The following is a 72,089-nucleotide window of genomic DNA, read 5'->3' on the forward strand; positions in this document are numbered from 1 at the left end:
CTGGGGTTCATAATTATGTTTTAACCCTTTGATAATAATAATAGTAATAATTAACTATAGTCGCTGTTTTGATTGAACCCTTAGTTAGAGAACGGTGTTGTGTATTTATAGGGAAAACGACGCAAATGGTGGTTTACCAGATACTCTACAGAAACTTATGTTGCATAAATAGATAAAAACAGACAATATGAAGTTGTTAAATGTAAAGAATGCACTTAATATACATAAGAAAACACCTGATACAGTAGACAATTCAGAGTGATTCACACGTCTCCTCCCCCACAGTTTGTTTCTTATGCTCCGGGTTTGTTTGTATTTATTGAGCAGTCTTCTGTGGATTCTACATTTTACTAAACAAATTGTAAATACACTTCAAACAAATTGAGAGATGATATAAAGACGTTAGGATTTTTTTGCGATGATGAAACCAGCAATAAAAGGTGACACCGGCACCCGTTTTCACGTGTAGCTTGTACGTATTTTAAGATTTTTCTGGAAAGGGTCAAAACAGCATGAAATGCATTGCTTGAAATGCATTTTTTTCCAACATTCCACATTTTGTACATACTTCCTGTGGCAAATAAAACCAAGGCTGTTCAACAGATTCTGATGTCCTACTAATTAATTATGTACATAATTGGTGAATTGTTCATAATATTTGTTAAATTGTAGTTTAAGCAAGCATCAACTAACTTCTGAGTTCTAGCTTTATCCTATTTTCTCAAAAATGAATCACCCTAATTAAATAAGCCTAAAGACATTCAGATATACTATAGATCATGTATTTGTTTGGTTGTACTTTAACTTTCTTAACTGTCTTGCAAAATATGCATTTTTGTTTGTAGATTTTAAGTTCAAATAACATGCTAACTGTAAGCTAGTTTAGCAATTCCAAAACTTCAAAAATGTTTTTATTTGAAGCAGGAAAAGATAACATTCCTTTTTCTAGGTCCTTACGTTGTTTTCCAAATTGTCCTTACTGTACGAAGCTGGATTTCCTCTAATTGCGCTAACTTCCGGGATTTAATCAGTGTGAGGTGTACTATGACGCAGGCTAACTTCTTACTGGGCTAAATCACCATGGTAATTTAGGATCTTGTCGAAACCAGGTTTTGTTCTGGATAAGAACTGAGCAAGTACTAAAGTACCGCCTCCTGACTAATCAGTTCTTTTGGAAAATGACCTGCCTGTTGTTAGAAGATCCTGGTTGGTACAGACAGTTGCGTTTAGGAAAGAAAGATTATTAATGGATTGAAAATGATCAGAGCGCTGTCCGTTTGTCATCCCATGGATTAATATTGTATAATCTCACGCTTGCTGTACTCTTTTCTTCCTGCTTTTTCTACAGCAATGGTGTTGTTTTTGGTCTAAACTATGGATATTAAATCGTTATGTTTTTAAAGAATGATTTACTAATTGTGACATAAGTTACTCTACACAGTTTCTGTGTTTGTGATTGGTCTGACTGTGGTCTCTGTGCGCACTGGAACGTGCACGTAACCAGGCTAAAGTCACCTCGCTAAAGTGAACTTGATAACCACTAAGATGGCCTCATCGAGAGACGGTGGAGACGCTGCTCCTCAGTTGCCGTCAGAGAAAGACATTATACTAAAACAAATAAATTACCAAACTACGGGAAGAGATTTGTTGCCTTTCTAACGGGCCCGGGTAAAAGCTGGAATTCCAATTCCAGCGGAATTGCGCACACATAACACACACAGGCAGAGATTCCTTGCTTTTATAAACTTGTTTTCTCACCTGATTGCTTAGATGTCAGTAGTCAGTATGTAAACATGTCATGGGATTTTGTGACAACCACCATACATTATTATTTAGGGCATTACAAAATCCACGGTAACGAAATCGCGGTTGGAATCACAAAATCGACCAATGAAAACAATCCACTCACGGTGACAGCGTTTTATTGGCCGATTCTGTTTATTTCCACACTCAACAGTGGATTCTGTTTTCATTGCAAGGATTCTTTGTCTGTCTGCGTGTGTCTGTGGCTCGGAATTCTGCCAGAATTCCGTCAAGTTTATAAAAGGTGGGTGGGCGTGTGGGGCTACAGACACGGGTCGTACAACAGTCAATAGCGCTGTCGTCCTTTCTCCATAATACTATGTGACAACGGTACAGTTCCCTGGGAGAATCCGGGTTCAAGACTGTCCTGTTCCACACCACACCTGCCATCGTGGGCCGAGGATGTTGTCCGCAGACGAGGGAAAAACACAGAAAATGGCGTCCACCCGCTTACTCTCCATAATCGCTTTGAAGCCCTCGCATACGAAAATGGATATAAACTCAGCCCAATTAAGCCAACTGAAACAACCACCAGGAAAACGTCTCCACTAGGATTAAATTCCCACCAGTCAAAACCCTCCTCCATAGCTCGTCGAAAAATCTTCAAAGCAGCAGTCCAGAGGCATTCTAGAACCACACGCACAGCCATTGACAAACACCACTCTAATCCACCTGCTGCTGAACCACTTCAATGCCAGCTGATGACGGAGGATTCCCCGCAGACATCAGCGACCCCCTCGCCATTGGACACAGAGCTGCTTCAAAGCCAACCGGAGCCGATAACAGAGACTTCCCCGCAGCCTTCAGCGACTTGATCGCCATCAGACATTTAGGCACAGCTGCTCTAACGCAAGTCAACCCCGATGACGGAGGCTCCACTACAGCCAGTTGTCATTTGCTCGCCGCCGGACGCTTCTGGTCAATATAACAAGCCGACACACATTCCTAGCACTCTTTCCTTCAACCACACTCATTATTGATGATTCAATAACTAGGAACATTAGATTATTTAATGTTATCACACACTGTATCCAAGGTGCTACAGTTCACACTATTTTGTGTTTGCCCTGAGAGGAAACGCACAGTGCACACTGTAAGAAATTGGAATTCTGATGTAGCTCGTTATGATTTACAGTCTGCATAAACAGGATTGAATAATATCATAACATAACCACGAGAGCGGACATGGGCTTGTCTGTAAACGGTCGCATTTACAGATCTTGGAGTCGCTGTTTGCTTACCAATAAATGGAAAGAGATTTGTCGCCTTTACAATAAGTATTGACGAGGCCACTGGGAGTGAGGCCGACTTGATAATACTGTATCATGTTTTTCTGCAGTCAGTGCCTTCTCCGCGTCCTTCTCTCTCTGCTCTGTTTCAGGTGTCGTGAAGCTGATGATGGCCGTTTCTGATCTGTGGTTCACGGCTCCATTAGTCTGAGACACTCTGATGTTCTATCGCTCTATCCTGTTCATTTTTCTGTCCACTAACCCCAACCATTCGAGGCAGATGGCTGCCACCTCTGAACTTGGTTCTGCTGGAGATTTCTTCCTGTCGCTAAAATCTTGTTCATGTGGATCTTGCTGTTTTTTTTCTTTTTCTTTCTAATTCTGTATTTTGATAGCACTTTGAGATGACTTTGTTGTGAATCTAAATCTAAATAAAATTTAAATGAATTGATATGCAGCTTCGTAGTACAGATGCTCTGTGATGGAGAATGTTTGGTTAGGTGAAGCACGCCAACGGAGCAATATCCCGGATATTCCTATCCAGCTTCGTAGTACAGGCCCAAAATGTATGTTGTATTCATTCTTTGTATAAAAAAACCCAAACAATACATGACTTGCCTCCTTATGTGCCTTAAAGCTAAACTAATCCTTGTGATTCTCTTACAATATTCGTGTTTTGACGTCGCATCACAGTTAAATTTACAGACTTTTGAAACCTGCTGTGCATGTTATCTACGAGCAACGACATGTGAAACACGAAAAATTTGAATATCGTGATTTTATCTCCACAAAGCTGCTCCTCAGTATGAAGAAGTGTTTCGGCTGTAAGGTGTCACCACTGAACGCAGAGGGCGCTACGATGTACCTTCCCCAATTATCGCTCTCGGTTAACACACCTCGAAGAAGAACGTGAAGCCTGCTAACGGTTTTCTTTCAGTAAAAACGGATTAAAAAGGTTGAATAAATTCCTCTGCTGAAGGGCTTTGACCACCATGAGCGGGATACCGGGCACCGCCGTCGTCCAGGTTACCAACCTCTCCTCGGCTGTGAGCAGCGAGCAGATGCGCACCTTGTTCGGTTTCCTAGGCGACATCGAGGAGCTGCGGCTCTACCCGCCCGAGTAAGCGCTCTGACACGGGCATGAGTGGCCAGGCAACAACGGGGCTCCGCGGCCTTGCCTGTGAATTGCGATTTTTAAACTACACACTCATCGTAAACCACTCATCTGTCTTCCTGCTGTCTGTCCCCTCCACAGCAACGCCACTTTGTCTTACTCGTCCAAAGTGTGTTACATAAAGTACCGAGAGCCGTCCAGTGTTGGTGTGGCGCAGCATCTCACCAACACTGTGTTTATTGACCGAGCTCTGATCGTGGTGCCATGCGCAGAAGGTGAGTGTCCAGCCCAGGTCAAACACTCCAAATGTGTCTCTGGGCGTCTTCATGCCTTCCTGTAATTATCATATCAACTATTTATCGGGTTTTGGCTTCTGGGTTATTTCCATTCACCTTGTGCCATACACTTCTTTGTTGTGTTACTATTCATGGACGCTCCTAACGCCTTTTCCAAAGCTTAAATAGATCCATTTTTCTCAGTGTGGCTACATTATCCTTGTTTTTTTGTTTTTGACAGTTCTGACCGTATGGACAGTGATTGTATGCCGGGTTTTTATTCAGTGGAAGTGCAACCCCAATTTCAGAAGTATTGCTTCAGTGTGTAACAATTGTTTCACACAAATTTTGATCTTGGTTTAAATGGAAAAATGTAACCACATAACTCGACACAGGCAATTGCAGAATCAGAAATACTTGAATAATCCCAGGTGCAAATTACTTTCGTTACAATGGCTCTGCAGAAATTATAGCAAGAAAAGAATTATACTGAAACGTATCAATAGACGACTAGTCTGTTCATACTGGCCCCTCATTGGCCAGTTTGGTGCACCACGTGACGTATAATTCCGTCAGTTTTTATTTTTAGCTACCCCGCTAACCCTTTTATTTTAGCCCTAACCCAGGAAATACTCTAAAATGTTTTTTTTTTTCTCCTTCATATATGTATTTTTAAAGGGGGAATTTGCCGTGTTATATATGCTAAAATGAAAAAATATATGAAGAAAGTGGGACTCGAACCCACGTTGGCAGAATGAAGGATCCATGAGTGCGGCGCCTTAGACCACTCAGGCATATTACGCTTATGTAGAAAAGGTTTGGAAAATGTACATTTCCTTATCAACGTCCGTCAGGGTCTATTGATAAGTTTCCGTATCAATAGACACTTCAAAGAATTATAGCCAGGAGTGATAAGAAGCTGGAGACTATGGAGGACCAAACATGCCAAAATAATATGAATAAAAAAAGTAAAAAAAAAAAAAAAATGCGAAAATTAGATTTAAAAAAATTAAATATAAATTTAATTCAATATCAATAAAGAATTGCTCTGCTGTCATATTAATTTCCTTCTGCAGTCAGTGTCAGCTAGAAATGCAGCAAAATTATGATGCAAATGAGGGTGCGTTCCAAAGTGTGGTTAAAAATGTAAAACAGTTTAACCCAAGACAAAGATATACCTTACGCCATCAAGATTTGGAGGGGATCTAGATCAATATACTGAGTCTGGATCAGTTAAAAAATTATAAATAAAAATCCCTATCTCTCATCATTGGCAAAATTAAAAAAAAATTCTCAAGTTGATTCCAGCGCTGCAGTAAACAATACTTTTAGTAATCTTTTTTTTTTTAATCATATAAGAAAAAATCACACATTTTGCTTTTAAAACTTTCCAAATCTATCAAACATGCTTGATATAAGTATAGGACTTCAGTTAACGATTGTCATTAATTTCACATTTATTCGTTGTATTTGCATCGAATGCACGCATTCAAATGGCGCAATATTTGATATCGGTACGTTTGCTAAAGTTGCTACGCATTATGCCACTTGTATTATGTTGGTTTAGTTTGTGTCATGTACTGTAGCATTTTTTTTTTAGGAGCTGAACTCCATCATATCATGTCATATATCAGATTTTGTGCGATAATTGACATTTCTCTCTACTCACCTGTATATGGAGAAAACTTTGTATAAATGCGTGATAATGACCCAAAACACATATTTGTGGGTGTATTCCCTTTCAAAATACAATGTTTTTATTCAGTTATGTAGTTTTTTTGTCCGTTTTTTTCGATCGTGTAAAATATATAAAAATTATACGACATTTTTTATTTGTAGCCCAGTGGTTCTCAAGCTTTTTTGGGTATTCGCCACTTTTACGAAGGTGAACTTTTATATCCCACCTACGCCCATTGCCCCCCAAATAATCCTGACATTATGTTGCTTAATAAAACAAAAATCAAAAAGTAGCTTAATTACCTGCTTAAAAAACAAATGTAAAGGTGCAGTAGAAAACCCAAAAGGAAATTCAGTGGAAAAATGAAATGAACTAAACAGGAAAAAGTAACATTATTGGAGAAATTTCAAAAATGTATATATTGATTCCAGCACTGCAGTAAACGATTCATTTAGTAATCGATTAATCTATTAATTTATTTAATTAGTTTGCTTGGGCTATGTTACTTGCTTTATGCTTTATAAAAGCAAGTAACATATTTCATAAATAAATCAAAACTGAAATACAGTACAATAACAAATACATTTCTATGCTTCTCATTATTACTTTCTTTGTGTGCAGGCGTTTTTGTTTTGTGTTAATGATCTTTATTGTCAATGAAGAAAGGTTTTTAAGAAGATTCGCATTGAAATTGAAAAATGCCCTCCTGTTTGTCACGCCCCACCTGTCCTACTTTGTTCCCCACCAAGGTGCGCGTCACACACTTTGAGAAGCGCTGCATTCGCTTGAGCATTTTTGAAGTTGGGGTTGTACAAAAAAAATGCCACACAATTACATCAATCCACTTTTGATTCAGATTATCTCCCCCCGTCTGCTTTTTGGTGTCATTATTTTTTACGTCTAAAACCAAACAAAACATATGAAGCACTTGATATCAGCTCTAACTTGATGCTTTGTGTCCACCTGACTTGGTGCTGGATGGCTACTGAGATGATTAATTTGGTTCTGTATGTTTTTCTGTGTGATTATGTGTGCATATCAGATGACTAGCCTGGCCCAGCTGTTACACTACACTAGCCTGAGTCAGGCATTGTTTTCCAAGCCACTATCCCGAACGCGGCCAACGCAGCCTTCAAGGGGAGAATGTGACCAGGAGAATAGCCTGCTGAACCTTCCAAGATGGACACCTTGTCTCTTTTTATTTCCTTTTTATTTCCCTTTTTTCTTTTGGTTTGTTTCCTTTCATACTTTCCCATGTTGTCCATTCTTTGCTGTCTCTATCTAGGAAAAAAAGAGAAAAATAATATTGCAGTATTTGCTTATTTAACTTTTCAAGCGTTGTTTATGTTTGTTTTTTATCTTTTGTTTTTTTTTTTTGTTTTTGTTGTTTTTGATTATTGTCCAACCCCCCCACCCTCCTCTCTCTCTCCGCTACAGCTGCAGCTTGTGTGTGGTTGGGTTCTGACCAGGTTGCTGCGGCATACCGGTGGGATGTGTATCACATGTTGGATGCTAGGAGGATCACTAACTCTTAAACTTTCTTGTCTCCTTCACCAGTGAGATGTAGTTATATTTTTTCAGTCTTAGTACTTTTAAGCTTTATATCTATGTGCGAGGTAACGTTATTTTTATTTTTTCACTTAATATTTGTTTATGAGGGTGTCCCGATCCGATATTGAGATCTGATATCGGTTCAATATGAGTAAAAATCAGTTGGCCTTCATCTAAAATCTCCAATAGATTAAATATTTGGTTTTTCAGGGTCTACTAAGTTATTTTTGATTCGTTTATTAAATTGTAGAATATTGTTATGTGTAAGGTTAAAATGTATGTAACCTATTGGTTAATAATAAATGGGTCAATTTTTCTCATGCCTACTGTTGCCGACTATTATTCTCTGAGTCATATCTGATCAAATTTTTCATTCTACGCTACAAAAAAAAAATTTTGATTCACGCTGATATCATATTGGACCAATATCGGTATCGGCCAATACTCAAGGCTACAATTTGCTATCAAATCAAAAGAGAAAAAGTTGTATCGGGACACTCTTTATTTATTTGATATCACAGTAAAATCTACTTAATTTCCCTGTTTATAAATTGGACATGTTGTCGAAAGTAGGTTTAACAAAGTCTGAGTTGACTAATTCAGACTTAAACCCACTTTCTCCAACTTTCTGAACAGCTAATGAAACACAACAGTGACAGCTGTAACCGTTTCCACTCCACTCCACATGAAGTCCAACGTTTACGTTTGGCTTTAACAAAATTTGTGTGCTCCAAAGGAGCATTAATCTGTTACCATGGCAACACATTCAGGAATTGAATAATTCAGTTTTGGCAGTAATAGACTTCTTTTATGGCATTAAAAAAAAATTATCACAAGGTTGGATTATGTTACCATAGCAACTAGGGGTGTGTATTGCCTGGCATCTGGCAATACAATTCGTATCCCGATACATAGGTCACGATACGATATGTCCCGATATTAAAGTATAAGGCGATTATTGTGATTTTTAAAAAAAAATAAAAATATATATATATATGACTAAAGAAACAACTAATTTGTAAATGTGTACACCTTCTTGAGTACATTATGTAAGAAACATATTTTATTGGCATATTTTACACTCAAAACATTGGCTTTAACATGCCATGTGCCAACAACTTAAAAATAAAAAAATAACATACAATCTGCCTGTGGCGTTTAAACCAACTTTGTCTTTAGTGCAACATGGTGTAACTTAACTGAGGTATGAGCCTAGAACAACAAATAAATGCAGAAAGTTAGTACTTTCTTTTTAGATTTTATTGAAAAAACACAAGCTGGTCAAAATACCCAGGTTTCAGCACTTCTTTGTGCAGCTACAGTGTCTCCTGCTGTGGAAAATACTTTCCTGGTTAAATAAAGGTCAAAAAAAAATTGCATGACAGAATATCACATATCGCCAAATTGATTTTTTTTTTTCAACACCCCTAATAGCAACGGATTAGCACCAGCCTAATCCCGTACATTAGCATGCCATAATTAATCTCGATAGTGGAACCCAGTTGAGCAGAACAACAAAGCTCGTGACAACAGAACTGTATTTTATCACCATGGTAACAGATTGATTGAGGAGAGGGGTTCCAGTTACCGTGGTAGTTAACTGAGTCGGTTGCCCTGGCAATGACAAAATAATGTTTCAAGTCGGGGGAATTATTTTTTTTAGTTAGTTTTGGCTCATCTTTCCAACACTTCTTTAAAACTGTTTTTTTTTTTGTGTATCTGATGTGTTGTGTGCTATTAGTGATGCAGCCATTGGGGGTTGTCATGTGTTGCACAACTTTTCAACACTGCGTGCGAAATGAAAACGCCCCTACGGAAACGCATCCATGCTTGATATGGTTGGGTTCATGACCAATAGGTTTCCAGTACAGGTGACCCATACATCAAAGTGTTGTTGACTCATTCTCAGCATTGTTTTGACTTTTTTGTTTTTGTTTTTTCCTTTTTGTTGTTTGAGCCATGAAAAGAGACAAAGGATGAAATCAGTGTTAATTTGGTGTATCTAAGTGAAAATAATCAAATTACACAGAGAGGGTTAGTTTAATGCGCTCGGTGTCCAGTTTACCATGAGTAGTGTGCTGGTAGGTTCTTTGGGGAAGGGTTTATTTATGCTCTCTTTCTCTCTAGAGTTCAGTGGGCTAATTGTGCAGACTTAGAGGAGACAGAAAGGAAAGAAAGCAGCTCTGTATTATTGCTTTCACTAAAATCATTTTGTCTCTTCCAGGGAAGATTCCAGAGGAGGCCAAGGCTTTAGCTCTGCTCGCCCCAGCACCCAGTTTGCTCTCTGGTGGGGGTTTACTTCCCATTCCGACCCCCCCTCCACTTCAAAATGTAAGTCAGGAACAAGTTGAGCTCAAAGTAGAAAAGTCCAGACTCTTGATCATGTGCTTTAACCTCCTATAGCTGAATCTACCCGTAGTGAACCGGGTTTCTCCCAGTCTGGATTCCACCTCGTCGCTGTCGTCTCAGCCTCCTCTCATGGGCAACGTAGACCCCACAAAGATCGACGAGATCCGACGGACAGTTTACGTTGGCAACCTGAACTCGCAGGTACGCGACACATACATGTCTATTGCAGGGGTTCTCAGTAGGGATGTAACGATATCTGAATCTCACAGTTCGCTGTAATCACGGTAGTAACGTCACGGTACAACAATCATTGTGTAATTGTGTGAAAGCTCACGGTTTTACAGGAAGGCACAGTTTGCAGCAATAATAACAATAACGATGACCATTGAGATATTGTCTGTTTTAGATTCATGACAGTTATAAACTTAATCCTGCCTAACACACACTAAGGAAATATACAAACAATAAACATTCAGTGCACTGTTGCACTAAGTGGAATTACTGGTACTGCTGTGCATTATTCATTTCAACTCTTTAGGGTGCATTTTCAGTAATCTATCCAGCCATGCATTTGTTTGTAATTACAAACTGGCATCCTAGAGAGTGATGTTGGACCTGACCTTGCTACGATTGGTCAGCTCATTGTAAGCAAGTAGCGTGGAATAAAATGCCTGATACAAACAACAGCACTCGTCATGTCGAAGATAATTTATCCGTCCAGAAGTGTAGGCGGCAGGTGGAATCGCCTACTACTCAAACATGTTCATGAATGATTCCTTACCCATTTAGCACAGAAAGAATCTGTAATATTACATAAATATCTGTAAAAGTCACGTTTTTCTGTTAGCTCTGTCTGCTAGCGCATAGCATCTCTTCTTCACTGCTAGAATAGCTGCATGCCAACCGACCACTGGCTTACCAGAGCCCTCTGCTGGTCAAAACAAATTTCTGATGTAAATACAGTACACTGACTGTTTTTTTTTTTTTTTGTTTTTTTTAAGTCCACTTGTTAAGGCACAAAATACATTTTCAGTTGCACTTTTAAAAAGAAAATGAACTATTATGCAGTTTTGCATTGTTTACTGTAGAACCAGAATTTAAATGTACAGGCTTCTTTTTCATTTGTAGTATTTATTTATTTATTTCATTCAGTATTTATTTTTAGTTAAACTGCATTTTTTTTAATAGTTTATCAAAGGATTCTTTTAAAAATGAAACAAAGGATAATAGTACAGTATTTCTAGTTTTCTTTCCGATAAAAATAAAGGAATATTTTTCAGTCATCATTTGTCTACAGTCTCATTTTGTAAAATAAATCGTGAGAGAATCGTGTCGTAAACCCAGTATAGTGAATGTAATCATATTGGAAGTTGAGTGAATCATTACATCTCTACTTTGAACCCTTTGTTTTTACCACGTTTTCTGTTTTTTTGGCTACTCTAATTTGTCACTTTTAACCAATTTTTGTGTTTTTTAAAATCCCATTCCACCACCTTTTCCATCTTTGGTCACTTTGAATCCATTTTATTTCTGATTAAAACAATCTTATTCAATATTAAAATCCGGTCAAATCCAAGTTGTGAGTGGATCCTTGTTTTTCCTCAGACGACCACAGCCGACCAGCTGCTGGAGTTCTTTAGGCAGGTCGGGGATGTGAAATTTGTGAGAATGGCAGGAGACGAAACCCAGCCGACACGTTTTGCCTTCGTGGAGTTTATTGACCAGGACGCCGTTGCCAGAGCGCTGACCTTCAATGGAGTCATGTTTGGAGACAGACCACTCAAGTACGCAGTTTCATTGTTGTTAGATTTTTTTTTTTCTCCAAAACATGCACAGTTGTTGCAAAAAGAGTAAACTTATTATTGAGTTAACTTTTATTAACATAATGTAGATGTAATGTAAAAATTTATATTCATGACCAATCTGAGCCTTAATATAGGAAAGAGTTTTGCATTTGGAGTCATATTTGTGTCGTGATTTTATTTACTTCTCTTTTTTCTTAGTCTGTATTTTTTGACATTTTGTAAAAAAAATTTTTTTTTTTTTTTTTTTAGTCTTGTGCAACTTTTGGTTTATTTTGTGTATTTCTGTTAGTTAAATATTATATTTTTTGTGCATATTTTTATGTCATTTTGCATGAAAATTAGTTCAAAAGCAAGAAGTGTTTTTTTTTTTGTATGTAACTTATCTTATTTGGGTCTAAGTATATTTATGCTTTATGTCTCTGTGCGAGGTAACATTATTTTATTTTTTGTTTTTAACTTAATATTTGTTTTTTAAGGTGCCCCGTTCCGATATTGATATGCGATATTGGTACAATATTAGCAAACAAATTAGTATTGGATTGGCCTGTATCTAAAATCTACAATATATAATAATTTTTTTTTTAGTCTTGTGCAACTTTTGGTTACTTTGTGTATTTCTGTTGCTAATTAATACTGTATATTTTTATTTTTGTGAGTCTTTCTTGTCCTTTAGTGCATATTTTCACGAGTTACTTTTTAGTTTTTTGGTTTTGTTTTGTAAAATTGTCGTTTAAAAAATGTATAAGTTCAAAAGCAAAGAGCATTTTTTTCCCTATGAAACTTACTTGCTTTAGTTTTTGTCTCGTAGGGTGAACCATTCCAACAACGCCATCGTGAAGCCTCCAGAGCTGACGCCGCAGGCTGCAGCTAAAGAGCTGGAAAGCGTGATGAAGAGAGTACGAGAGGCCCAGTCCACCATCGCAGCTGCCATAGAACCAGGTAGGACCCAGCATCAGAACCACATCTACAGTAAATAGTTTGGCTTTAAAGTTAAAACAGCTGTTTGTGCTCCAGTTGAGCCAAAAAGACGCTCCTCCAGTTGGTCGAGGAGGTCACGACGCTCGAGGTCACGATCGAGGACACAGAGGAAAACGTCACGGCCCAAACACAGGTAGACGATCACACTCCATCCTCACGTTGCTGCACTCTGGGTTTCTGACTTTTCTGACTCACTGAAGCAGACCAGCACCAAAGACATGGACAGGGAAAGACGCCCACAGTTCACGGAGCAGCCACAGGAGGCGATCTCGCTCCAGAGACAGAAGACGCAGCAGCAGTCGGTCAAGGTCAGAGATTAAAGCAGCCATGGAAACATGGAAACACGTAGCATGTTGCATCTTCTCCTAATACATTCTATCAACTACATGAAAGCATAAACTGTGGACTTGCAAAATAAATAAAAAATCAATAGCAAAACTGTATGCGTCACAATTTATTTTGCAAATAAATAAAAAAAAAGACATGCAGGATAGAGACCCACCAGGTTTAGAAGATTGTTTTATCAGGAAGTGTATATCTCTTCCAAACATATGATTTTTGTCTTTCCAGCAATATTCTTTTTGAATAGACAAGTGTTCTTTAGGAAATTGACTTTGATTTTTCAACTGCCAGTCTAAATCAAAGGCGTCCACAGATTGCTTTGATGTTTCCTTGGGAGTTTCTTTGACTTCGTAGTAATTCTAGCAAGATTCTATTTTTTAAAGGATTTTTTGGGCTCTAGTGGTTTATATGACAGTTGCTTGACAGGAAGGGGGTTGGAGAGAGCAGGAATGACACGCAGGAAAGGGTCCCAGGCCGGGAATCGAACCTGGACCCGTGCAGGTGAGGAACTATAGCCTCTGTACATGGGGCGGGCGCTCAACCCACTGAGCTACACAACACCCCGAAGACAAAGCTTGCTGGAATTACACAATGAAACTTCTTTGACCAGCAGACGCCTCTGATGAACACTGGCCTTTGTCAGTCGAAACATGTTGAGATCAAAGTGGATTTCCTCAAGAACAGTTGTCTGAATAAATAAAACCTTAAGATACGAGTTTGTCTCTTTACCACTAGGGGGCTTCAAATTCTTAATAGTTGAATTTACAACCTATATTTCACTGCACTGCACATCAAAGGGGAAACGTGACAAAGTAAATGTTTTGGTAACTGTGCCTGTTGTTTTTAGGGGTCACAGGAGGAGGAGCAAGGAACGATCCAGGAGTCCTCGAAGAAAACCTCCATCCCCTTCTCAAAGGAGGTCGGTTGTTTTGTGTTTCAAGCCCATTATCTGCATTTCTGATTCAGTTCCTGAGCATTCAGTGTTGTTGTTTTTTAGAGGGAGGAGAGACAAACGCTCAGTGCGCAGCAGAGACAGACGAGAGCGCTCCACGTCCAGGAAGCGCAGCCGCAAAGACGAAGAGCGGATTATGAGAAAAGCAAAACCAGAGAAGGTGTGAAGTCTACTCTAATGTCATAAATCTCAGCAATGATGTAGGCAAAATGAAATAGTTACACATCTACCTGCTCCAATTTTCCCTTTGAAAAATGTTTCTAATTTCTGTTTTATTGTTTACTCATTTCTGAGTCACACTTTTCCACTTAGTTTTTGGTTCATCATCTTTTTCCTGTTTAGACGACTCTACTGGCTATTGAACTTCTCGCATTTTTACCAAACATGCTAATGTTTGGTACAAATGGTTACAGTGAAATCATGAGAAATTACTGCTGGACCAGTTTAACTGGACAAAAAATCGCATTGAAACATTATTTGTGAAACCGTAATGAACTGCTAACTGCCAACCCAGCGTCATGTTTTGCCCGAAACCTTGTTCAACAATGTAATTGGAGGTGCAGTGATTTTGCTGTGATGTGTCATCAGGTAAACTCATCACACAGTTCAGCTAATACACCAAAAGTTAAACCTTTGTCTTTGTACCAGATTTTTTTCAGATTTCAACGCAGTGATAATAATCTGAACCGCTTGTTCAGATGAAGCTCTGCATTTGTTTTTAGCCACAGGATAACATGATCACTAGACGAACTGTGACCCCTAGTGCAAGAATTTGGATTTTTTTTTGTTACACTTTTCGAGACATTCAAATTGAGGGTCTAGAAATGTCTCGTAAGCTGTTATTTACTGGAAGACAGGTGATGAGATGATACAATGACCTGTTTTCCAGTGAAAAATAGCGTGTAAATGCGTGAAATGCTTAGTCCCGTAATAAGCCTTGCAGTCTGTCACCATCACAGGTCCGTTATATCTTGTTTCCTCCTCTCCTAAGTGTTTTCTCATCAATATACCAACATATTACCTATATATTATTAAGTGTTGTCCTTTGTTAAATTCGGCTTTTCATGAGTTTTCCTGATTTTACTACTTCTCCATTGTATGAACATCAGCCTCTCGGAGAACTGCGTTAATCCAGACAAGGCATGGTGTTGGTTCTGATTCTGTGCAAGGATTCGATTCTTTCACCTGGGTCATTATGACGTGTGAGCTTCTGTGGATTTGAACTGTGAGATAATCTGAGTAAACAAACTGGAGACCAGGGTTGGGGTCATTTACATTATAAAGTTACAATGACGATTTCAATTACCCATGTTCAATTGCATTTCAATTATGATAACAGTTACCAGCATTTTTTCCCCATTACAAAAATTTTTTATCCTCAGATAGTTGATTAAAATTACATCCTTAATTACTAAAGTTCAATTACAATTAGTCACAATTACTGAGCTTGAAAGTAAATAACCTAATTAAAGTTAACCTTCTTGTGTTAGCTTTCTGTTAGCATCTCTTATGATAACGGGTCTTATCTATCATCTGATTTTATTTCCTATCTATTGGAAATAGGCTTCCTAATCAATAAAAATATAGGTTTTTATATTTTTTTAAATGGTAAAATGTGGTAAAGCTTGTTATGAAACATTTTGATGATTATCTACATATGTGTAGAACTGTACATGGTTCCCCAGTTTTGTTTTAAATAATAATTTTCATGGTAAATACAATTAGAAAGTCAATTATCTGAACTTAATTATGATTACGACAGCAACAGATTTTTTAAATTACAATTATAACTATGCCATAATTGTAATTCATTATCAATTACGCAATTACAATAATAATTGAGCCCAACCCTGCTGGAGACCGTCACACTTTCACAGTTTTGGTTTCTTCCATGATGAAATGGAAATGCTACATTTTTACTCTTTTTCATAATATTTTTGTTGATTGTATTTACATTTTTAAAAGAAATTTCAATCTAACTCAGTTTTTAAGTGTTAATGTTTCAATATTATAATTGTATTTTATTTACAGAATTTTTTGTAAATATTAGAATCAGATTATTTACAGTTATAACCCCCAACGAAGTAGATTGCGATGAGGTGTGCGTGGTGGAAGTAGCTCACGAACAGAAAAAGGTTGAGCACCCCCGTCTTAGACTGGTGCCATGTTTGAGAATAACATTGATCCAAACATCAATATCAGTATTGATTGTCGTCCTCTGTCCAGGTGGAGGTGAAGACCGAGGAGAGAAGAAAGGCAGCGCGTGAGAGTGATGGGCGGGGCTCACCTTCACCCAGTGAGGAAGTGACATCATCGTCCTTCGCTCGGTACAACGGCAGCTACAGAACTTATGAGGAAGAGGAAGCTGAGGAGGAAGACGAGGATGTTGAGGAGGAGGAAGAAGAAGAAGAGGAGGAGGAGGAAGAAGAAGAAGAGGAGGAGGAGGAGGAAGAAGACGAGAATGAGGAGGAAGACGAGGAAGCTTAGCAGAACGCGTCGTCATTGGTCGCTGTCTGCACCATGTGACTCCTGCAGTGAACTCTTTGATGTTTGTACATAAAGACGGTAAAACCACTGACTTTGAAAATGAAAACCACCGTTCCTCCCCATGTTTCAGCTCCTCATCATGGACTGCCCTCCTTCAAACGTGATTCTCCACAGGCCAGGTGAGAACCATTACCCAATCACCATGTTTCATGCAATACAACCAACCACTGCTGGTGACGTCAGCACCAACTCATCCTTCTACTACCTCTACTGCGTTTCATATCTGCTGCAGCTTTTAACAATACGTGGGAATGAGAGAACCCAGGGAAACGTAAGTCTTTATTGATTTATGCTTTATTTTAATTTAAAGGCAACACAACTTTTAAATGTAATTAATTTGGATGATAAGTGGCTGGAAAAATCAAAGCAATGGCACAAGAAAAGACAAAAAAAAACCATAGGAACCTTTTTAAAAGTGCCAAGCACAGTCACATTGTTGAATATGAAGTAGGTTACAATGTTTTAGCATCAAGCTAACAAAAATCATCATTTAATAAAGCTACATTTACTGCAATGAGTCATTAGGCTGGAGCTGGGTGTTGTTACCTTTCAGAATAAAGAAAGTGCTCCAGTGGAGGCATTACACATGAACAACCCTCAGTGAAGCTGCATGTATCCAGCGGTTTGTTATCTATGCTCTGATTGGTTACAAAAAACACATCCAACGCCCTCAATTCATCTGCAAACTGTAAAGTGTTGTAAATAATAAGTACAGTCCACGTGAATGATATGCTTTTTATTCCCCCTCCTGCTTGTTGTGTGTACACATTTGTGTTTTTTATAAATACATCAGAAATGGATACGATTGGTTGTTTGAGGATGTAAGTTTAAGATGTGTTGTTGTCGCGTTAGTTCTGCTATGGTTGTATTGCTGTGAGACAAAAAAGGATTTTCCTGTTTTATTAATACAAGCCTTTACTGTATAAAAGAAGAAAAAGCGGCTGGTCAGCCCAACATAGGTCAGTGAATTCTATGGCAAGCACAGAACGGTCAAAAAGTGCCTAGACTAAGATTGTACAGAGTATTCTAATGAAACATGGAGACTTGTTGATGACGCTGAATAAAGAAAATATCTTCTAATAAAGTGTGCCTCCCTGTCTTTAGTGATGACATTTAAACAAGAAACGTGTTTTAGTTTCTTACAAGATTATCTTTAAACTGGTTTCAAAGTTTTTTGGAAAAAACTTTTAATTTCATCTTTAGATGTTGCTTTTACTATGTTCAATTCTTCTTTTATCATGTTATTTTGTAAACCAAATTGACTAAATTATGACAAGAGCAATGATATATGTTTTTTAATATCTTAACGCACCACTACTATAGTTTTGTGTTTTCTGTTAAAAAGAAAGAAAAAGTGAAACTGTAAACGTTTATAATGTATTTTGATGGTTGCTCCTAACATCAAATCTGTTAAGAAACCATTGAAGTAATTAAGCATTTCACAGTTTACCGATACTTTACTGGCTATTAAACATCACAAAATGCTACCAAATTAATGTTATATTTATATGCTTCTGATGATTTACAGAAGCTGGGATGGGTCACACTAAAATGACGCAAGCTTATGTAGCAAAAATGTCCATTAGCTAAATCGCTAAATACAAAATTCCTGATATATGGCAAATGCATGATATGTTCCCCGAACTTGAACAGCCCTATTTTTCCAACTGTTCCTTAGGAAATCCACTTTGATCTCCTGACATGTTTCGACTGACAACTGGAATTGATATGTGAAGTCAAGGAAACTACAAAGCCATCAGCTTACGCCTGTGACGAAGACTGGCAGTTGTCGGTCGAAACATGTTAGGAGGTCAAAGTGGATTTCCCAAGGTACAGTTGTCTGAATAAATGAAATCTTAACACATTATAAAAACTAAAACGAATCTTGCTGGAATTAATACGCGGAAGTCAAAGAAACTTCAAAGGAAACATCAAAGCGATCACCAGACTCCTCTGATGAAGACTGGCATTTGTCAGTCGAAACATTTTAGGAGATCAAAGTGGATTTCCTAAGGAACAGTTGTCTGAATAAATGAAAACTTAACATGATGGGGCATTCCTGTCCAGTCGTGATGAATCTGTTGGATACGTGCTGTGATCTCACTGGACTGTGGACTTTTCACTGAACTGTCTGACGTAGTCCAGTCTCTGCTTGGACCCAGAGGACTCGTCGTGTTCTGCTTTGCTCTGAAAATGCTGTGTTCTCTCTGTGGGGATCGTACTCATGCCCTGCTGAAACATCTCCATTGTGGTGTATCCACTCACCAAGGCACATGTAGAACTTTGGACATTTGTCTGTTTGGTATCCAGGAAGAAAACATCACCATTGTCTTCACGTGACTCTTCTCCAGTCACGTTCTCAGCTTCCTCTGGTTTCCACTACATGATGCTTCAGTGTGATCTTCTATATCAGAACGTTGGAGAACCTGGAGAATTCCTGAGTGCCATTCCTCAACCGTTAGCGTACCAATAGCCTCAAGATGTGCCTGAGTAACAGAAACTGAACTTAAACTTTTCTCTGCCTTGAAGATTCAGGTTTTCTCATCACTAAAAGCAACTCACCTGTTCAAAGATTTTCTGCATCGTATCGCTGTTTCCAGGGTTGGGAATACTCGGCCACAGGACCGTCTTTGCTCTGGAAAAGCAGGAAGTGCAAAGTATTCACAAAGTAGCTGTGAAGATATTCAGCAGTGCTAACTACTGTACTTTTAGATATATACCTTTTTATGAGTGGGGATCCAAACGTCACAAGAATAACAAATGCAAAGACTCCGATGATACCTCCGATGTGAACATTTGCTTTGGAATAAAGGGTAAAATCCAAGTAATGTCAGAACATTTGATGACTGACTGGTTCATGGAAAAGTGTGGAGTTGAAATAACCTTTAAGGTTTGTCTTAAAGAAGCTTGCTGTGCTTCGAACTCCGGTTCCTCCAGAAGTGAAACCCGATATCTGGACTTGGTACGGTGTCCCACTTTGGAGATTTTCCAGTTCATAGACATTCAGGGACGGATCCACGGTGACGTCTGCAAGAAAACAAACACTGACCAAGACGCTAGCTAGCAGCAGATGCTAACTTTTAAAGTATGTCGTTGTGTTCTTCAAACCACGGTTGCACTGTTTCCTTTGAAAGTTAGAGGTACTTCATTAACTTGTTGACAGTTTTTCACATTTTGTTTTGATGTTTTTTATACCATTCCATATATTCAAAGAATATTTTTTTTAATTGTAATTAGATAAGTGAATTTATTTTATTGCATAATTGTGACCATTACCAGCCTTCCCTAAGGAAGGGTAAGAAAAGGTTTATTAAGGGGAGAATTAAAAGAGAGGGCAGTGTTGCACCTTGGTGAGGGGGAAGGGAACTGGGAAGAGGAAGTCAGGGTAAGACAATGGAGGTTGTGGTAAATTAATTTCTGCAAGAATATATGGGAGATGTTTCTGTTCTTTATGGAAGGCTGTTTTCACATTCAGACAAATATTTATTTTTTTTTTTTAAGTTGAGCAAGCTGATTAAAAACATCTATCTTGTTTCTAATTTGTACATATATTTTATTGATTTTTTGTTTTTTGTTTTTTTTTTTACAGTTAAAGTTCAGTCACTGTTTACTGGAAGGTTGTTTTTTTTTTTTCTATATTTTTGTTATGGTGTGACAGGAGACGTGTACTTGAACTACTACTATTGTGTCTTGGTGCTTGTTTGTCCACCTACTGTTTTCAGTGCTGGTCTTTTTGTGGTCGTACTTCTTATAATAGATTATGTAACCAAGCAGGAAACCTCTGGTGTCTTCCTCTGGGATGGAAGTCCAGAACAGCAGCGCCGAGGTCAGCGTCACATTTGAGACGCTGACGTTTGTAGGAGCACTGACAGGTGCTGTGGAAAGTAAATGTAAGAAGCCGACAAACTATAGAAAGTTACTGTGTCAGTTACTGACTTACACCCTTCAATGAAATAGAATGGTTTGCTCCCGTAGGTGCTCTCGCTGTTGTTGATATGAACCATGTTACAAGTTTCATTGTTTGTTCGCGTGTGCAGAGTGAGGGTGTATCTCTTGAAAGGCTCCAACGGCTCTGAAGAGGACCAAACAATAAGACGTCAAGGATCAAAAACCCCATTGGAGGACATTTTTAGTTAGCGGTGGGTTCAACGCTGACAGCATTAGTCAAAAAATGTGTTTTGCTGGCCTCTGAAATATGTAGCGATACCAGGGGAAGTCGCTCAAACGTAGCCTTGGTTAGCCATGTGTAGCCAACTATGACTAAAGGTCTAAGAAAAAATAGATTAAGCGATATTTTGCGCTATTTCACCGCGTGATTATCATATCGATCCAAAATATTCCCAAATTGATTTTTCTAATCATGTTTTTTCACGGAAAAAACATTTAATTGCGCGAACATTTGCATAGCTTGTAAACACCCGGTCACTAGGTGTCGGTAAACCACATCAGACCTTAAAATACATCGGTACTCAATGCATTTTAGCTTTGAAGGTGATTACACTTTATTTTCATGAAACATACTGGGAAATTTTATAGATGTATGTGGTTATTTTTATTATTTTAGGAACTTAACAGAATCAGAATCTGTTCTAGAAGCAAAAGTTAAACTTTTTTTTTTTTTTTAAATTTTGACAGTTTGATAAACATACCACGTTTTTTTATATCGGTACTTGAATTACAGTTAGTTACCATATACTTGTTCTGACAGGTTTTTTTAAAAAAATGAAATAACTTGTATTCCACACCATTTTGTACTTTTACATTTGTCATTGATATTGCAATTATATCGCGATGTATATCGTGTCAATTAGTATCGGGATATATCAAATCCTTTCGGCAATGCACAGCCCTATAAAAATGTCATTAAATCTAACATTTGCATCTATTTTAATATAAATGTGATCGATTTACCTCAGGAATATATGATGTCCTAGCTTAGTAGCATTATTAGGGATAGCATTTGTTAACTGTTGGCTAACAAAAACTTTCACTTTCAAACGTTATCAAAAAGACCATGAAAGAACAACACTGTCCAGTTTGAAGTGTAGCAATTAAATTGTAGATCAGGCAAAGTCATGGTTAGCCACAGTTAGCCAACCATGACTCAGGGGGGTGGGGTGGGAGGGGGGCGGGCGATGCAGAACCTGAAGGAAACCCACACAAGCACAGGACAACATTCAAAGTTCACACAGAGTTTCACTTTCAACAAACTATACAAACAGTGATATTAATTAATTTCTATGAAAATGGCTTAGGTTTACGTGAAATTGTAGCTCGATGTTTCCCTGCACAATGAAATTACTTTACTCGCCACACTGGATGTAGCAGAAAAAAAAAACTTGAAACAAAGAACAAAACCAAACAAATAAAGAGAAAAGTATAATAACAATGGCAATAATAATTTAAAAAGTAATAAAGGTATCAATGTAAAAGGTAGAAAAGATAGAAAAGTAAAATATAAAGTGTATTGTGCATTGTTGTAAGTCATGTTCAGTTATTATATATACGTGACCTCATTGTCTAGTTGCAGAAAAAGCCGTTAGCATGTGGTTAATTGTTAGCTATAATACCTTTTTTAAAAAAATTATGATTAAGGCCCATAAGAGAGTAATTTTATCCAGTTTAAGGCGTAACGTGACGTCCTAACCTTGTTTAATACTGAGGATCTCAACAAGGGGTACGTGTACCCTTAGGGGTACTTGGACACATCTCACGGGGTACACAGAAACATCTGTTAATTTCATTTTAGGACAAATTTGACATGTACACTGTCATTTTCTTCATCCATCGATGATAATTTGTGGCACAACTCTTCAAAATACATTAAGAGGTGAAGTACAAAATCTAAAATGACCAAAAAATAAGAAATTGGTGAGAAAAAGCCTTAAATATGTGGTTAATGTTGGTCTAGACACAGTAAAGCATTCAGACGAGCCTTCTAACAAAATTGTAATGCATACAGTCATTCAAACTAAGGGGTACTTGCATTATAAAAACAAAAAAGGATAAGAGATACATGTGAGAGCACACTGAACTATTAGCATTGACTGTTGTCCTCGTTAAAGAGCTCCTTTTAGTTGATGAATCAGCAAGGAATCATGGGATCAGTAGTTTTGAGTTTCTGACCTGGTAATGGAGATATGGTCTTGTAGTTTTTATCTTGCTCATGAAACGACTCGTGGAACCCTTTGTGTGTCTTCGTCCTCCACTCAGCAGAAAAGCAGACGTAGCTTTTGATAAGATCGTCCCTCCAGTGGATGGTAAATGAATTATTATGATGGACGGTCACGTTCAGCAAACCACCTTCTGTACCTGTGAATGTACAGTTCGTCAGGCGTGACAATATGGTGGCAGACATCTTGTTTTCAGTGTCTAATGAGTGAAATGAAAGGTGAAACTAACCGTCACGCTGAGGAATGGTCCGGCTCACGGCGGGGGATGTGCTCACATCGTTGAAGGCGCTGATGTTGATGCGATACGATGAAAAGGAGAGAATGAGGCTGATCTCAGAACGAGAAGTGTTTATCCTCAGCTCACTTGGGGTCTCCCCAGATGTTTTCCAGATGCTCACACAGTAGCTGTGATGCGTCTCTGTGTCAGGGAGCTAAAATCAGAAGCTCTTTCAGTTTGTGCTAGTCTTTGATTGAAGGGGAAAGATGAATAAAAGTCACCTTCCAGGACACAAATGTCCACCGCTTTCCTTTTTTCTCGTCAATGTCGATAAACCAAAGGTTGACAATAACAGGCTGCTCTGTCAGTTCTGTTTATTGGAAAAAGGAAGCACAGTTTTCTTGGAGTCATCAAGGAAGTCCAAACACTCAAGTCCTCATCTTAGAAGGAGGATAACACGTGAAGACTCACCATGTGGGACCATGTAGGCTTCACTCCAGGGACACTGGGAGCATTGTAGGTTTGTAAGGCACTCTATCTGCACCTCGTAGACCTGCGAGGTGTTCAGGTTCTCCACCATGCAGCTGCTGCTGTTGTCGGATCTAACAGTCGACTGTAAACAGCAAAGTAATGCACATGCCAAGAGTGATTACCATAATCACAAACAAGCTTGTAGCTAACATGATTTGACACATGGATATAGAAACGTAACTCGGACAGGTCGCAACAGCCGCCGTCTTACTGGAGACTAAATCCTCACAGCAACAACCCTAATATGTAAGTGCCTTGTAGTTTCATTTACTTAAAGTTTGTGATCATTTCATTACATATAGGGACCCTTTATTTCTCGTGATCAAGGAAAATTAAATTACGGACTTAAATTCCTGAAGCAGAAAAAGTGGTATGACTATGGAATATACCCTCTCCAACATGCTTTGGTATACTATTACACATTTTCACCATACTTTTCCATTAAACAGGTTATTAAATGTGTAGCAAGTGCTTGAAAGTCCTAAATAAACCATGTATCCATATATGACACAAAGTCTCAGACTATGTGATCCCGCTTCATCTCATGAGATTTGGCGCTACTTGAATGGACCATTTGACTTCTGAAGCATTAGAAAATACAATTTATTGCAAGACTTTACTCAATGAATTTCTATTCAACATTTTGGCATTATTTTATGACTTATCGTGTCAGCATTTACATTAGATAAGCAAAAAATCTAAAAATGGGATTACCTCAAGACAGAATTTGGGAACATTTTAAACGAAGACCCCACATATATCATTTAAAATGTGAATAAAGCTGCTTGGGACAATTTTTTTTATCAGATAAAGATATAATTTAACCCTTGATAAGACAAAGATTATTTACTCTCAGACAAATGTAAAAGGTTGAAATTGATGCTCCAGAGTTTGTTTTGATCTCCACCATAAATAGTTGGCTTGTTGAAATTTCGGATTGCATTGTGGGATGTGGAATCCTGAAATTGAATGTCTCATGGAGTGCAGTGATATCACGGGGATCACGGGAAACAAAGTAGAACAAAAATGGTTTTAGGCTAATCACTGTCCTTCTTGTCTAAGAAACTCAAGAAATCGTGGTTAGAATAAGTAAAAAGTCTTCTATGCATCCGTCTACGGGACTCCACATCCCACAATGCAATGCGCAAAACTTTACCAACCATGTTTACAAACCCACTATTATTGAATGAGTTCAAAACAAACTTGACCGGCAATTTCAACTGTCTACATTTGTTTGTGAGTTTCATTTATTGATTAATGAGGCCTTCACTATGTCTTTATCTTGTAGAAAATCATTGTCCTCCAGCAGTTTTAAACAACTGTCCTTTCCCGGACCATGACTGAGGTGCTCATTATTCACCTCGTCCTCTGCCAACCTTATTAACCAGTTGTTTTCCAAACACTGACCTTCGACCATAGGCGGGCGCCCTTTGCTCTGTATCTCACAGAGTATTCTCCGATGGCTGTCATGTCCTCCTGGTGCCATTCCACATTCACATGGAGTTTTCCAGAGAGGCGAGTAAATGAGACATCTTTTGGCGGACCGCATCGAACTGTGATCAGACCATGTATCAGACACTTTTTCTGACACTGCGTCCCTCTGTAATGTGCATACTGGACTCACACAGGCTCTTTGGTGATCCTTTAAAAACCGCCAGTGTACAGTTTGTGGACTTCATGTTTTCCAAAGCCACGACCGTCACGTTGTAGTTTTCATAAAGCTCGATTCCATGGAGAACTCACGATATCACTGTAAACTTTGCAATGATCTCCTTTTCTAGAAAATGTAAAGATCCAAACTAATAACGTTGCAATAGTTATGATTGTGCTTCTCACAGAGGAAAGTGACACTTACGTTTTATTCTGGAGTACAATAACTGTGTACACTGTTTGTGCTTTGGCCTTCCCAGGTTTCCATGTACAGGTTTTATATCCTTTTAAATCATGTTTACCAAAGCAGTTTAAATCACGGACTCCATCTGTTGGACAAAAACATTCCAGCTGTCGCTGCTGTCATCGTACATCCAAACATTTTTTTTGAGATGTTTCTATTACCTGGCTGTGAACTGCAGTTTTGATATATGTGGGTAATATTGCAACTCACTGGAAGACGAAGAGAACATGTTGGAGATTAGATGGTTGTATCTGATTGGTTTGACCATAATAGTGTAAGAATGGAAGCTGAAAAAAACAACTTTTACTGCTTTTTCATGCACAGGTTGACACATTTCTTGATATGCTGACGATACTCATCTGTTCATCTGAAAATTAATGACTTGAGGGGAAGCTTTGCTAATGTGTCAGAATTGGCAAACCTTGAGATGCTTTCTGATGGAAGGAGAGCGTTGACAGCAAGGTCACCATGAGACCTGGATAGTGGACAACGGAGTTGAGTTAGTTACAGTCGGTAAAAAACATTTAGCGTTCTAAGCAAAGTTTAGATGCATCACAGTAAATTCCGTTGCCATATTACGTATTCTCACATAAGAACCTGAATATCTGACAATTTCTTTTGTTTTTCGAGAGCAAGAACTCAATCAAATTCTGTTACACTGTTATTAATATTATAGGCTTTGCAATGTAGTTTAGTTTCGCCTCATTTTTTCATATTAACAAAAAATCCCAAATATCTTAAATAGAAAATTACTATAACAAATAAGATGAACACACTTTTTTTGTTTGTCCACATGTGGCCCCTCCCTCATGGGTAGACAGTTCATCACTGCGCATTAATATTATATCCTCTATATATGATTATTTGGAAAAGGAAGAATGTGTAAGTAGATCACTCACCGATGGTATAGAAATGCCACGTAAACCTTTGAGATATAGAATCCAACTGAAATCCAACCATGTTTGAAGAAAACAGCCGTGTTTTAAAGGACATCACACACCGATAAACTCCTGATAACTTATAACCTACTTAGAGATCGTTTCTCACACAGGATGGATGGAGAAACGGTGTCACACTGAAGACGAGTCTTGATCGTTATCAGAAACCCACACACATTCTTTATACTTCTTCTTTTCACAGACCAACGAGGCATGGTTTCACAAAGAGTGTTTATCTTAACCCAAACACACCTTTTAGTACAGGAAACCAAGTTTTTTCAAATATTCATTAATTCATCATTATTATATATTATAGTAGAGTGGTCCATCAAAGCATGGGAAAAAATAGTTTCCGTTAACCCCAATTAGAACCCTGCATTGGGTTTAATTACATATACATACTAACATTATAGAAAATTATTCAAATACACCTTTTTTATTTTAGCTCGCTGTTTTAGTGTGGAGCAAATTTGAAGTGTCTTGTACAACCTCTAAACATGAATGCATTTGCATAGAATTTGGACCCAATTTATTTGGTAAGATATGGAAACAAATGCAGGATTCTAATCTAGAGAATCTAAAAAAAAATAAAAATTACAGTGTCCAGTATTTTTTCAAATGCAATTAAATTACAATGACCTTTTTTTTCTTCCTGAAAGTGAATTACAATTAGAATCTCAATTACTAAAGTTTAAGAACTGTTTGTAATTTCCCACAAATTTCTGTGTAATTGACATGCATTTGAATAGTAATTGTCATTTTTAATTGAATTTGCTTGTCAATTGCAATTATAAAATCTATCATTTAAATTAAATTACAATGCAAATTTAATTTTAAATTACAAATTTGACTGAATGATTTAATGATTAATTGTAAGTGCAATTAAGCCTGGTTATTAGGCCTGAAATCTGGGAAACAACAGAAAAGGACCAGGATCCAAGTCCATGATCGATCTTCCTTCATCTCCTGTAACTCTGTGATGCAGAAGATGTAAAAAAAAAACAAAAAACATTTAACTGAGAGCCAGGATTTGTCCCACAGACACTGAAGTTAAGATCCAATCACAAAAGGAGTATATACAGCAATTTCCCCCTGGGATAAATAAAGGAATTCTGATTCTGATTATTGATTTTGTATCAGGAGTGAATCTGGAAAGTATTTACAACCTCAAGTCTTTTTTTTATGATGCCACGATGTTCTTCACCTTCTCTGGGCGTTTTCGTCCATTCCTCTGCAACAGCTGCTCAAAAGCTCAGTCAGTTTGGATGGTTTTCTCGTACAATAATGCAACAACATACAACGATGCAAAAATAACTAGCAACATAATTGAAAATGTTCATGATAACATCAAGCCGGCTGCCGCTTTCTGCTTCTTTCTTTTACTGCAGTACCATACATGAAGTGTCACTTCACCATTTACATTGTGAAGAACAATTATGCAACAGAAGAAGAACCAACCTAAACTCTCAAAAGTTTGGGACCATTTCACTGAAAACTTATACTAGTTTTTTTTTAATAGAACAACATATGATTTCAATTATATTTTGTACAGTCACTGTGTTTTATGGCACTTAAAACATTTCTATATTAAGTACATTATATATTAAGAGTTGTTTTTATTTTTTAGAAATTCGGGAAAACTGTAATAAACTTTTGACCACTATCCCCACAAACTCTGTGTATGATCTCAAGTGGACCAGACAAGAAAAATACAGTTTGTGAAACGGCAATTGTAATATTTTTGTACTGATTTTGGAAAAAAATGTCTATAATTAACTAAAGTTACAGATATTAGTAACTCCAGGATTTCAAACTTTAGAAGCTGAAGACTTTTATAGTCCTCTCAAGACACCTGTAGACCAAATGTTATTGTGATTTGAGGAATTCTTTGGGTGAAATTGTAAGTGTTTTTTTTTTTTTAAATTAACTATAAATAAATAATTTCTACTGCACAACTTTAGGGGAACCGTGATGTCTCGAGTTGAACTAAACTTCATGGCTATTTTACGTATTGATTGTGTCTTTGGATTTGTAGAAAATGACAAAAACATCTTAAAATCCTCAAAGATTGCCTGAATTATTATGCAGAAGTCAAGGAAACATCGAAGCAATCAGCAGACTCCTCTGACGAAGACTGGCAGTTGACAGTCGAAACATGTCTGTAGATAAAGGAGGATTTCCTGAGAAACAGTTGTCTAAATAAATGAAACCTTAACATATTAAGTTTTTTTAAAAAAAAAGCACAACATCAAACATCAAAAAAACAATAGAAACTCATAAAAATAACCCGGTATGTATTTCCTGTCAGTTTGGAGCGATTCCTAAAGTGAATTGTAATCACAAGCCAAGGTAAATGAAAGTGTTGCAGTTATCAGTTGTTCTTTATATACAGTATATGTTTATTTGATAGGGACAGAACAAGAAGCATTGTTACAAGTAACCGATGCCAAATTCATGGGCCATATAGCTAACAGCTAATTCGCAGACCTGGTTCCTAAGACATAAAAATACATAACACATTTACATAAATCATCACAAATAATGCAAATTACAAAACCCAATAAAATATTATACACGTCTGTTGTGTCCACAAGTTTGAGCCATTGTTTAACTTTACTTTTAAACTCGTGCAGGTCTGTTAAAGTTTTCAGATCAGCAGGTAAAGTGTTCCAGATCTGTGGCCCTTGTACTGCGAATGCTGTCTGTCCAAAAGCTCTTTTGCATCTGGCTGGTCTGCAGTCTCCACTGACAGCGCCCCTAGTGACGATCCCGTGAGCTGCACATTTTTCACTCATCCCTGTAGCGATATAGGGAGCGAGATTTTCAAAACTTAAAAGATTATGCTTCTCTTGAATTTTGCAATAGTGCCACATCATGGGCTTTTTATCAAGCACTTTTAAAGCTTGTTTGTACAGGGAGATCACACCTTTCTGAGTGGACTGATTAGCTTGGCCCCACACAGTGATACAATATTGAAGTGTGGATGAGCCGTGAAATAAGGGTTACTGAAGTCTTGTCAGAATTCGCCTTTTATTGCTGAACAAGGGAGCAGGACAATCGCACACAGTGCTCTTACACCCATCCACACTGTCAGCACATGAACTAACACACTCCTTTTCCTCCCGCCCACATTTATTAATCCTCGTTCTACTCCCGCCAACCACGAACTAACGCGAGAATGAGGACACAAACAAAAGGAAACGTCACAATCACATACATTAATTCAGGGCGGCAAACACACACGGAAACACCCAACGTGGCAACCCAGACATGGCAACATAGAACACATTAAGGCTGGATTCACCGGCATCACATAGCCCCCTTCTAAAGGGTCAGCCGTCCCGGCGACCCCATTAATCCACATAATCCGTTAGGTAACCAGGGCGCCTGCGGGTCCGAACAGGGCGCTCGCGCTCCTCGGGTGTCACCGCGGAGTGGGGCTCACCCGCGAGAGCGGAAATCAGTCCATCTTCTCCCTGGGCAGTCTGTGGAGCCTGTGGGTGGTATGGTGCAAGTCTGTCCCGATGCAACACCACGACTCGTCCCCTGATCGGCATGCGCACTCGGTACACCACATCATTCAGTTTGTCCATCACCTCACCGGGGCCCCTGCCACTGGCTGCTCAGTTTAGGGCAAACTCCCTTCTTCCGCGCGGGACAGTATACCCACACCTTGTCTCCCGCAGCAAGCACCTGTCCCCTGCACCGTGTGTCATACGCCCTCTTTTGACGCACTCCAGCGCTGGTCTGAGCCTGGCGGGTGAAATCATGGATCTCGTGAAGGCGATCCCTCAGCCGCCGATAATAATCCATTTCTTTTCCACCAGCGATCTCCGGTTCAGGTGGGGCTCCGAACACTAAATCCACCGGTGTCCGGAGCTCCCGCCCGAACATAAGGGCTGCCGGTGTGCACTGACTGGACTCCTGGACTGCAGTGCGGTACGACCAGAGGACCAGCGGCAAATACCGGTCCCAGTCCCGCTGATGATGACTGGTCAGAATAGCGAGCTGGGTTGCAAGAGTGCGGTTAAACCGCTCCACCAACCCGTCACTTTGGGGGTGAAGAGGTGTGGTTCTGGTCTTGTGTACCCCGAGCCGCCGACAGACCTCGTTAAAGACCTGGGATTCGAAGTTTCGGCCCTGATCGCTGTGGAGCTCCGCCGGAACTCCGAAACGAGTGAACATCTCCTCAACCAGCTTCTCTGCGGTGGTGATGGCACTCTGATCCGGCACCGCATATGCCTCCGGCCACTTAGTGAAATAATCCATGGCCACGAGAACATAGCGGTGCCCGGCGTCAGTCACGGGAAACGGGCCGAGGATATCCACTCCCACTCGCTCCATCGGGGCTCCCACCAGGTACTGCTGCAGCGGTGCTCGGGAGCGCTGGGAAGGGCCCTTCCGAGCAGTGCACTTGTCACAGCAGTGGACGTGCAGCTCAACATCTCTGCGACAGCCGGGCCAGTAGAACCGTCCTCTGAGACGACGAAGAGTTTTAGCGTTCCCATAATGACCCGCCGCCGTTGAGCCGTGGGTCAGCCGAAGGACTTGGGGACGGAGCGCTCGGGGAACCAGCAACTGGAGGATGTCGCCTCCTCGCTCCGGAGCCTGCCACCGCCGATACAGCATCTCATCGTGACGTTCAATGCTGTTCCATTGGGAATAGTAGGACTTCAGCTCCGGATTTTGTGCAGACATGGCAGCCCACTCCGGTCGCTGTCCAGCCTCCAGCCAGCTCCTCACCGCAGCCAGCGTAGTGTCAGTCTCCTGCTGCTGTCTCAGCTCTGCCGGGGACAGCGTAGCAAACTCCTCAGTAGCCTCGGCAGCAGCCACTGTCGAAACTTGGTCCCTCTCCTCCTGGCGGTCACAGTAGCGGCACTCTACTGTCACACAGGGCCGCCGGGAAAGTGCATCAGCGTTACCGTGGTTACGGCCGGCCCGATGCTGAATGTCAAAATCATAACCTTGCAGAGTCTCGAGCCACCGTGCTACCTGCCCCTCCGGCTGTTTAAAGCTCAATAGCCAGGTGAGGGAGGCGTGATCAGTCCGGAGAGTGAAGCGGCTGCCCTGCAGGTATGATCGGAAGTGTTGCACCGCTGAGACCACCGCCAACAGCTCCCGTCGTGTTACACAATAATTCCTTTCAGCTCGGTTCAGAGCACGGCTGAAGTAAGCAACTGCGCGTTCTCCATCATCTCCTTGCTGTGCCAGGACCGCTCCAACCCCCGTGTTGCTGGCGTCCGTGTCGAGGATGAAAGGTCGGCGGGGATCTGGAAAAGCCAGGACCGGAGCCTCCGTTAGAGCTGCTCTGAGTTGGTTAAATGCGGCAGCACACGCGTCATCCCACCGGTAGGCCTGACCTTTATTTGTCAGGCGGTGAAGAGGGCTGGCTATGGTGGCAAAACCTTGAATGAAACGCCGATAATAGGACGCCAGTCCCAGGAAGCTCCGCACCTCGCTGACATTTGTGGGAACAGGCCAGTCTCTGACAGTGGCGGCCTTAGCGGGGTCAGTGGCTACTCCGTCAGCGCTCACCACATGACCCAAGAACTCAGTCTCTTTAGCCAAAAGGCTGCACTTGGCTGGATTCAACTTCAGTCCGGCTCGGCGAATGGCAGTGAACACCTCCCGTAGGTTAGCCAGAGCACCCTCGTAGCTTCCAGCGTGCACCAGCAGGTCATCCAGGTAAATGACGCACCGGTCTCGGGGTACGTCAGCCACCCGCTCCATCAGCCGCTCAAACGTTGCTGGTGCGTTGCAGAGCCCGAACGGCATCACCCGAAACTGCCACAGTCCCTGACCGATGGTGTGAAAGCCGTTTTCGGTTTAGCGTCAGGGGCCAACTCCACCTGCCAGTAACCACTCCGCAGGTCAAGGGAGCTGAACCAACTGGAACCAGCAATCCAATCCAGTGCGTCATCGATCCGGGGGAGGGGATAAGAGTCTTTCTTAGTGACACTATTTAGACGTCGATAATCCACACAAAATCGCCAGTTCCCATTTTTCTTTTTAACCAGCACGGCTGGTGCTGCCCACGGGCTGTCAGACGGCTCAATCACTCCATCATCTGCCATCTGACGGATCATGTCCGCCGCTGCCTGTCGCTTGGCGAACGCCAATCTGTGATGACGTAAGCGAACAGGCGGGGCTGAACCTGTGTCAATGTGGTGCTGGACCAACCCCGTCTGTGTACAGTCCTCATCCTTGGCAGCGAAAATGTCCACAAAGTCTTTTAGGAGGCCCTCCAAATCTTGCTTTTGTCGGGGATTTAATCCACTGCAGCTGCGTTGTAAAAGCTCCTGCACCGCTCTCGTTGATTCCGCGGAGGGGGAGTTGCTGGTGGAGGGGATCCTCACTGGTGCTTTACAGGTGTTTTGCGTGGAACTGCTGACTGCGTTAATTATCTTGGTTATGCCCGCCTCCCTTCCACGTTGCAGCCCGATGGTCACGCCCCCCAGTGTGACGCTTGCTTTGGTGGCGTTGATGCAGGCTCCCCAGTGTGACAGTAAGTCCAGGCCGATGATGCACGGCTCCTTAATGTCAGCCAGCCAAAACTCGTGCACCACCTCCTGACCACCAACCCGGACCCGAAGCAGCTTCCTCGCCGTGAGCCCCGTCTTTTCTCCCGTCACTGTCATCAGCTGGGTCTGGGTGGGGGTCCATGCATTCGTCAGTGGTCCGCTGGTGCCCATTAAAACGCCCGGTCGCACCAGGGAGATGGTAGACCCCGTGTCTATGAGCGTCTGACAGCTCTGATCATCAAGCTGGCAGGTCAAATACAGTCCCTTGGTATGACCAAAACGTCCCACCAGCGTGCAACGGCCTTGGAGGGGTATAGTGGGCTGGGATGGCGACCCCCTCATCGGGCCATCCCGCTGTCGTTTCCCTCCAGCGGGGCTGTTCTGACTCTCGGTGCGGGGGCGGGGCAGTCGCGTGCGACGTGCCCAGGCTCATCACACCGATAGCAGCGGTCAGATGAGCGGCGTGGGCGCTGTCTGGTCGATGAACGTCGCTGCTGAAATTGCGGGGTGGGTGACTGGGCTTGGCGTACCTCCTCAATGTCATAGTCAGCCATCCTGACGCAGGGTTGAATGCTTGGTGCCGCCCGTGCTGTGGAGATGACGTCTTCAACACGCTCTGCCTCCCGGAGCGCCTCCTCCAGTGTCTGAGGCGTCGCCAGGCGAACATGTTGGCGGAGCCGTTCGGGGGCGAGTCCTTGCAGGAACGCATGGAGAGCTAACTCTTCCTGCGCCATGTGGGGGAAACAAGGGTAACCCCTACGAACGTGCAGCTGAATGTCCGCCGCAAAGGCGCCCAGGCTTTCTCCTTCCCGGCGGCGGCGGTTGTTTAACTTTTCTCTTTCTACTGTCTCTGATGAGCGCTGTCCGAACCGCCGTTCTAACGCCGTAGACAGTGCGAGCAAGTTCCGCTCCTCTGCTGGGGCCAAGTCCAGAAGCACCTGCTGCGCCCGGCCTTCCAGTGCGAGGGCCAGATGTGTGGCGGTGTCTCCTTCGCTCCATCCGTTGTGTGCTGCAGCGATTCGAACCTGTTTGAGGTATAACTCCAGCTGGTTCGTGCCGTCATATTTCGGCAACTTGACCGCAGCCTTGGGTGTGACTGTAGTGGCGGCGGGCTGTTGCGGTTCGGGGCTGTAGCTCTGTCGTTCTGCAGGTTTCTGGTCTCGAACCGCAGTGGGCCTTAGTGACTCAGGGTGGTGTGGCCGCTTGTCGCTGGAGCCGTCGGGGAGACATGGGGTTCTCCACTTCTCCGCGACCCAGGCTGCTCTCTCTCGGCGGCGGCGGGCATCTTCCCGCAGTTCTGTTGGACTTCCGTCACGTTCCATCATCCCACTTCTGACACCAATGTAGTGTGGATGAGCCGTGAAATAAGGGTTATTGAAGTCTTGTCAGAATTCGCCTTTTATTGCCGAACAAGGGAAGCAGGACAATCGCACACAGTGCTCTTAAACACCATCCACACTGTCAGCACGTGAACTAACACACTCCTTTTCCTCCCGCCCACACTTATATATCCCCGTTCTACTCCCGCCAACCACGAACTAACGCGAGAGTGAGGACACAACAGAAGGAAACGTCACAATCACATACATTAATTCAGGGCGGCAAACACACACGGAAACACCCAACGTGGCAACCCAGACATGGCAACATAGAACACATTAAGGCTGGATTCACCGGCATCACAATACACAACATTGACAATCAAAAACCAAACATAAATAAATCAGAATTCACTCAAACATACATTTATAATTATTTTTCAAATAACAGTTTCAACATTTTAAATAGTACACAAACTGTCCAGAGCCGTTTAGAGAGAGAATAGTGACAACTCCGTTCACTACAATGGATCGTTGTTTTTTTACAGCAATGGCGGCTCATGGAGCCTCAATAGTTCCAGGAAGTGATCAGTTTACTATTGTAGCCAATGGAGTTAGAGCTTTGAATGGTAAGACGTTTAAATAATCATATTGGATATTATTATTATTATTATTATTATTATTATTATTATTATTATTATTATTATTATCAGTGTAATGTGTGCATTAAAGCATGTTAGTGGATTATCCCCCACTAAACTGATTGACTAAGGCATCATTAGCAGATAACAGATGAGGATATGCTTACGTTACTGGATAAACATAGCAACACAGCGTTAACCATAAAGTTCAATTTTATTAATGTAATTTCATCCAACAATGTGGAATTATAGAATATGCTTTTAAACGTGATTTATTTTGCTGGAATAAATGAAAAAAAATAAAAATAGAATTAATTATAGAGTGTTTAGATTAGCACCAACCACAATGTGTGTAACATAAACAATAATGCAAAAATCATTTACATAATTGAGAATGTTGACTACAAAAAATCTAAAAGACGCATTGTTTAATGTTGTAAATTCATGATAAAATCAGCTGCTTTCTGCTTCATTTTTGCTGCAGTTCCATAATATGAACTGCTGTAATCCACAATGTATCTTAAAATGTTCAAAACCCTCTTGTAACTTAAATAATGAGAGATTAAAGATGCTCAAATTAAGCAGTGTTATTATTAATCATGATCTACTTGATCAAACAATTCTGATGTACCTCAAAAGAGAAAATTCCAATAATTTGAAATATTTTAATAAAAGGTTTAGAGCAGACAAACGTTAAGTTGTTTATAAATGGTAAATGGACATGATTTATATAGAGCTTTATCACCACTGAAACAGTCTCAAAGCGCTTTACATATCAGCTCATTCACCCAATCACTCTCACATTCACAGACCAGTGGGACAGGACTGCCATGCAAGGCACTAGTCGACCACTGGGAGCAACTTAGGGTTCAGTGTCTTGCCCAAGGACACTTCGACACATAGTCAGGTACTGGGATCGAACCCCCAACCTCTCGATTAGAAGACGACCCTCTACCACCTGAGCCACGGTCGCCCTCATAATATATATAATTTAGAAAATGTGAAAACAGCTTTAAATATCTAAATTTATAAGGTAAAAAAATAATTAAAACGTTACTTTTTTCCTTACATTTTAAAACAAACTTAATCTGAAAACCAGAATTCAGACCCAGAATATAATTCTGTAATGAAATGTGTAACATATTTGTGTGCTTACATGTAAACAAAAACAAAACAAAGCTCAACTGTCTCACTATAAATATAAATATACCTCCTGTCCTCCATGTTATATGTCATTGTGTTTTCATGTTTCTTGGATGGAGATGAAACTGAAAAGTTAATTTCCTCTTGTGGGACGAATAAAGGATCTAATCTAATAAACATTTGATGTAAGAAATCATTATGTGTGTAGATATTATTTAACAGTTTAAAATGACTTTCTTGATCTCATCAAAACATTTTCACTAAAATCAGAGTTAATACCTTTTAAAATATAATTTATTATCTAAGGAAGAAGAAAAACATTATAGTTCAATGCCTGCTTAAAAAATTTATTTTCCTTTAAAAAATTTAAATAAATGAAATAAATGAATAATAATAATAATAATAATAATAATAATAATAATAATAATAATAATAATAATAATATATTTTTTAAAAAAGGAAAACGATACTGTTGATTAAATGTGATCTACAGTGACTTTACTTTCACTGCTCATACATTATTTATCTCCAATATCTATTGTTTCTGAGAACAAACCAATCATAAATTAATTAACTCAACAAATTTCCAAATTTGGAATCTATCAAATCATCCACAAACCAAATCCTTCAGACTGTAACTACTTTATTCACTCTTAAATCACCATTAAACACATTTATTTTGACTTGTTTGTCAATTAAGTTTATAAAAAGTCGGTTGTGACGTCAGCACAAAAGTTGAGTGGTTGCCAGGTTGAGTATTTTCCCGCTGATTGTGAGATTATAAAATAACTAACTTAGTGATCAAACAGTTTAACGTTGGTTAAAGGTAATATTTATGTTTTATTTGGATGATAAACTGATGGTTTTTGGGGCATTTCTGTGGATATTCAACATATTTCATGCGGGGAATCGTCGGTTGTATCTGGCAACCAGCTAGAGTCAGGAACAAAGCAGTGAAATGGAGGACGGACAGAGCTGGATGATGACTACCGTTAAACTAGAAGAAGAAGAGGAAAAGGAACAAATATTATTGAGGGAAGTGAAGCTGAGTATGAGTAAGACGGACAGTGATGATGATGATGATGAAGGCTGCAGGAGGAAAGCTGTGCTGGAGGAGCTTCGTCATCCCGACCATGTGTGGGACGGAATGTTTGCTCCAAAGATGGAGAAAAGCGGAGAAGAAGAAACGGAGGAGTTTTCAGATGTGTGCTCTGTGAAGGAAGAGGTTAGAACACTCCGTGTGTTTCCATTCATTCACTCACTCACTCACCACATTCATCCGCTGTTACACACACACTGGAGACTAGTTTAACTGGTGACCCACTTCATTCACACTCACATTTCTCTATCAATATGTGACGATGTAAAGGTGGAACAACCTGTGTGTACTCAGTGGAACACAGAGAACAAACTACAGAAAAACACACTTTATGTTAATGAGCTAAGGAGTGGGCAGGGACCGTCTACAAAGTCACACCCCCAAAGGAAGCGTCAACAATAACACCAATAACCCTGTGGACAGTCTTTATTAGGGCTCTCTATTTACTACAGCAAATATAGTTAAGAAGATACTTTATCTGATTTATGTTTTCATAAATATCCAGTATTAATGTCATTAATTAGTAATAACTTAAAAAAAATAACTGTAGTACCATGAAAACAACAACATCTCAGTAATACAGAAGAAATATTAACAAAGATACAGTTTATTATTTTTTATTTTATTAATATTTTATTAAAGTTTGTAAATAACCAATACTGTAATTAATATTCATTTCATCTATTATCCTGTAAACCAGGTTCTCAACTGGTCTCACCCTGTGACCCACATTTTGCCACAGTCATTAAATCACGACCCACTTTTTTTTTAGAACTCAACCAACCAATTTTAGTCTTTCAAAAATAACTGTCGACAACACACGTATAATATTTTTAAAAATATAAATCTATATATTTTTCTGTACAGCATGCATTTAACAGCATGCCTATCAAAAGAAAAGTTTATTTCAAAATAAAAGACAAGTCCATCATGAGGCATTAACTTAAGTATTTATTTATTTTGACCAGTTGTCCGTGACCCACTTTTGGTTCCTGACCCAGGGTTTGCCCCAGAAAACATGCTAAGTCTGTGGGTAGTGAAGCCCACCATGCTTAAAAAAAAAATGTTAAAAGTTGAGAGGAATTTTGAAATAATGACTTAAGTGATATTATAAGCCATTTATTAACGATACTTAAACGTAGAGTCTTACAAAAAGGCACAATCTTGAAATACGGTTTCAACAAACACAAAAAGCAGCAGCATCTCCTGCAGAAACAAGTGCAGCCAAACCATCTGATATGAACATGACAGAAGTTGTTTTGCTTTCTGTTCTAAATAAAATGTATCTATAAATACTTGGTATATCAGTGATGACAATGTTGATCATTACTTCATTTAATAGTAAGTGTTGACTTTCATTAAATGTTGTCTAAGAATACATATTATTCCTGAAACAACATTCAATTCATACATTGTAAATGAAAAAGTAGCAGTAATACAATAATAATGAATAGATGTGCAGCGCTCCAGCCAATGTGATTAAGACGTGCTTTTTCAAAATGTGGTTCACAGTTGGAGATGATACCACATGTTTTAACCCAGACATTATATTTAATTATCACAATCCTGTTTCTTACTACAGTATATATTTATAAAGCAAGGTGTGTGTGTCTCTCAAATATGTCTGTGGATAAGTAGAGCCCTATAAAATACATTTTTAAAAATCTGTTTTTTTAGAAATATTTATAGTTTCTTAAAGAAAATATTAGTTTTTAACTAAATGTATGTCAAAAATAAAAGATACAATTAAAAGGTACATGTAAGTTGTAGTGACATGGATTATTCTGAGTGCTCCTTTTTAATTATTTATATATTATATAAAGATGTATGAGAACAACATTAATGTCACTATAGTTCCTCTCAGGCATCAATGGTTTACTGCAGGGGTCTTCAACGTTTTCCAGGCCAAGGACCCCCAAACTGATGGAGAGATGGAGCGGGGACCCCCTACTTATATATATTGTATAAAATTGTGTTTTATATTAAACTGGTCCTATAGTGCCATGTATAAATGTACTATTGTGCATTAAATACTAAGATATTCAAATAACACACAGGTTTATATATTCTTGTTTTTAGTTTAAACATGTGCAAGGTACAGTGAGTAGGGTGGCCATGCTACTGCCATTCATACACATAACATAACATAACATAACATAACATAACATAACATAACATAACATAACATAACATACCTGATACCTGCCAAGATCAACAATGTCTGTCAAATTGCATGTAACAATATTTTGCATAAAAGCTGTTCAAATGGACATTTTTGGCCGTGGGTTGTCTCCAAGTGACGCTGCAGTTTTGATGGCTTCATAGACTCGTTTGACAGCACAGTAGAACAAATGACACACATTGGAAATTCAATGCCATCTCTCTCCTTGAAGGTAAAGCCAAACTTCAGATAATTGTCTGTATATTTTCGGGTCTTCTCTCTTTTACGCTTACCCTTTACAGCTGCGGGGCCTACAGCAGGTACACTGTCACTTTCATTTTCACCTGCGGTTTCTGAGGTGGAGGGTAGGCCTATCTCTTTTGCTCTTGTGGGTTTTTTTTGTAGTGTTACAAAACGATTCATTTTTTATTTTTTTTGATCCAAACATAAACACTAGCTGCTAGCATAATAGCTTAAGAGTGACCGCCCACTTTTTTAACCTCACTGTTGAGCTCCAGAAGACTGGGCTCTCGGCCAATCACGGGGAACCTGACAGAGATAGCGTGTCAACTACGACCTCGTGATTGGCACAGCAGCGATAGGGGTGGGTCCTCCTTGTTGATGGGACAGGTGAATGAACCAGTGCCCAGCTTGAAAGAGCTCCTGTGTGTCGCTGAACGTGTGCATTGCTGACTGAAAGACATCTTCTGCCTCCATTTATCTGTTCACTACAGTGTGTTGGATTCATGTTAATGTGTATTTAAAGACATTTCAATTTATTGAAAAAATTGTGGGGGGGAATATAAGAAAATGTCTAATCAACCAAAACTTTCGCGACCCCCCTGCAGTACCTCCGCGGACCCCCTGTTGAAGACCTCTGGTTTACTGAATCTGATCAGATTTAATGATTAAGGCTCAGATTGACCTGAGACTTTCAACATGGCTGCTGCTTGGTTCAAAGGTGTGCAACCTGCAGCTGTACCATTAGTCATCACATTTGGTTCCAACAACTTCAAACTGGACGGTACCAACAACAAAAGGAGCGCTGACTGCTGAGTCTGCAGTAAACAAATCAAAGATTGATATTGTAATAGCCTGTAATAACCAACTAATCAGTACTGGTACTGTATGCTAATACATAAAGGAGTGATAATAATACAGTCAGTACTTTGAATTTCTTAGATATAACTGTGCAGTATTCTTCAGAGACCAGATAGCAGCAGATGACAGAAGGTTCATTACAACCAGAAGAGACAGAAGACTTTTATTTTGTAGAGACTTGACTTGGACTCGTAACCAAAGACTTCAGACTTCTTTCTTTCTTTCTTTCTTTCTTTCTTTCTTTCTTTCTTTCTTTCTTTCTTTCTTTAACATTTATTATTAGAATGATGTTTATGAATTTACTGGACACTTTGAGTTATTTTAAATAATAATACCATAGCCAAATGTTAATATCCATGTAAAATAATACATACAATAGTACATCTTATTTTTTAGGACTTGCAGAAAGTAATATGTTAGCATTAATTGGTCAAAGTTGTTGTCTGTTAATGGTTAAATAGTTAACTATGATCATCCCTGATTTAAAAGAATGTTTTTAAACTGTTTTAAAGATGTTTTTTTATCTCTTTTCTAACAATGCATGTCTAAACGTTTTGATGGATCACAACAAGCTTTGGATCTGAACAGTATTCACACAGATACAGGTAACCACACCACATCTTTTGGCCTTAGATTATTCACAATGTTGACCACTTCCTTTGACATCTCAAAGGAAACACCTTGGATTGTGAATGTGTTGTTTTATATAGTGGAAGTATTTATCAATCACTGCTTTTTAAAACACAATCTAAATGGTTTGTGTTACTGGGTTAACAGGCTGGAAGCACCAGGTGATACTTTTATATACAGTTTACATTATTGTGGTTAGAATTATTATTCATTGATTACAGTTGGTTTCATAATGTATTATTATTATTACTTAAAATGTGGTTTAAATATTTAAAATCTTCAGAATTGTGTTGTTTCATGATGACCTTGTGGATTCTTTCATAAGTGGACGTGAATGTTGAAACTTTTATCTGTTTAACAGACTTGGTGTCAAAGTGGTTTTAAACAGGAAAACAAATATGGAGGCCGTCATTAAGATCATTGAAGAAAACATTCCTCAGGTAACGGTCGTACGACAATCAGCAACAATCTGTGTATCTTCATATACTGTGGATACTTTAAAAGTTAGATCATCAAAGTGAAGTCCAGACCTAATGAAAGCAATGTTTTCAATGTCGTGCAGTCATGAACGATGGAGACAACAGGACTCTACGGGTGATGCTGTTGGGTTGAGGTCAAGAGGGGGCGGGGCTCATAATCAGTGGAAAGCCAAAGACGTAAAAAGCGTCCGCCTCCACTCACAGTCTGGTGTTGGCCTAAAACAAGCCTCTTGTTTTCATTGAAGTGGAGAGTTTGGCTAATATGTTAAACTGCAGATGTAAATGTGATTGGATGGAAGGTTGAAGCTCCGCCTTTGTCTGAAAAATGATCAGGAAAATCCCTTGAAAATCCTGTGATGGTTGTGATCAGTACACAAAGCTCAGTCTAAGGGAGAGCAGTGAAGACTGTAATCATTCTTAGGCTACATTTACTCTCATTAATCTAGTTTATGAAAAGATCATTGCTTCAAAAAAACATTTTTTATAAAAAAAACTCTGTTTTGTTCTTGAGTGACGGTGACTCGTTGGTTGTCCTGCATATTGACCAGAGTGGGAGGAGTTAAGACCAGACTGGTGGTAACCACCTCTCTCCCAGCAGCGTATCACTTCTCTCTTTAGAAAAAACCATTTGTTTGGCAGTTTTCAGCTCAAACTGGTCGACCGTGTTTGTGTATGTGTTGCTTTGCCACGTCTAATCTGTGTGTAGAGGGTGAGTTTACCTGCTGGTAAGTACACTCCAGGGTGGGCGTTCAGGTGAACCTGGGACATGGTCAGACATGTATGTTAGCGTATACTCAACAATAAGGAAGCTGAAATCCTTCCTGGTGCTGGTCATATTGAAACAGATGTTTCTAAATGCAGATGTGATCTCCCAGCTGTTCTACACAGTGTTGCAGTGAACAAAATGAATGTGTTAGTGGAGCAGCAGGTCTTACTGAGTTTTACAGCTTATTGTGTCAACTTTGAATTCTCACACTAATTCTTCTGCTTTTCTATTTAGTTTACATACCAGTGCTGTGTGCCAGAAGGTTCCTCAGCTTCTGAAGTTGGTAGGTCTACTCACTCATTCATTCATCAGCAGTTTATGGTCACTCACGCTTCATTTCTACCACCATAGTGTTGATACTAGAGGACCTTAGTGTTTAAAGGCTTTTAGTCAATTATCAGTTGTGTTAAAGCTGCTGTGAACAATAATTATCTATCAGATCAAAGACATGGTGTAGGCCTCCATAGATTCATAACTCAAACATCAATTGCACGACAAAATAATAACAAAAGTTGAAATTGCAGCTTGAAAGTTTGTCGAGTCGAGCCACTCAGAAATCCTGATATGAATGAAATTAACTTTGAAGCAACAATTTCAACCTTTTACATTTAGAGTATATTAATCTGAGGTCTACAGTATGTCTTTATCTGATTAAAAAAAAAAATAAATAAAAAGATCACATCTAGCAGCTATAAGTACAGTTTATTGTAGTTGTTTACAAGATGTAAAATCATCAAATAATTAAGTAGTTTTATTCCCCCAAATATTTATTTCTTTATTTTTAGGGATGATGTAATCAACATTGTTACAATAAAGGTTTACAGCTGATGTGATGCATAAAGAGCTTCTAGCTAATGCTAATTCACAGCTCATGTCCCTGGTTGGGCCTTTTTACACATGAATACAACATTTGTATAAAACTTTTTCAATCACACACATACACACACACACCATCACACGTACATTCACACAGACTCAGTGTTATTTACTTTGGTTTGTTTTCAGACTAAACCCTAGAAGTGAACATTTTAAACTCAGATATGGTTTTAAGTTCTGTGGTAATGAGTTCTACAGCTTTGGACCTGAGTACGATGTACCAGTCACTATATATTTATTGACTTTGTTTTTATCCACATGGACCAACCAGATTAGTTCAGAGGTCACAGATTAGATTTGTTCTGGTACCTTGAGTTTAGTTTGTGTTTTGTTCCAGTGGTTTTTAAGGAGAATGTTATGTTTCATATAACACCAGATATTCACCAGATGAACTGATGTTTTCCAACTTGTACTAAACTGTGTATTGTCCCTCATCAGGATGGAAAGGACCTCCCCCCAGCCATTGGCTTTGATGTGGACACACCCACCACTCTCCCACCTTGTAAGGTTAGTCAGTGTGATGCTGAATTGTCTGTTGTGTTCAAAACGTCACTTGTCAAAGTACAAGAATATAGAAGCCACTATATTTTTACATTCAAGCCTTTTCTTTTCTGTAATGAACGTCTCATTTCTCCTGCTAAATGTTGACCATGTGATCACACAGAGAAGCTGCTTTGGCTCTGATGACGCTAAACGTCTACATTCAGCGCTTTTTGCAACAGTGAGTTTCTAACACTTTTCCCTATGTCGCTTCACAGCGTTTCTAACAATAAGTAGGAAATGACATCAGTGATTGGTGGTGATAAGAACAAAGATGTCGGTGTCACACATTACTTGATGCACATGACGTTGTTGTCGCTGCTCAGATCATTGATCAATGGCCTCATTTCTAACCGTAGCACATACACAAAACATGGCCTGAAAGAAGGTGCGTGACATTATCCACCATAAATAAATGAATGTGTGGGAAACGCTGATGTGAAGTTTATCTAATAATAGTTTATTTGTTTAGTTAAATGTGTTAAATTTGGCTCTGGAAATAAAAGGTCATTTTGATATTTTGAAGTTAGTTTAAAATAATGATTAAGCACCAGAAGTGTTGAAAAAGTAGCGAGTAGTAACCGATACCCAACCCTAGTAATGATGGAGCCCACCTGATGTTTGTCTTGTTTTTTAACTGCCCTAGTGATGCGTTTCCATCTGCTGAAGCACACACGACTGAATGTGGTGACGTTCCTCAACGAGCTGCCATAAACCCAGCATGACATCATCTCTTTCACCGTGGACGTAAACGCCTACACAGTGAGTTCACGTCTGATCTGCCACACACTGAGTTACATCATTTGTGTTGTTCACTCTCAGCCAAACTGCTTTGTTTTCACAGAATACGCTGCTGTCATTCACAGTGGGCGGAGTCTTCAAAGAAGGTCAGTATCTTAGTCGTCATGGTTTTAAGAAGATCCACTGCAACTCATCTATTCTCACTAACGCTTTCCTGGCTTTTTCAGTTGTTGTAGATGATAAATCTAAAGAATCTACAAGGTTTTCATCACAGTTCCAGCAGTGGATTCTGGGTAGGTTACACACGTAAAACCAAAGTGCTCATTATCAGCTGTAGCTTCAGATAATGCTTGCCTCCACTAGTATGACTGGAATGAACAAACAGTAAATACTGTTTCACCACATGTGTTTTCTGTGTATTCCTATATTTACCTAATGTATATTTATTTGTCCATAAAATAAAATGATAAACATTAATGCTTTTACACAACAACCATTGTTATTAAATTATTAAATCAGGGTTTTCTCCTTTAATTGGCCATGTAATGTTGTTACATACATGGAATTTGTCCTCTGCATTTAACCCATCCAGTGGGCAGCCATTTTTGCGGCGCCTGGGGAGCAGTTCGGGGTTAAGGGACTTGTGTGGTAGTAAATATTAAATAATATAATCTCTAAATATTCCTGTTATTACCATATTTATTTCTCATATCAATGATAATAATAATTATAATAATAACAAACAACTTTAATAAATATATCAAACCAACATCTGTTTGTATTGTAGCAACAATATAATTATAATTGCTTAATTGATCATTAATTACAATTATAGCATAATTATAATTGTCATTTTTTTTTTAACTCTGTTGCTGTCATAATTGTAATTAGATTGTAATTGAGTTCAGATAATTGACTAATTAATTGTAATTTCCATGAAAATTCTATAAAAATTGTCAATTATAATTTAAGGCTAAACTGGTAAACCATGTTACAGTTCTATATGTACAGCTCTATACATATGTAGTTAACAATATGTTTCATATCAAACTTTCACATATTTTATCATTTTAAAAATATTAAAACCTATATTTTCATTGATTAGGAAGCTTCTTTGTAATATATAGGAAATAAATGAGATGATAGATATTTAGTGTATTAGTGTTAACTTTTATTAGGTTATTTATTTCAGGATCAGTAATTGTGTTTAATTGTAATTGGACTTTAGTAATTGAGAATGTAATTGTAACTGACTTTCAGAGGACAAAAAAATCATTGTAATTGGATAAAATGTAACTGTCATCATGATTGAACATGAGTAATTGAAGATGTAATTGTAACTGAATAATGTAATTGACCCCAAACCCTGCTCACAGTCAAACTAAAGATGAACTAAGGCTTAGGCTGTGTCTGAATAGTCCCTCCTATCTCCTTTCCTATCCACTTCTCCTTAACCCTGTGGAAGATGTCATGGCGTTAAGGAAAGGTGTTAGGAGAGGAGTTAGGAAAAGGTGACCACGTTTGTTTTGACGATCAGACGCACTTCCACTAGGTGATGTAATAATCCTACGGCCACGCCTCCTTTCCTCAGAAAACGCTCTTTTATCACAACCACCACTTAAACACTTCCAGGTGTTAAAGGACAGTGGATAGGAAAGGAGATAGGAGGGACTATAGGGACACAGCCTTGGTGTGACCTATATTACTGTAATATTAACACCATAGAAAGTCTCTAACCTTTGAACCCTGTGGTCCTCGTTCATACTTGAACAGTTTGTGCATCATCAACGACCAGCTCTTCATCAGAATGGCTACAACGGAGCAGATCAGCAGAGCTTTTGTGCCCCGCCCCCTTCCTCCAGCCCAGTGCCCACCCTCACTGCCCCACAGCAGGAGATGCTCAGCACCTTCTCCCTGAAGTCAGACATGAACCTGGAATGGTCCCTGAAGTAGGTGTCCTCTCCTAATGACGTCTACCAGACTAGGATGAATGTCACAGCTCACTGGTAAACACTGTCTGTGTGTTGCAGGTGTTTGCAGGACAACAAGTGGGACTTGAACAAAGCAAAACTGTTTTCCAAATATTTTCACTAAAATCAGAGTTAATAACTTTTAAAATATATTTATTTTCAAAGGAAGAAGAAAAACATTATGGTTCAATGTCTGCTTAAATAATTTATTTCTCTTTTTTAATAAACATTTTTTTTCAAATAAAGTAAAAGCAACTGTTGATTTAATGTGATCTACAGTGACTTTACTTTCACTGCTCATTAAATATTTATTCATTAGATTTTTTGCTGTTGTTTCAGAGAACAAACCATCATAATTTAATCATGAATTAATTTATACTCAACAAATTTCTTCTAAAATCCATTAAATCATCCACAGACCAAATCCTTCAGGCTGTAACTACTTTATTCACTCTTAAATCACCATTAAACACATTTATTCTGACTGGTTTGTCATAAAGTTTATAAAAAGTTGGTTGTGACGTCAGCACAAAAGTTGAGTGGTTGCCAGGTTGAGTATTTTCCCGCTGATTGTGAGATTATAAAATAACTAACTTAGTGATCAAACAGTTTAACGTTGGTTAAAGGTGATATTTATGTTTTATTTGGATGATGAACAGATGGTTTTTGGGGCATTTCTGTGGATATTCAACATATTTCATGCGGGGAATCGTCGTTTGTATCTGGCAACCAGCTAGAGTCAGGAACAAAGCAGTGAAATGGAGGACGGACAGAGCTGGATGATGACTACCGTTAAACTAGAAGAAGAAGAAGAAATATTATGGAGGGAAGTGAAGCTGAGTATGAGTAAGACGGACAGTGATGATGATGATGATGATGATGATGAAGAAGGCTGAGCTACATCATCACGACCACCTGTGTAAAGGAATGTTTGCTCTAAACTAGGAGAAAAGCGGAGAAGAAGAAACGGAGGCGTGTCCGTCCAACCCAAGTATATAAAGCAGCGCCACCCAGCGGCAAAACCTGTTGTTTTTCAAAATAAGTTAAAATATCTGTCAATAAAAAATAAAATGTAAATAATTCCTCAGGTTCAACCAAACATCACTGGATTTATTTAAACTGTGTTATTTACTATTTTTCACAAAGTCAGCATGGTACTATTTTATTTTGAAAAGGTTTGTAGATAAAGAAAAAGGCTTGAAAAATCTATTTATTTTTATAACTGGTAAACACTGGATAATCTACGTCAACGATTCTCAACTGGTGGGTCGGAGCTCAAAGTGGGTCTTGAACCTGAACTGGTTGGGTCACAGACAGCTAGTCAAAAATAAATAAATACCTAATGTCTCTCATTTGGACTTGTCTCTTAATTTGAAAGAAACATTTTTTGACAGACATTCTATGAAATGCATGTTGCACATGATATAGATTTATATTTAAAAATGTTCTATATATATGTGTGTTTTCAGCTGCTATTTTTGAAAAACTAACTGACTGTGGTAATATGTGGGTCCCAGGGTGAGATCAGTTCAGAACCCCTGATTCAGGGTTGGGGTCAATTACATTTTTCAGTTACAATTACGTTTTCAATTACAATTAATTTACAATTACAGTGACCAACATTTTTTGTGATATTAAATATATTTGAATAATTGTTAATTACAGATGTGTAGAACTGTACATAGAACTGGAACATGGTTCCCCAGTTTTGCGTTCAATTGTAATTGACAGGACATTTACAATGTCAATGTCATTGATTAGAAATACAACAGCATCAGATATTTTAATATTACAATTACCATGATAATTATGCCATAGTCGTAATACTTGCGTTATATTATTGTAATTGTACTTGCAAATTTGAGGATAATTCTGAATAAAGTAAGTAAATAATATTTGCGATGTATTATTGTAATTTTACATGCAAATTCAGTGATATTCCTGAATAACGTAAGTAATTAATACTTGCGTTATATTATTGTAATTTTACTTGCAAATTTGAGGATATTTCTCAATAAAGTAAGTAAATAATATTTACAATTTTGTGTTATTTAGTTGTCATATTTTTAGAGTAATTTTTGTTTTGTTTTTTATGTTTTGTTGTACTTTTATGTATTTTGTTTAGATATTGTGTATTTGTGTTGTCTTTTTGTGTTTTTTTTGGCGTATGTTTTTGTTGTTTTATGTCTTTTCTCATAATTGTATGCTTTTTGTTTTCCTTTTTGTGCGTTTGTGATGTCGTGTGTATTAGTGGATGTCTCCTGATGGTTTAACAAAAGGTCAGAAAGTAAAAGTATCTCTTGCATCTGATTGTAATTGTTATATTTTTTAAAACAGTAGTTCATCAGTGGTTAGTGTTGTGTTCAAGACCACACTATTCGACACCAAGACTTGCCCGAGACCAGAATGGGCCGAGACCGAGTCAAGACCAAGACCGAGACAAGCCGAGACTGAGACCAAGACCATAAACATTTTTTTTTTTCAATTTAAAAAAAATATATAATTAAATAAAATTATGACAAGGTTCGACAGTAAAATAACATTCTGGACAAAAAAGGTGCTGCAAAAAATTAACTAAAATATTAAAACTACTACTGCTACTGATAAATTCACAATTAATGTGTCACACATGTCACTCAGTCACATTAAGGAAGGTTGGTCTCAAACGGTCTTTTGACGGAAAATCCCGAGTCCGGGCAGCCCAAGTCCGAGACGAGACCGAGTCAAAATGCTTCAGAGTCCGAGACGAGACCAAGACCGGTCTCGACTACCACAACACTATCAGTGGTCATGGTGAGAAAAAATTACTATGCTGTGGAAAAGTGCATCTAAATGCATCAATTCATTATCTAATTGTAATCTCTATGATTGTAATGAAGAATTTTAATTCCTTAAACTAGGATTTAAGTTTTTTATTTTTTAATCATTTTGAAATGACTTCATTTTATTTATTATTTGTGTGCCTTTGTCATGTTTTAATGCCTTATTACAACGTGAATCATTTTTAATGCCTTGTTGAAATTTCCTACTAGTTTTATTGCACCAATATAATAATTACTATTATGTAAAATCATATTTTTAATTACACAAACAAACAGTTTTTCCTTTATGGTAAATACTGTCCAGGTCAGCCATGTTTTTTTTTTTTTTTTTTTGGACCTGCTGCACCTGGATTAGAAATGACAATTTCCGTGTACATGTTATGACGTATGAATTTTTTTTTGTTATTTTATTATTAAGTAAAAAAGCATCATATTTTGCATGTTTTTAATGACATTTTGTCACAATTTTGTGTTATTTAGTTGTCATATTTTTAGTCATTTTTGTTGTCCTATATTTTGTTGTACCTTTATGTATTTTGTTTGGATATTGTGTATTTGTGTTGTCTTTCATGCGTTTTTTGTCATCAATTCATTATCTAACTGTAATCTCTATGATTGTAATGAAGAATTTTAATTCCTTAAACTCGGATTTGTTTTTTTTTTTGTAATCATTTAAAAATGACTTCATTTTATTTTATTTTATTATTTGTGTGCCTTTGTCATGCTTTATTGCACCAATATAATAATTACTATGTAAAATCATATTTTTAATTACACAAACAAACAGTTTTTTCTTTTATGGTAAATACTGTCCAGGTCAGCCATGTTTTTTTTTTGTTTTTTTTTTTTGGACCTGCTGCACCTGGATCAGAAATGACAGTTTCCGAGGTTCATTGAACGCAGCATAACACACGTCATGACGTAACGTCTTGAATTTTTTTTTTTTTTTTTTTTTTGCAAACAAAAGTATACAGACAGTATAGACATACATACAAAACACAATAAACAAGTGCCAGGGGGTTCACATACAATCAAATATTTTAAAAATTGTACAGATGTAAATAGTTTTCTGAGCCTTTTTATTTTTGGATTTCTTTATGAGATTTATGTAATTTATTATGTCACAATGAAAATGAATAAATGTTGGTTTTTGACTGGTGTACTTACACTTATGGATGTAGTATTTTGCCAAAATAATCATGAGGTTTATTAAAACAGAAGCATTTTCTTTAGAGTAGTTTCTAAAAAAAAAACACAAGACAATATCCTCCCATTCCAATGAAAAGTCTTTGTAAAGATGGACAATGATAAACTGACTGAAGTCTTTCCAAAAAATCCTTGAGTGTGAGCAGGACCAGAAGAGGTGTTGCACTGATTCCGGGTGGGTTCCACAGAAACAACAATTCACATCAATGTCTCTTTTAAACTTGGTCATAAAATGGTTGGCTGGGTAGTATTTGTGTAATATTTTAAAGGACACTTCTTTTACCTTATTGGTGATCAGATATTTACTGGGAATTGAGCATTTCCTCTTCTTCTTCTTCTAGTTTAACGGTAGTCATCATCCAGCTCTGTCCGTCCTCCATTTCACTGCTTTGTTCCTGACTCTAGCTGGTTGCCAGATACAACCGACGATTCCCCGCATGAAATATGTTGAATATCCACAGAAACGTTCCAAAAACCATCCGTTCATCATCCAAATAAAATATAAATATCACCTTTAACCAACGTTAAACTGTTTTATCACTAAGTTAGTTATTTTATAATCTCACAATCAGCGGGAAAATACTCAACCTGGCAACCATCTCAACTGTTACACTGACGTCACAACCAACTTTTTTGAGTATAAATTAATTTAAGATTAAAATATTACTGGTTTGTTCTCAGAAACAATATATATTTTAGATTAATATTGTACGAGCAGTGAAAATAAAGTCATATTAAATCCACAGTTGCTTTTGCCTTGTTTAGATTTTTTTTGTTGTTGTTTTTATTATTATTATATATATTTTTTTTTTTTTTGAGGAAATTTCATTAATTAAGCAGGCATTGAACCATAATGTTTTTCTTCTTCCTTTGAAAATATTTTTTTTTTTTACAAGTTATTAACTCTGATTATAGTAAAAATATTCTGATGATATATTTGTGTTTGCTGAAAGCTAAAGAAAGTAAATTTAAACTGTCAAATAATATCTACACATGTAATGATTTATTACATCAAATGTTTATTAAATGAGATCCTTTATTCGTCCCACAAGAGGAAATTTGCATTTCAGTTTCATCTCCGTCCAAGAAACATTAAAACACAATCACATAAAACATGGAGGACAGGAGGTATATTTATATTTATAGTAAGACAGTTGAGCTTTGTTTTGTTTTTGTTTACATGTAAGTATGGTACACTCAAAAGATGTAACTACATTTGATATTATTTTATAAGTAATTGTTTTGATGCCACTTATTATTATTATTATTATTATTATTATTATTATGTACTTAGTAAAAGTAGTCCTGTAAAAAATACTATTGTAGAGGAGCGGAACCTTCGGCACTATAGATTGCAGTTCCCCGGTTACATTAGTGTGGACTCACTTCCTGTTTCCGCTCATACGTAATCTTGGAGAAGACGAGTGTGCATCGTGGTTCCTACTCTAACACTCTACATGTACTTTACAGGTTAGTGCTTGGTTTAAAACAACTGTTAATGAAAGCTTTAGGCTTTCATTACTTATAAGTCACTTTGTTTTGATAAGTTGTGCAACTTGTGATGTCAGTTTTATAGACTTTAACAGCGGTAGAGCCGAGCCGCCTCGCCACGGTAGTATCGCGATATTTAGTGTAATTCCCGCTATAGTTAAAGGTATTGTGGACGATGTTTTACATTCTCTCCACATTTAAAAAAAAAAACACGCCTACGTGTGCGGGAGAGCGTGCACGAGCCCCGTTTTCCTCGTGCACAGCTCTGTTTACAAGTTGGTGTGGACATCGGTCATACAAGCTTACCTTACAAAAGAAGATTTGCACTTTTCCCACTATGTCAGACTCGCCACCGGTAAGTGAAAATCTATTTTCAAAGGACCCGGTGCGCACCGGGCACGAGCACGTACGACGGCCTTTAGTAAACATGATTGACAGTTAGGAGGACCAATAGTCTTGATGATCCACCCGGAAGCTAAACATCGTCTACAATACCTTTAATATATGTAGCTAGAGGCACCGAAGGGTAACTGAATTTTGCACTATTTACATGGAAACCTATAGCACATTAAAGCTGCAGTATGTGTCAATTTCTGTTATTACAATAAGTCATCTGGAAATGTAATAAGCAGTTGTTACATATGGTTTTGGATAACAAAAGATGAGTGAACATGGAATTGCACTTTATTTTGATTTAATTCATCATTGTTTGTACTGGATATTGAAAGCACTGAACTGTATTATTGTAAATGAGCTTCAAAGAGAGAATTAATATACGCAATCTGGGAAAAGACGTGTGCAGCGTGGTTCCTACTCTTATACTCTACATGTACTTTACAGACATTCTCTTTGTTAACGTGGTCACCGACCGGGACTCGTAACATAGGCAGGACCCTAAAAGCTCATCCTGTACATTTCTTTGGTTAAAGACTTATCTTTTAATATAACCCTTAGTAAGATAATGTACTTTCATGTGATTAACTGAATTTATAATGTTCATGTTTTTAAAAAAATATTTGAACAGATATGGACAAATCAACATGAAGGAGAAAAAACCCAAGATTTATTAATTGTAAGATTATTATACGTTAATATTACCTTGTTCTGATTACATTTTCCTGCATGGTGAAACACATTTATTAGCTCTTATTAGGGGTGGGCGATATGGGAAAAACATCATATCACGATTTTTTATTTGTAAAATCACAATCATGATTTTTTTTTAATTCATATCATTAAGACTATTTTAAAGTTATTTATTAATAAAACAAATTAATTCACCTACTTAAAACTGTCGCCCTAAATAAGAAAAAATGAATAAAAGATCATTTAAGACGAGGTCATTTTCTAATAATTTTAAAAAATGTATGTAAGTTATTTATCAAACTGGTTCCAAGTACAATTAACATCAAACAAAAAGGCTGACAAGTTATTTTAGTCTCAGTCTTTTTACTTTGTTTAACTAAAGTGGTGTAGCATTAGCATCACTTGCTACATAACAAGGCATCATATCAGTCTAGTGATTTGTTTGTTATTGAGTAACACACTCAAAATAATAAAATCCTACTTTAAACAGTGTTTAAACGCCTCATTTCACACAGTTTATACAATCATATCCTTTATAAGATAAAACGTTACTGCTTTGGTTACATTAGGCCTGGGTGATATTACGGAGCGTATTTGTTATTGACAATTATGAACAATTGTTATTTGTTCATCTGTCTTTGTGAGTGGATCATTTCTCAATGACTGGTGTTGAAATCATTGATGTCTCATGTTATTTTATTTTTCTATTGAGATCATAACCATTGAGGCCATCTTATGTCATTATATTCCTATGGAAATATTTGATCATCTTTAAAGTTAAGAAGCACATCAACATGCTGATGAATAGTTGACTTATAACTAGCGTACCGTAGTTTAATGAGATTTGTTTTAGTGTCAATATTAAGTTTTCAAACAGGTCATTTATTTTATGTCATTTTAAAAGATGTAACAAAAATGTTTGAAATAACAGCAAAGCATAACAATAGGTTACATGTATTTAATTTTTATTTTGCAGAAATTCTGTACATGAATGAAGTTAACAGTAGCATAACTTAACATCTGCATTGTTTCACCTCATGAATTAAATTCAGAGGGTCCAGCTCTGATAGTGGGGTCTCCTAACCCTCTTCCCCTGGTCAGGGGTCTGTAACCTTTACTCTACAAGGAACCATTTAACCTCATCTCACCTGGATTAAAGTCCTCCTGGAGCCATAAATACCTTCTCTATGAAGACAATACAGTGTATTACATTATATACAGTTATAATTATATAGAATAATGTTTGATTAAATTTGACTTGATTTTTTTATTGATCATGTAAATAGAAACCTAAGAACAGCTTAAAATAAAATAAATCAACATCAAGAAATAAAACAGTATCTTGCATCTTCAAATTCTTACACATCTCAGTTTACATGAACATAGAGCTCGGCCATTTTGCCTAAAAAAAAAATCTCAGATTTTTAAAAAGAAAAATTCAAGTTTCAATTTGATTTTCAATATTTTTTTAATGCACTTTAAAATGAGTGCAGACATCAGATTTATTGTCAAAAGTGCAACTTTATTTCTGTGATTGTCCTCAAGAGTTAAAATGCATAGAATAATCTCAAAATAAAAGTAAATGAGGCTGTTATTCAACAATTTCAAACTTTAATCCAGGTTTAAGCAAAAGTGCAACAACAACTTCACAATAGCTTAAATTTTCTGATTAAGAAATCATATAACTACATATTTTATAACATTACAGTAAAAAATAATAAACTCTTCCCTTATCATCTCAGCATAGTGTGAATAAAAAATTGAAAATGCCTGTGGCACACACACATATAGCCTACTCAATGGGTAAACAAATCTAAACAAAGAGGAGGCGGGCTCACATCGGAACGCAAAAAAGTTAAAAAAAAAAACTGTGGTGGGAAAAAAATAATTAGCAAGCAGAATATGCATCAGTGCATCAACACACAGTGCACGTTCACTACAACAAAAGAACACGTAAAACAAGCTGTAACAATCTTGTGATGACGTAAACAGCGCGGACACCGTGCGCTTGTCTGGAAACAGACCAACGTGTCCGTGGACTCACAGAGCTGAAGAGTTTTCTAAACAGAGTTGATGGATCAGTACGTGTGTTTTATGTTTCTGTGTCACATCAACACTGTAGTACCGTGGGACCTCTACACAACAATCTGAAGCAGGGCACGTATGGCGTTATATTTGTGCCACAACTCTGCTGTCAGTGCACGTCTGAACTTTATCACGACTGTAAATGGTCCACGTTATAAAGATTATCTGTTGATTGGATTAAAAGTAAACCAGCGAGTTAAAGACATGTACACAGAGCTGTGTGTGCATCTAAAGAAATAAATATAACCAATAGAAGCTGATTTTTCATCAATAACTTTAATGTACTTTGTGTTTTAATTAGATAAAATATTTAATGTGACTCTTCCAACAGCTCAGTTATAGGCCTGTACAACATTATTTAATGTATGAGTGGGGTCAGGTTAAACTATTTTATTTTATATTGTGCATTGTTGGAATGTCCGTACTAAATAAACATTTTCTTATTTTTAATTTATTTATTCTTTAAAGCATTAACATTAATTTATACAATTGCAATGTTTTAATTTTAGTGGTTAGTACTAGAGATAAATAAAAACTATAAATAAAAAAATTCACAACTTAGTGTAAACAGGTTCCTTACAAACACAAATATGTGAATACATCACTAGACACATTTAAAAAGGCTACAATAACTGCTGACTCAAACAGCTCATGAGTTGATATTTTATGGAATATATTTGTGCATGTGGATTACTGTTAGTGTTACTGTATGTAATTCATTTATTTCCTCACTTGAAATAAAATTATTATTAAAAAAAATCACAAATAACTTCAATAGTGTTTTTACTGCTGATGAAATATAATTAAAAATATTGCGTTTCACAAGTTGGGATGAATTAATAGTGACATTAGTTAATATTTATTTCACACAACGTGTGACATGTTTAGCTTTTATTCTTCCATACAAGTGTTTAATCTGATCATAAACAAATCAATGGCTCTGTGGTTTTATGACAGTAAAAGATGTTTTTTTTAACTTGGTCTATTAGTCCTTATATGGAGTGGTTGGCATTAACCCTGTCTGTGTGTCAGTGTGTTAGCTTAGCATAGTTAGCTTTAGTTGAGTTTCCAGTTCATAATCGTTGCTACAGGTTCATCTCTGTTCCGTGTTTGTAGAACTTTGGGTGGATCTGATGGAGGAACTTAGACTGGTTCACTTTGTTGGATGGTTGTTTGGTTTTAACCCAGTAGTGGTCCATGATGTATCACTGCAAGACAGCTTCTGGTAGCCGTGACAAACACCTCACACACACACACAGACGGCGGTGTGTGGGCGGTGGCGGTGCACGTCAGAGCTTCCGTAAACAACGTTCCGCTCCAGAGAATAATAAATTGTTGACAACAAACAGTCTCAGTTTTGGTCCGTGGAACATGTTTTTTTTGGGGCATTCTTGGCTAAATTGAGGGACAAATGGGACTAATAATTTGCATAATTTCTTTTGGTGTTTCAGTTTCGGCCAAAAAATTTCATTTGGGTACATCCCTAATGGAAACTCCTACATCATGTTTCATCAATGATTTGACTTTGCTTTTATCGACAGCTTGAGTCATGAAGTAAAAACGCAAATGGAAAAGACAAAGACAAAATGAAAAAAGCAAAATGGAAAAAGAATGACTTCATTTGTATATTTTTTCATTATTGATTCTCTTTATATTTCCACATGCATTTCCTTTTAATTTTGGCTTTCCTGTGATTCCATAGAATCTAACCTTTTAATATGTCTTGCTGCCTGTAGATTAGTAGGAGGGCATGGGGAGGGACCACACCACAGCTCTGCCCAAAAGGTTTTGTAAGGATGTGATTATCACAGTTTTAAAGGCTTTAATGGAGGTCATAGTAACCTGTAGACAATAGTTGATGCTAAAGATAAACAATCAAACACACAAAGAACGTCTAACACCGTCATTCACTCACACTTCCCTGTGGGAACGGAATGTAAGACACTGTCTTTCTTTGCTTATACCCCGCCCATTCCCCAGCCTTCCAGCCAATCAACACTCAGAATACATGTAAACAAAACTCACATTGGCAGAGAAAGCTGCATATAAACATGATGCCTTCATGACCATGGGAAACTATAGTTGTTCCCTCTGCTCCAGCAGCAAATGATGAGAATGAGCAATGAAAAAAAAAAAGTGAAAAATGAAGTTTTCTTGAACTTTACTGTTCACAGGAATTTAAAAGTATTTTCTTACATTTACCAAAGACCTAACTTATTACACTTTAAGACAATTCAGAATTATTTTAATTTCTGGATGTTTGCTTTTATTTACAATTATTTATTTATGTTTATGGTTGTGTCTCTTATTATACAGTTAGATTTGTTGTGCAGCCACTGGAACATTAGAACAAAACCTTTGTGAGACTCAAAGGAATGAGAATGTGTTGAGTTTACAATGTGTCTGTTACCACTTTATTTACACAGCCTGTTCTGTGCTTTGAATTGATTTAAGTCATTTCAGTTTTGGTGTGTGATCTGATGATATTAGATCATTAAGGATTAAAACATGACGACGATCTCCCAAATCACAGAGATCTTAGAACCGTCTGTAGTTCACATTTTAACCCTTGCAGTGCCTTGTCTGTGTCATATGTCTGTGGTCCATACACAGAACATCCACACTGCATGTATTTCTCTTTCTCTAACTAACTCTCTGTTGCTCCACAGTAACAGAGCTGCTGCTGCAGCTCACTGGGCTGTTTACACTTTCTTAAAGAGACAGTGTCCTGAATGTGATTTACTTTAAAAATGACTTTCAGCCACTCAGAGCTGCCCTGAAAGAAGCAATGCTACAGAATTAATAAAAGGGTCTTTGTGGCATTTTTCTCCATCGACTTTGGGCCATTATTGTTTTTCTTGTTTTTAATCAGCGTTCAAACACTGATTAAAATAGGATTTTATTAATATGAGTGTGTTACATTCAATAACTAATAGAATCCACTAGATTGATCTGCTACTGGTTATGTAACAGTGTTGCTAATGCTAATGCTACACCACTTTAGTTAAACAAAGGAAAAAGACTGTGACTAAAATAACATGTCAGCCTTTTTGTTTGATGTTAATCGTACTTGGAACCAGTTTGATAAGTTGCTTACATACAATTTAAATGATCTTTTATTCCTTCTTTTCCATTTAGGGCGATGATTTTAAGTAAGTTTGTTTTATTGATAAATCACTTTAAAATGGTCTAAATTATTTGAATGAAAAAAACTGATAAAATTGTGATTGTGAATCGCCCACCCCTCTGCTCAGGTCATGTTCACTGTGGTCGGTTGGCATGCAGATATCGTGCAGTGAAGAAGAGATGCTATGCTAGCAGACAGAGCTCATAGAAAAACCTGACTTTTACAGATATTCACGTAATATTACAGATATTTTTTGTGCTAAAGGGGTATGTAATCATTTATGAACATGTTTAAAAGTAGAAGGCGGCCAGATAGAAAGTATTAGCTGATTACGCCCGCTGCCAACTCTTCTGGATAGCAAATTTAAATTTTCACAGTATCGATGTGAATCATGATACCTATGAATCAATTTTTAACTGCCTTACGATTATTCGTTACATCCCTAATGAAATTAAATTATGAATGTAACTATTCAAATTTTTACTAATGCATCAAGATAAAGCTGTAGTTTCTACTATTTACATCATTAGTTTTAATGAGAATGTTTTCCATATCCAAGTAAAATTGGTACTGCTTGATATCCTTAAATCAATCAAAAGTGAATCGTGAATCAAATTGAATCGGGCACTTGTTATTCTAATCGATACCCAGCCCTAATGATACTGATACCGTTGCTATTTTTTTGACACCACAGTATTACCGTATTACCACCCATGCCTAGTGTGTGTGTGGAGTGAATTTCTCCCCGACACGGTGTCAGTTTGGCCTGAAACTTTTTTAACAGCTTCCACATAGTGGTGTAACAATACATCGATCCACATCAATTAATTAACGATCCATTTACATTGATGCACAATGAAGACATGGATGAACATCGTCATCTTTAAGATACACCTTTATTTTGAAATAAACATACGTCCCTGCCACTATTTCCTGGTTGGAAATAGACTGTAGCTCCGGTGTTAGCCCCGCCCCATAGCGACCAATAAATGAATGATGAACCTTTTCCATCAGTGTTATATGGTTGGGTTTAGATCTTAACTTGTCATGTGGCAGTAGATTAATGCCCTACATTACCTACATGACATGTGACCTTTCATCTACAATAGTTTAAAGTAGGGATGTTCCATTCTGATATAGATATCTGATACTAGTCCAATATTAGCAAAAAACTATTATCACATTATATAGGCCTGTATCTAAAATGTGTGATATAAACACTCTGATCTAATCAGTTCATTCCATATTCCGCTCCAGCTTTTCTAATTAATATTAATAAACTGTTTCCACTGAATACCTTCATTTACAAATCCATGGGAATTTAAATCCTTCAGCCACAATTTTTTTTTTTCCTCCACATCATGTGATCTCTGAACAAACTGATAGTTTTAGTCAATTTCAAAGTGATGACACTGCAAAGGATGGATGAATATTTCTAGATCCTTCATGTTCATTCTGTCTCTTCCATCCTTCAGGTGGAGCTGATTCCATGCTGATGTTACAGGTGAATGGAGGATTGTGGAACCACTCAGCCGTGACAGCAAACATGGACTCCTCAGAAAAGGTGAGAAATGAGTGGAACAAAACCAGTGAATGTAGAACCAGTGAAAGACACCATTATGGGTGTACTCATACTGCCAGCTCAGGCTGTTCCAAGCTCACAGCAGGAATCCCCCCTCCCTGTCCCTTTTCTGGTACGGTACAACGGACGTGATCACCAGCTCAACTCGGTTCACACAGAGAAACTAGTCATCTCGTTCATTTACGACACACATGGCATTACGTCATCATTAAGCGACTCTGTTCATACCTGTCAAGTTTTGGATTTGAAAATAAGGGAATTTTTCTGGCGTCCACTACGAGCCGTCCCACCCGCCCAACCGAGCTCCAGTATTTTATTTATTTTTTTCCGGAAAAAAAGATATATAATACAAAATAAATACTAATGAATAAAAAACAAAATTAAACAAAAAAATGTCAAAAATAAAGTAAGATACAATTAAAAGGTATATATAAATTGTAGTGACATTGATTATTCTGACTGCTCATTTTTAATTATTTATGTCATATAAAAATGTATGAGAACAACATTAATGTCACAGTCATCATATTTCATATCAATGGTTTACTGAATCTGATCAGGTTTATTGTTTAGGTTAATTTAAATTAAGTTTATCAAAACTTAATTTAAATGGTCCTGATGACATCATTCTAGACCATAATGATTACACTAAAACAAATGGAGGCAAGGATGCATCAGTTATTTCACCACTAGGGGTCAGAATATTTGACAGTATCAGAAGTTATCATTAATCTACGATGTTTCAGACTCTACAATCCCTGGTATTGATGGTCTAGTACACACATTATCAGTGCTCCCCAGAACATTTCCCCATAAAAAAACATTCCTTGCTTCACGGTGACAGCGTTTCATGTTGATTCTGTCCATTTCTGCGTTTAACCGTTTATATTGTTATAGTTCCCTATTGGTGTTCAGCTGCAGCTGAGGGGAGGGGCTTCACGTGTGTTTGTTTATGTCTGCAGCAGCGAATGAAGTTGTCAATTGAAACAGGTGAAGGGGAAAAAACTAGAGATGAACCATAGATATATTAAGAGATGGACATGGTGCTGTTAGTATCGATACCTTTGCGAGAAAGTATAGTATCTGATACTAACTTTTTGGTATTGACACTTTATTTAGTTTTTTGACAACACTATTCTTACCAGTGGGAAAGTTCTTGATGATATATCTCTGCTAATCACGTCCATAACGTGCATACAGCTCTGAGCACAGATATATAGAAGGTAGATGAACCACTCCTCATGAAAAAACAATGTTCAGCTCCATCCACAGTATGAAAAAAATGATTGAACCATGAAGAAAACACATTTAAAATAAATACACAAGTGAGGGGAGGGGGGTGCAAGAAAAGCCCCCTGGTCTATAGAGCACTGGAGGAAACCCTGACCCACCAGTTGAGAATTACTGCTCTAAACAACTGACAGTCTGTAGTAGGTCTCCATCTACTACACCAAATATATTAACAAAACATATTTTTCTGTTTTTTGAAGAATTGTCGTTGACATAATCATTATTATTTATCATTAACATATTCAAATATCATTCAACTACATGAAAACAGCAGATCATCAGTATTAAGTCCCTCTCTAACTACTACAGATGAGATGGTAATAAAATACTGTTTAATGGTTTTTAAATCATTTTTATTTGTAAATGATCATAAAAAATAGAATAACTTAAAAATGACTTCTTTAACAGTTACTGTAATAGGCTGAAAACAACCAACAGTCTGTATTATATCTCTCTCTATCCACTACAGCAAAGATATTAATAATAAAACACTCTGATTTTCTGATGGTTTTTATTGATTAAATAACCTTAAATACTGTCATTAATCAGCAAGAACTTTAAAAAAAAATTACTCTCGTAGCATGAAAATAACTGACAGTCTTTATTAGGTCACATCTACACACACCTCTACTACACCAAATATATATATAGAAAAACACTAAAATATGATAATAATCAACTAAAAATATAACTTTTTTTCATTTAAAAATGATCGTGTTGATGTTTTGAACCCAGTATATCGTATGGTATTCTGCAAATTAAATACGATTAAACATTTGATTTATATTAATTAATTTATAAAACAAGTAAAGGAAACATCTCATTTTCTATATTCATAAAAAGATCATTTATGAAAAGATTTTTAGCTTGTGCTAGTAAGATGATTATTATCATTATGCAGATCTATCCTAGAATTTAATGTAACTAGAGACAGACTGATAAAGGTAGTTTATGGTTTTCAGGTTAATAGAGTGACCTTTGAATAATTTATTGGTAATAATTACATTATTAATTAGTGATGCACTAAAAATCTGACCAAACATGATGTTATAAAGACGTGAGTAAACGACGCAGTCAGTGCACGCTTGTCTAGAAACAGACCAACTTGTCTGTGGACTCGTGGAGCATCTGTATTTAATACATGTGAGCACTACAGAGTTGATGGAGCAGTAAGTGTGTTTTATGTGTGTGTGTCACTTAGACACTGTAGTTACATGTAGCCCTCCATTAACACAGACCTTTAATACATCACAACTGTACTTGGTCCACGTTATAAACATCATTACTCTGATAGAATTAAACGGTGGAATCACAGCTTCAATGCATTTTGTGTTTTAATTAGGGCTGCACCATTTTCACAAAAAACCTAATTGCGATTTTTCTGACAGATATTTCGATTTGATTTACAATTTTTAAAAAGATTTCATACATTTAAAAGCAAGTTTTTTTTTTTCCAAATTCTGTTTTCCACATCAATTTTTTAAAATTCCGTTTTTTAAAAAATATTAATGAATTATTTCAGAAAATATTAGTTTTTAACTCCTGTAAGGAAACAAAATACTAATAAATAAAAAAAAAACCTTAATTCCTTTTGAGCACAATTATTTTAATTTTGTTATGTAAAATAAGTTTGTAATATGCTGCTCGAATGAATAAATAAATGAATGAAAAATAAAGTAGATACAACTAAAAAGAAGATATAAGTTGTACTGTGAGAAAACAAAATAAAAACTAATAAAAAAGGAAACTATAATTGAACAAAAATGTATGTCAAAAATAAAAATGTAATTTAAAATAATGAGTAAAATACAATTAAAAGGTAGATATTAGTTGTAGTGACATGGATTATTCTGACTGCTCCTTTTTAATTATTCATGTCATATAAAGATGTATGAGAACAGCATTAATGTCACTATATTTACCCTCAGGGATCAATGATTTACTGAATCTGATCAGGTTTATTGATTTAAATTTAATTTAAATTAACCTCATTTAAATGATCCTGATGACATCATTCCAGAACGTAATGATTAAACAAAGCTAAATGTGCAAACATCACGTGTAAGAAGTGTTTTTTCACCACTAGAGGCTAGAATATTTTACAGTATCAGAAGTTATCAATAATCTGTGATGTTTCATACTCTACAATCACTGGTATTGATGGTCTACAACAGAACAACTTTATCCAGATGTTCTGTAGCTCTGATCAAGTGAAGCTGATTAAAGCTGAGTCATGTTTTCACGGAGCACAGCAGCGCTATGAGAAACAGACAGAGCTTCACAGACATGTTAAAGTTAAACAGACACTGGTGTCTCTGATGTAGGAGTCAGTGATGATTTGTGTAGTTTTTTACCAGGTTAGACGGTGTTTAGGTGGTGTTTGAAACGACTACAAAGAGAGTTGGAAGGACATTTCTGCATAAAGATAATGTAGTGGAGGAGCTCAGAGATGTTGTTAGTGAGTGTCTTCAGATTTATTGAATTATTATGTTTATTTTAAGCTCCTAAAAGCACGTATTTATGTTAGAATATAGGTCATGTTAAAGTACACAGGCTGATAAATAAAATGTTTAAAATAGGAAAAGCTCAGGTGGTTCATTCTTTTAAAAACATTTGATTAGAACTCATTCTTCCTTTCTCTCTTTTTCATCCTTTTCTTTAAGGTTTTCAACCTGCTACAAAACCTACAACAAAACTGAATAAACTTTTAAAAGCTGAGGTGATCTCACGTCTTACTTGTTCTCCATCCATGTTCTTTCAAGCTGGACAAGCATTGTAGAAAATAAGCTTAACAAGTGTAGTGGCAAAATTGATTAATTATGCATACTCCCATGATACAGCTTCTCTAAAGGAATGTCAGTTGGCCTCAGTTTAATCTCGAAGGCCAGAGCACGTCCAACCCCACCCCAGACATCACATACACACACACACACACACTCATCATATACACATACACATCTAACTTTCACCCCGACATCAGAGGTGTCAGCTCCGGCAGACTGACCTTCCCCCCCCCCTGGTCTTTTCTTTGTTGTCTGTGGAAGGGGGAAGGTGGGACAGTGGGGTATAAATGTGTGTGAAAGGAACTTTTGGGCCCTTCTTCTTCTTCTCCTGCTCTTCGCGTCTCTCCTTTGGCCAGAGGAGACCACTGCTTTGTCTATCCCGCTTTGTACCTTTTTATTTAGTTTGATATTAAATCATTTTTTGTTACTTCATCATCTCTCCTGTCTGGTCTTCATCATTTATCACCACAGAGTGTGTTTTCAAGTCAAAGACAAGGTAACCGTAAATTTCACCGTAACACAAGTATCTGGTATGGTATTCTGCAAATTAAATACGGTTTAAAATTAAATTTAAATGAATAATTGATAAAAGAAGTAAAGGAAGTTTTTCACTTTCTACATTCATAAAAAGATAATTTACAAAAAGCGTGTGTGATTTCCCTGGTTTAATATGGGACATGTACATGATAAATGTGTTTATTGGTGTATTTTTATTTATTTTTTTACAAATTTCTATCTTTTATTTTGTTTGGTGTATTTTTCTGTAATGTATGTTTTTTGGAGTCATTATGTGTATTTAAAAAAACAAAACAAAAAAGGCCAAGATTCACGGCTCCACCCTGCAAAAAAAAAAGTGTGTTAAAATAGGACATTTCTCATGTTAATATAAGAGAGACGCGCCAATGTCCATTTTTCCACATTGAGCTGGTTTAGGGCTGGGAGTTTAACAACTGATTCACAAATGTTTGTTTGGTTCCTTCTCTGTGTTTAATCTCTAACTGTTCTACAGGACTCTGGAAGCCAGAACAAAGTGACACCTCAACGTTCTCAGGACCATGAAGCTCAGCCACAACAAAGAAACAAATCTAAGAGAAAAACTTCAGAGCAAAGAGTTCAACAGCAGAGCCAAGCTGGAGTTAAAGCTAAACATACATGTGACCAGTGTGGGAAGGACTTTACCACGAAATCACACCTCAATATACATCAAAGAATCCATTCTGGATCAAAGCCATTTACCTGTGACCAGTGTGGAAAGGCTTTTAACCAAAAATCTAACTTAAAAAGACACAAAGTCGTTCATACTGGAGATAAAAAGTTTGAATGTGATGAATGTGGAAAGAATTTTAATAATTCTGGAAACCTCAGTCAACATGTCCTCATTCATCGTGGAATCAAAGCTCACAGATGTGAACAATGTGGAAAGACTTTCACACAAAGATCATCTTTAACTAGACACATGAAGACTCACTCCAGAACAGAGTTGTATCGCTGTGACCACTGTGGGAAAATATATAAACAGAAACAAGCCCTCACTGAACACCTGAGATCTCACACTGGACATGAAGTGTGTCCCTGTGACCAGTGTGACAAAGTTTTTACAACATATCAAAAGTTAAAATATCACCAAACCAGCCACTCATCAGAAAGACCTCATAAATGTGACACATGTGGAAAATCTTACAAGAGCAAATCTCAACTTAATCACCACCAACGAGTTCATGAGAAGAATGTTCTCAGATGTGATGAGTGTGGGAAGACCTTCAGCACTTCATCTGTTCTCCACTCACATCTCTGTGTGGATGGAGACATGGAGCAGGAATCATCTTCAGATCCCAGCGACACACGGATGGTGACGACACCTTCTGGTTCCAGTGTTGGACTGAAGAACCCAGAGATCAGGCTGCACAGGATTCCAACATAAACCTGCTGTCAGCTGGAAAATGGACACCAACAGTTCAGGAAGTTGTTGATCTTTGAAGGTGTGGTCTGAAAGAAAAGATCAATACAATGATCAGTTGGAAAGGAAGCAGGAAGAAGTTTCCCTTTGTTCACTTTCTATACAGGATATACATTCTATAGCTTCTGTATTCATACATGATGTATATGAAGAATGATTCACATTATTGTTATTATTATTATTACTATTATTATTATTATCATCATACACTAATGACAGATTCTATATCAGGGCTGTCAGACTCATTTTAGTTGAGGGTTCAAATATGGACCAGTTTGAGGTGCAAAGGGCTGCAGATTATAGGAAAACCAGCCTTAGTTTATCAGTGACTTTGCTTTAATTTTCTCAAATGTTGTGGAATGATTTAGAAAAAATTGTATAACTTTCAAAAATTGAGAGTTCCTGCAACAATTTGAATTTAAAATAACTCCCATCATGTGATGTCGGCGTGGGAAAACTGTGTGTTCTGCTAATATTGTGGATTTACTTAAAATTATGTTTTTAGAGGAGTTGTGATATTTACCACTAAATTCATTTATAATTTACACAATAATTCATGTTTTCTGTCATTTTTACTTTCTCCTACAGGCTGAATTAGATGCTCTAAAGGGCTGGATTTGGCCCCCAGGCCTTGAGTTTAACACACATTTTATATAAACACAGTCTATGATGACCATGTGTTTGTATACTGTACATAATAATCATTAGTCTATAAAACTATCGACATTCCACTAGATGTAATAATCAGATCCTAACTTGTAGATGAATATACATGCTGTGTTAATACAGACCATCTTCATCATGTACCTTTGAATCTGTTTCTTTTCTCTGTGTTTATAAAGGATTCATATTTGTAATGAGTTTTAAATGAGTATCTAATACATCACATAATAGTATTTTCTTGATTTTAGATGTGATGTGTTTTATATAAAGTGTGTTTTTCTACAGTTGAAGTGAATGTGATGAAATGGTTCCTGACAGGGAAACCCTGCCTAAAGCCTGTGAATGGATCATGCAGTGTGCTGAATGAATATCAGGGGAAGGGGAGCCCAAAGTGTCCAAACACTCCAATTTTATCACCATATTTACATTTCTATCAACTCTGTGATTACAGCTCATAGATTTATTCTAACTCTGAAATGTTCTTTAATCTGTTCTTTAGCCTGTCCAGCCTTTCTTTAGAACTTACAATGTTCTATGTAACCATGAGAAATCCTAAAGTTCTTCTTAAATCTTCCTTCTGACATAAAGTTTGAATCAATGTAAATGTAATGATATCAAATGTCCAGTGAAGCTTTGTTCCTTTAAATAAAGACGTGTTATTGTCTGTGCTGGATTTCTTTGAACAGAGAAACATGTCAGAGAGAGGGAGAGCTTTTCATTGGATAGCACATTATCCTCCATCAAACACACATGGTTCCCATGAGAAGAACATCCACTGGATGGATCTAAGAACAGGAAGTGAAGGTTCCTCTGGAAACTGAGTGTTTAGTGAAGCTGAAGGAGTTTAAAAATAGACTTTTAGAGTAACCGCTGCTTTCACATCCAGTCATGATGTCTTTCTGACAAATTCTGATAAAATGAGTCAAACAAGTGCAGAATTCTTTAGTTTGAGATTGTTCCTACATTAATAAGGCTTTTTATTTAAATGTAGTGTTGTATCAACATCTGAGACAGTGAAAGAGTTCCTGTTTTGGTTCTAGAAGGATATGAATTATTCCCAATGAACAGCACTGATTAAAAGGGGGCGGAGTCTCCCTGTATGTGGACTCAGAGTGGAGGTGTGTCCAGGTTAATCACATGTCTAAGTGTGTAAATGAATATAATATAAAGTTGTATATACAGAACATCAGGGTGGTGCATTGACACACTGAAGAACACATTAGCTGACATGTTTCATAACTCTGATGATTCAATAAAATACAAAGTGTTTGGAGTGACTTCATTATTAATATTATGAATCCAAACAGACACATAAAGACTTGTGATGTTATACATCCAATGTACAGCTGTGGCCTGTTCTTAGTCATTCTAAAGCCAAGCAGAGTCACATTAGACACTGACACATCCATCATTAACATTTGGACACATTCAGCTGATTGGAAAGTAGATGGAGGATTATTTAGAAGTGATATCAGTGAACAGCTTCCAGTTACAAACCAGAGCTGGGCTTAGATCTATCAATGTGATCATCCAAACAATGTCTATGATGTCTTTATGTCCACATTAGTGATGCTACATGAGAAAAACTGTCCTTTAAACAAAGAGCAGGAAGCAGAAGCTGTAGAACAAGCCTTGGATTACTGAGGCCTTAGAGACTGTATGCACTAAGATAAATGTCCTGAATAAAAGCTTTATAAACCTAAAGAAGCAGAAGATAAGCATATGTGATATAAAAACCAATGAGTAAACATTATGAAAAGTTTAAAATAATATGATATATATTAGGCAGTGGCTATCCGTAAGGTTGACGTATCAATATACTGACATTTTATCTGTACGCAGCGCCCCTCATTGGCCAGTTTAGGTCACGTGACTAAAACTAAACCTAACACTAACCCAATGTACTTCGGCAACTGTAACAACACACTTTTTATATATGAACATGAAAAATTATTATAAAAATATAAGAGTAACATTAAAAAACATGGACTGGTGTAATCATCAAAAAGAACAACATATTATCCAAATAATTTAATAAAGAGTAATGATGTAGTGAAAGAATAACAGATATTAATCCTGAATTTAACAGGTATTTGGTGAATGATGGATACGACCTCACTAAGGAGATTGTTGAGCCAAGAAACACAGATTAATTCCAAAAAAGTCGAGTCAGTAAAAGTTTATCTTCATTGTTTTTTCATTCTGTAGATTAAAAATAAATAGTTCACATTGTAAAAAAATACATCATGAAATGTCAACGTATTGCTTTAAAATGTACTTTTCATGAATTCAGATAATATAGAATATATAAATATGTCAATAAATCATTCCAAACTAGATTATTTATAATAAATAAGCAAACAGTGAAAGAGTGTGTGTGTGTGTGTGTGTGTGTGTGTGTGTGTGTGTGTGTGTGTGTGTGTGTGTGTGTGTGTGTGTGTGTGCATGTGTTAAGGTTACGTAAGTATTGGATATTTGCCTGTAGGTAATCAGATTACTATAGGATCATTATGAGGGGACTTACAGTATGTTTGTAAATGCTTGCACACACATTAAAGCACGTTGCACAGAATGTAGTGGATATCTGGACAGTTGGTGATAAAGAGGAACTGTGGACTGATCCCTAAACAGCTCTGAATGTTGGAACATGGTCACAATTGTTCAGGGTCACATGCCAATGGAGCAGCTCACTGTGAAGACTGAAGGAAGCAAAGAACCACAATGGAACCTGCTACTGTAGAGTCAATATGTATCAGCTTTATTGATTAAAGCTGCTGTAGACGATCATCCTTTATCAGATAAGGAGTTGGCCTCATAGATCAATAAATCACTGAAGATCATTTACCAGAAAAAAGATAGAAAAGGTTGAATTTGTCAATGGAAAGTTTGTTTTGATGTCCACTGTAAAGACTCTCTTATTGACATTGTCAGAACAGATTTGTGGGATGTGGAGTCCTGTAGACCAGTGGTTCTCAACCTTTTCAGCCCACCACCCCCAAAATAAAGGTTCCATAGAGCGGGGACCCCCACTGTAGCTGAAGGTGGTTGAACACAGACATGAACATTGAAGAAGAGTCATGTGGAGACAGGACCATCTATGAGGGGGAATAAAGGAGAGATTTTTGGGGTTCATCCATAAAGTCAGTAAAATGATGGTTTATTGTTCTATGAATCTGTGATAAACACATTTATTTATTTATATTAATATTGATATCATTAGCCTCTGCTAACTAGCTTAGTCTCTGCTAACTCGCTTAGCCTCTGCTAACTAGCTTAGTCTCTGCTAAATAGCTTAGCCTCTGATAACTAGCTTAGTCTCTGCTAAATAGCTTAGCCTCTGCTAACTAGCATTCGTCTCTAAAAGTAGTATAGGAGGAAGAGCTTTCAGTTGTCAGGCCCCACTTCTCTTGAACAATCTACCAACCACGGTTCGGGGGGCAGACACCCTCTCTACCTTTAAGGTTAGGCTCAAAACATTCCTCTTTGGTAAAGCTTTTAGTTAGGAACCAGCTCATAGCTCATAGTTAAGATGCAATAGGCATAGACTGCCGGGGGGGGGTCTGGCATGCTCGGTTGGAGAGAGGTTGGAGAGGGCATTTAGAGAGAGGTCATTTAGGTTAGAGAGGGACCGGAGAGGGTCCCATTCCTCTCTCAAACACTCCCTCTATGTCTGCTTCTTCCCTTGTGTGTTTGCTCCTGTACTCCTTCTGGCTTTTGTCTTGCAGGTCCGTGGGATCCTCAGTGTGGAGTTACAGAGTCTCAACAACTCTGTCTCCACCCTTTCCTCTGCACACACCCAACACAGCATAACGTGGATGGCTGTTCATCATAGGAATGGGATCCACACAAGGTTCCTGCTGCTTAACAGAAGGTTTTCCTTGCCGCCATGATGAATTCATGTTGGGTGTGGGATACATATGTATGTATATATACGTATATATGCATATGTGTGTATCCATAAAATGAAGAGTCCGTCCTTAAGACTGCTCTACTGTAAAGTGCCTTGAGATACCATTGGTTATGATTTGGCACTATACAAATAAAGATTGATTGATTGATTGATTGATAGCTTAGTCTCTGCTAACTAGCTTAGCCTCTGCTAACTAGCTTACTCTCTGCTTAATAGCTTAGCCTCTGCTAACTAGCTTAGTATCTGCTAACTAGCTTAGTCTCTGCTAACTAGCTTAGCCTCTACTAACTAGCTTAGTCTCTGTTAAATAGCTTAGCCTCTGCTAACTAGCTTAGTCTCTGCTAACTAGCTTAGCCTCTGATAACTAGCTTAGTCTGTGCTAAATAGCTTAGCCTCTGCTAACTAGCTTAGTGTCTGCTTAATAGCTTAGCCTCTGCTAACTAGCTTTGTCTCTGTTAATTAGCTTAGCCTCTGCTAACTAGCTTACTCTCTGCTTAATAGCTTAGCCTCTGCTAACTAGCTTAGTATCTGCTAACTAGCTTAGTCTCTGCTAACTAGCTTAGCCTCTACTAACTAGCTTAGTCTCTGTTAAATAGCTTAGCCTCTGCTAACTAGCTTAGTCTCTGCTAACTAGCTTAGCCTCTGATAACTAGCTTAGTCTGTGCTAAATAGCTTAGCCTCTGCTAACTAGCTTAGTGTCTGCTTAATAGCTTAGCCTCTGCTAACTAGCTTTGTCTCTGCTAATTAGCTTAGTCACTGCTAACTAGCTTAGCCTCTGCTAATTAGCTTAGTTTCCGCTTAATAGCTTAGCCTCTGCTAACTAGCTTTGTCTCTGCTAATTAGCTTAGTCACTGCTAACTAGCTTAGCCTCTGCTAATTAGCTTAGTCTTTGCTAAATAGCTTAGCTTCTGCTAACTAGCGTAGTCTCTGCTAAATAGCTTAGCCTCTTCTAACTAGCTTAGTATCAGCTAACTAGCTTAGTCTCTGCTAACTAGCTTAGCCTCTACTAACTAGCTTAGTCTCTGCTAAAAAGCTTAGCCTCTGCTAACTAGCTTATTCTCTGCTAACTAGCTTAGCCTCTGGTAACTAGCTTAGTCTGTGCTAAATAGCTTAGCCTCTGCTAACTAGCTTAGTCTTTGCTAAATAGCTTAGCTTCTGCTAACTAGCGTAGTCTCTGCTAAATAGCTTAACCTCTTCTAACTAGCTTAGTATCTGCTAACTAGCTTAGTCTCTGCTAACTAGCTTAGTCTCTGCTAAATAGCTTAGCCTCTGCTAGCTAGCTTAGTCTCTGCTAACTAGCTTAGCCTCTGATAACTAGCTTAGTCTGTGCTAAATAGCTTAGCCTCTGCTAACTAGCTTAGTCTCTGCTAACTAGCTTAGCCTCTGCTAACTAGCTTAGTCTTTGCTAAATAGCTTAGCTTCTGCTAACTAGCGTAGTCTCTGCTAAATAGCTTAGCCTCTGCTAACTAGCTTAGTATCTATTAACTAGCTTAATCTCTGCTAACTAGCTTAGCCTCTGGTAACTAGCTTAGTCTGTGCTAAATAGCTTAGCCTCTGCTAACTAGCTTAATCTCTGCTAACAAGCTTAGCCTCTGCTAACTAGCTTAGCCTTTGCGAAATAGCTTAGCATCTGCTAACTAGCTTAGCCTCTGCTAACTAGCTTAGTCTCTGCTAACTAGCTTAGCCTCTGCTAACTAGCTTAGCCTTTGCTAAATAGCTTAGCC

General features: G+C 37.7%; 2 protein-coding genes and 1 long non-coding RNA gene across 9 annotated transcripts; 2 read left to right on the forward strand and 1 right to left on the reverse strand.

The window, feature by feature from the left end:
• Positions 1–3,896: 3,896 nt before the first annotated feature.
• Positions 3,897–17,117, forward strand: LOC114459424 (splicing regulatory glutamine/lysine-rich protein 1-like). Of its 2 annotated transcripts, none has more exons than XM_028441678.1 (11): positions 3,897–4,152; positions 4,288–4,421; positions 9,875–9,981; positions 10,054–10,200; positions 11,605–11,783; positions 12,613–12,743; positions 12,819–12,915; positions 12,986–13,090; positions 13,972–14,043; positions 14,122–14,236; positions 16,303–17,117. In XM_028441678.1, exons 1-11 carry the CDS (start codon positions 4,025–4,027, stop codon positions 16,561–16,563), a joined length of 1,476 nt encoding a protein of 491 aa, XP_028297479.1. In that variant the 5' UTR covers positions 3,897–4,024; the 3' UTR covers positions 16,564–17,117. The 2 variants fall into 2 exon arrangements, with proteins under 2 accessions (XP_028297479.1, XP_028297478.1); XM_028441677.1 differs by having other exon boundaries at positions 3,898–4,152; positions 12,983–13,090.
• Positions 17,118–18,974: 1,857 nt separating this feature from the next.
• Positions 18,975–25,235, reverse strand: LOC114459420 (interleukin-31 receptor subunit alpha-like). Its single transcript, XM_028441673.1, has 12 exons — positions 25,169–25,235; positions 24,952–25,097; positions 23,485–23,626; positions 23,295–23,383; positions 23,026–23,227; positions 22,750–22,935; positions 20,564–20,695; positions 20,337–20,498; positions 19,507–19,650; positions 19,344–19,422; positions 19,186–19,258; positions 18,975–19,109 (listed from the first exon to the last, which is right to left on the reverse strand). Exons 1-12 carry the CDS (start codon positions 25,221–25,223, stop codon positions 18,975–18,977), a joined length of 1,545 nt encoding a protein of 514 aa, XP_028297474.1. The 5' UTR covers positions 25,224–25,235.
• An 11,975-nt stretch (positions 25,236–37,210) lies between these two features.
• LOC114459428 (uncharacterized) lies at positions 37,211–46,453 on the forward strand. 6 transcript variants are annotated; one of them, XR_003673345.1, is made up of 10 exons: positions 40,946–40,966; positions 41,353–41,431; positions 42,471–42,519; positions 43,551–43,619; positions 43,777–43,833; positions 44,299–44,414; positions 44,497–44,539; positions 44,621–44,686; positions 46,167–46,342; positions 46,424–46,453. It is a non-coding gene; the product is annotated as an uncharacterized LOC114459428 (long non-coding RNA). The 6 variants fall into 6 exon arrangements; XR_003673347.1 differs by lacking the exons at positions 40,946–40,966; positions 41,353–41,431 and adding an exon at positions 37,211–37,225; XR_003673348.1 differs by lacking the exon at positions 43,777–43,833.
• Positions 46,454–72,089: the final 25,636 nt, after the last annotated feature.

The sequence above is a fragment of the Gouania willdenowi genome, unplaced genomic scaffold (assembly GCF_900634775.1).
Source record: "Gouania willdenowi unplaced genomic scaffold, fGouWil2.1 scaffold_311_arrow_ctg1, whole genome shotgun sequence".
NCBI lineage: Eukaryota > Metazoa > Chordata > Actinopteri > Blenniiformes > Gobiesocidae > Gouania > Gouania willdenowi.

Bases quoted from the DNA above. Each gene is read 5' to 3' on its own strand.
- LOC114459424 (XM_028441677.1), top strand. From the start codon at position 4,025: ATGAGCGGGATACCGGGCACCGCCGTCGTCCAGGTTACCAACCTCTCC. The intron at 4,153-4,287 runs GTAAGCGCTCTG...TCCCCTCCACAG, and splicing joins CTGCGGCTCTACCCGCCCGA to CAACGCCACTTTGTCTTACT. The intron at 12,916-12,982 runs GTAGACGATCAC...GACTCACTGAAG, and splicing joins ACGTCACGGCCCAAACACAG to CAGACCAGCACCAAAGACAT.
- LOC114459420 (XM_028441673.1), bottom strand. From the start codon at position 25,223: ATGAAGTCCACAAACTGTACACTGGCGGTTTTTAAAGGATCACCAAAG. The intron at 23,627-24,951 runs GTCAGTGTTTGG...TGCTGTTTACAG, and splicing joins GCGCCCGCCTATGGTCGAAG to TCGACTGTTAGATCCGACAA. The intron at 23,228-23,294 runs GTGACTTTTATT...TTCTGATTTTAG, and splicing joins GGACATTTGTGTCCTGGAAG to CTCCCTGACACAGAGACGCA.